Genomic DNA, 59506 nt, shown 5'->3' with positions numbered 1-59506 from the left:
TACTGCATAGAAATAGGACTCACATACTATGTAGCCGAGACCCAGTCTCAAAAAAAAAAAAAAAAAAAAAAAAAAAATGAAATGAAAAAGGCTCATGTACCATGTAGCTCCGAGTACTTTTTCAAGATGTAGCCATGTTGTACATGTTTTAGTGCTTCATTTCCATTGCTGAATAATATTCTATTTAGTGGATATTTCCCCCTTAGTTTCTGTACTCATCAGGCAATGCACAAATTTCAGTACATTGAGCTCCACACTGTTCTGCATGTAGAGGACCTTGAGGTGGACAAAGGGACCGACAGGGTTCTAGCTCTATATGTCCATGGGGGTGGGGGGGCCAACCCTTCCAAAACCAATACCTGGTATAAGCAGGAGTTACAGTGAGAGGAACTGCCACTTGTATCTGTTTATTCTATACTACTGAGGACTGCTGTGTGCCAAGGACTTTGCCAGATGGTCTAAAAATCCCTGCTGTCAAACTTACTCCAGGGTGGGAAATGGTCAACGTACAGGAGAGCAGAACAGGAGATGATGTCAGAGATGAATGGATAGGTGGGTAGATATCCTGCAATTTTATGAATTGTTTAGAAAGGACTTCCCTGGGCTGGTAATGACTCAGCAGGTAAAGGCACTTGTAGCACAAGACTGGCAACCTAAACACCCAAGTAAAGGTGGTTGGAGAAAACCAACTCTCCTCTCCACACATGCACCACAGCACACTCACCACACATGTATACCTATCCCTCTCTCATGTACACTCATGCACACGAGTTTTTAAATATACTTTTTAAGGAGCTTTCATCAATCTGAGCCAGTACCTGGGGAAAGGTTGCTTCAGAACTCCAAAGTGCTCCCAGGTTCATGTGAGGAAGTAAGCTCAGAACTAAACTTGCCTGAGTGGGTAGAAAGCATGTGAGGATCTAGGAGAGTGTTAAATGTGAGCAACATGGAGAAGGAATGTCTTTGAGGCTATAATAGGATCTGCAGCAGTAAGAAAGCAGAAGTTTCAGAGATTTAAAAGCCTACAGTAATCAGAGGTAAACAGTGGCCCAGGCACAAACTCTGGCTATGGGAACAGTGCTCAGTCTTGCCATATATGCAGTTGCTCTGCCAGAAAGAGAGATGAAGGATGATGCCTGGGTTTTGACCCATGTCACAGGGTCATGTTTTCTGAGATGTTGAAGACCATGAAAGCAGGTTTTCATGGCATGTGTGGGTGGTATGATATCTACTCTGGAGTTTTTATCCACTCATAGACATAAGGATGTACATATCCCAGAGAAATCAGAGAGCATGGAATACAGTAGACTAGGAAGTGTTTAAATCCAAGTGTTTATTACCTTTGTTTTAGTGTAATTTATGTAGTTCTATGTTATGATGTGATGTATTATTTATGATTTATTAATGTTTGCCTGAGGATACAGAAAGCAAAGCTAGCCACAAACCACAGATCCAGGCAGTGGTGATACACACTTTTAATCCCAGCAGCCATACTAGCAAGCCAAAGAGCCAGGCAGTGATGGCACACACCTTTAATCCCAGGACTCAGGAGACAGGCAGACAGATCTGTTATTTCAAGGCCATACTGAGCTACACAAAATTGATCCAGTCCTAGAGACAGCCCACATAAAGGTGATCTCAACACTTGGGATCACATGACTTTAATCCCAGGATTTGAGAGGTATAAAAAGAAACAAAGTCAATCTCAGAGAATTAGTCTCCAGTCACGTTGAAGAGACCGTAGTAGTCTAGGAGATGAAACTGAGATTCAGTGGATCACCAGTTTGGTCTGAGCATTGGTAGAGGTGAGAACTCTCTAGTGGCTTCTTTGATTCTCTGAAACTTCAGCTTGAACCCCAGTATCTGTCACTGAATTTTATTTTTCGTGTTATTATACATTTAAACTAGTGTCTGTGTTTAATGGTCTGTGTTTAACTTTGAGGTGGTGGCTCTGTTATAGATCACCTGAGCTTACTATATGGCTAACTATGTCTGGTGAATCTGGCTTCTCCTGTTTTGTGGGCTTCTGTTCTCTTTTCTTAAGGTGAGACACAATTTCTTCATAGATTATTGACAATGTCTGACCATTAACTGTGTGTACACCAAAATTTGAGGGGAGGAAGAGAGAAGACAAAACCAGAGAACAGTGTTAGGGACAGTGTCTGGGTTCCTACAGCATACCATACTTGAAGTGAGAATCACACTGGATTCTGTGTTCTTTTTACTTAAGTTTCCGTTTCCTAATTCTAGGCTTCTGGTGGCAATAGTTTCTGGGACTGTCGGCTAAACCTCACTATAGCTGTGTAAGGCCACCCTATCTCATCATTCTCTCCTAGGCTCCCAGACCAACACCCTCAACTGGCAGAGACCCATGTAAGGAGTATGGTTTTTCCGCCCGCCGCCGCCGACTCTTGTCCCAAATAATGTACAGACTCTGTATTTGATATTATGCTGTTGGCCAGGTACTACTTTCTTATTGGCTAGCTCTGTCTTAATTATTAACCCATTTCTATGTATTTCCACGTGGTCTTACCGAGAGCGGAGGAATGACGGTTCTGCTCTGTCCAGGCTCTCCATCTTGACTCCTCCTTACTACTTCCTTTTCCTCCTTGTCTCCTAGTCCCTCCTATCTTCCTTTCCTATTGGCCAACAGTGCTTTATTTATTAACCAGTATGAGAAACATATACAGAATGACATCTCCCATCAGATCCACATTATACTTTATCTCTGGTTTAGCTATCTTTTTCTTTTTTGGTTTTTTGAGACAAGGTTTCTCTGTAGCTTTTGAGCCTGTCATGAAACTCACTCTATAGACTAAAGAGTTCCACCTGTACAGACAACACATTCCCCCACCCCCTGACATGGACTGACAAAATAGACTGTCCTGTGCCATGTTCAAAGTGCTCAGGTTTTGAGTCCAACCAGGTCCTGTTTGCTTACCTCCTGACATTACCTATCTGCTGGTGGAGCTACAAGATTGACTAACAGGCAATAAAGTAAATATTATGAGTAGTGAAGAATTAATGTAGTAAATAGTGGCACTTGTCTATATTAGCATGAAGCATGTGGCACCTCACATAAGAACGAAACACAAGAGAAACAAACACAGCTCATTTATTAGGATCAAAAATAAAATAAAATAAAAGAACCTCCCACAAATACAGAGTGCTGCCTCTCAGTCTGTATCAAGAGCAAGACAACAGTTGAAAAGTGTATTCCTGAGAAGCAAAAAGTTAGCAGTTTGCAAACAAAGATAACAGGCAATTTCAATAAAAGATAAAAAAAAAGCTTAAAAAAATCCAAAAAACAAAATTTCAAGTATTATTCCAGATGACATAACAAATCTAATATACCAGCACAGGGCTTAGAAAGCAGAAGCCCTATCAGTCTGGAGACATCTGGAGTTTCAGCAGGGGGCTGCTCTCAGGTATTGGAGGGCTAACAGCAGAGGCTGTAAACTGCCACATAAGAGGCATTGGCTAGCCTCTTGTCAAGAACCTGGATACTCAAGATATCCTCCTCAGGATTAGCAGTTTTGGACATTTAATTTTTTTTTTTAAATACAGGAACATATGCTTCTTCTTTCAAATATCAGACTCCCAATTCATTTCAGTCAATTTATAAATTATAAGTTATAATATTTGTGCTACAGTTTTTAATATTTTAATCTTATTAAAAGATAAGCACCAAACCTATTAAAATAAAAAATATACAAAAGGCTGTGGCTTTCCAGATGTAAGAATATCCTGTACATCCCTGGAGGCTGTAAACTTACACTTCCTTTCCTTACATAGAATGCTCCTTACATATCTGACGCTTTTTTCCCATGAAATGTTTCCATTTTAACTGTAGTCAAGGTACAAGGTATAAAAGATACAAAAGTATAAACCTGCACTATCACTGCCTCACCACACACAAGGGAAGAGCTGTCCAGTGGGAGAGAGATCTTACTGTTGATCTTCCCGCACTGACTAGGAGGCCAGTGTGGCCAGTAAGCCTCCCAGGTTACTGGGACAAACGGTGTGGGTGTGTATGTATAGGCCTTCTAGGTTACTGGGACACATGGTGTATGTGTGTTTGAAGTTAAAGCTCCACAAAGGGAGTGCCTGACCAGAAACCCCCAGTGCTAGACTATAAAAGGAGAACTCTAAAAATGCCCTTAAGTATTTGTATATGATTTTGTTAAAAACATAGTGTCTTGCCGGGTGTTGGTGCCTCACACCTTTAATCCCAGCCTCTGGGAGGCAGAGGCAAGTGGATCTCTGTGAGTTCGAGGCCAGCCTGGTCTACAGAGCTAGTTCCAAGACAACTTCCAAATCAATACAGAGAAACCCTGTCTCGAAAAACCAAAAAAACAAAAACAAGCAAACAAAAAAACATAGTGTCATTGCTTCCTATGCTCTGTAACTGTTATGTGTATCCTCCAACACTCAGTTCTTGAACCTTGTCTGTTCACAGATGTGATTGAATTTCCTGCAGGGAGAGAAAACATCAAAGGCTGTGAAACTGCATACTGTAATCACCACATAAAAATATGTATGCTTCATATATGTGAGCTCACTCAACAGTTTTTATGCTTTAAAAAAATTGTGTTTTTTAAAGAATTTTAAATTTATGTGTATTTATATATGTCTGTTTGAGTATATGCCATGTGTGTACAGGTGGCCAGGGTTAGGGTTAGGCCAGAAGAGGGAATCAAATCCCCTGGGGCTGGTATTACAGATGTTTGTGTGCCATTTGACATGGGTTCTGGGAACCAAACTCAAGTTGTCTGGAAGAGGAGCAAGTGCTCTTAACTACTGAACCATCTCTCTCCAGTCCCTCTACGTACTTTTTAATAATATTAAACACACTAAACTCCAGAGCCCCAGTAGCCTAATGGATAAGGCACTGCCCTCCTAAAGACACTAAATTCCAAAGGTAGTCTTCTTTATATCTTTTTAAATTTTAAAATGAAAATAAAAACACTGTGGGTAATTTATCAGATTAAAGAATAAAAACTGCCTGGTGTTAGTGGCACATGCCTTTAATATCAGCACTCAGGAGGCAGAAGCAGGCAAATCTCTGAGTTCAAGGCCAGCCTGGTCTAAAGAGCTAGTTCCATGACAGGCTCCAAAGCTACAGAGAAACCCTGTCTCGAAAAACAACTGTAATGTTCGTTTTTGCCTACATTTCACCTAGCAGGGTGGAGACAGATGCTGGTGTGACAGTGGCCACCTTTCCTTCTCCACAAACCAGGGGCAAGATTGGAGATGTGCATGGGGAAAGTGGTGTGTGCCTTTGCTACTCATATCCACACTACCATGAACAAAAGTGAGTTAGTTGTGAAATGTCCGTCCATCTGTCCATCCCTCCTTCCTTCCTGCCCTTCTTTTTTTTTTTTTTTTCTTCTTCTTCTTCTTTTTATTCTTCTTTTTTTAACCTTTGCTATAGTGTTTCTCTGTGCTAACAGCTTTGGCTTGTCCTGGAACTTGTTCTGTAGACCATGCTGGCCCCAAATTCATAGAGATCCATCTGCCTCTGCCTCCCAAGTGAGTTTGAGGCCAGCCTGTTTTACAAAGCTACACAGAGAAACCCTGTCTCAAAACAACATCAGCAACAAAAAAAGTCACCTCTGTTCTCCTCTCTCTCATACTGTGGATACCAGTTCCATTGCCTTAATCTCAATCAAAAATCTGTTTAGAGATTAAATACTAGCTAGTGTATTGATTAACAGTGACCACGGCCCTAATTGTTTAAAAACAGGAACAGGCACAGGAGAAATGGCTCAGAGATTAAGAGCATGAACTGCTCTTCCAGAGGTCCTGAGTTTAATTCCCAGCAACCACATAGTGTCTCAAAACCATCTATAATAAGATCTGGTGCCCTCTTCTGGTGTGCCGGCAAACATGCAGATAAAACACTGTATACATAATAAATAAATCTTTAAAAAAAATAAAAACAGAAGTAGAATGATTAGCGCTGAGTGTCACAGTGGGAATGGTTCAGTTATAACACAACACCCCCCACACACACACCAATATTAAGAGAAACCCAGGTGTGACTCTATCACAAATTGGGTGGGTAACTCTGTAGACATATGCTGTGACCACAGCTATTAACCCAGAAAGAGCTACTACTAGCTGTCAGATAAAGCATAATGTGACTCCAACCATGAAGACACAAATGAAAGACAGAGGTAGATATTTGCATAAAAGCATTTCAAGAAATGCAGTGACATGAGAGAAGAATTTCTATATAAAAATGCTGTTTTATACAATACATGATTTTATAGAAGTACAGGAATTAAATTAGCACACAATATGTATTTGGGGGATGGAGTGGGATGCTGGGAACTGAACCCAGAACTTTGTACTCTACTATAGTGGATACCGTAAGTCACCAAATTTGTGCATTTTTTAGTATACAATTCACCTTACTGTTGCCTTCCCAATCCCTAAGCCCGGAGGACCTGTAGTTGACCCAAATATTCCCCAGCTTCACTCACATTGCATGGTGAGCCTTCACCTGAGTGCGACAGTTACGGCCCCAATAGCAATCAGGACGGGATGTTACAGTCACTGGAAAAGAAAGTACATGTCTCCATTAGATGCATCACACACTTTTCATGTAGCTACATGAATTTAACTAAAGATACAGGGAAACTCTCCCTGAGCACAAAGCATCTTTGTCACTCTGTGTGTGTTCATGTATGCTCATACGGGTGCATGTATGTGGATACACATATATGTGTAGAACTCAGAAGTCAATGTATCATCATCTACCTTGATTTTATTTATTTATTATTTATTTGTTTAGAGACAAGATCTTTCAGTGGCCTGGAGCTCGCCAATTAGGCTAAGCTACCTGGCGAAACCAGGGACCTGCCTGTGTGACTCCCCAGTTATTAAATTATAAACATGAGCTGCTACACCTGGCTTTTTCTTCTTTGTTTTTAAAAAAGATTATTTTATTTTACTTTATGTGTAAGAGTATTTTACCTGCATTGTGTGTGTGCTTGGTGTCCACAGAGGCCTGAAGAGGATACCAGATCCTCTGTAACTGGAGTTACAGACAACGTTAAGTTTCTATGTGGTTTCCAGAAACCACACCTAGGTCCTTTACATATCTAGTTTTTGTATTTTGTTTTTAACATGGGAACTGAACTCAGGTTTTCATGCCAGAACAGCAAGCTCTTTACTAAGCTATTGTCCTAGCTTACATCTTATCTCTCTTGATGATCAGTTTTCATAGACCATGCATGACAAGATTTTTGGACAAGAAAAACAAATTTATGTGAAAACTAAGTCAAGGAAATGAAGTTGTTCTAGTGGTGTCTTTATGTTGCTTTGCTGTAGAAACCCATGTATCTTGACCCAGTCTGAAAAGCAAATGCAACCTCAGCCCTCCTGTGTGCTTGTCTTCTGCCTATATGCTACAACTTCTAAGTATGAAGTATAAAGCCATGCTAAGTACATGTTTGAATTGAGTAGGGAGGCCAACACAGACAGAACAGACTCCTTACCTGGCAACTCAGAAGCAGGAATGTTCTGCCGATACTGGTATGTCAGCTCTCGGAAGCTACGAAGACCACAGCAGTAACACAACACAGTATTTCCAGTGATTCTGTAATCTGAGGGAAGATAGCCATATCTGGATACAGCCATTTATCAAGGCAATGCCATTTTCTAAACATCAAAACAGATATACTTCAAACTAGGAGGAAACTTAACACCATAATGAGATAGAGACAATGGGATAGATATCTGGAAAAACAATTCCAAAACCAACATAAATACTAAAAATTTAGCTGTATTTATAAAAGATTTTATGAATGTTTACCTATATGAATGTGTGTACCATGTGTGTGCAGTACTTGAAAAGACCAGAAGAGGGTATTGGATCCTCTAGAACTGGAGTTACAGATGGTTTTAAGTCACCATGTGGGTGCAGGGAATCTGGTCCTCTCCATGAGCAACAAATGCTTATCACCACCAAACCATTTCTCCAGCCCACTAGTTTAGTTTTCAATAGTAAGAAAATCTCATGTGGATTAAAATTTTTTGAGTATTTTTAAAAATTCCCTCAAAAGTATTAAGACTGGAAATAGTATTTTCTCTTGTGCTACATTTAAGTATGGTTAATTATTCCTTATCAAAAACACATGGGCTCAGAGTTATTATGAATTATAGATTGATTTTCCAGATTTTGCGATACTTGGGTATGTCCCAAATGATTTAAAAAAAAAAAAATGTGTGTGTATGAGTATTTTGCTTGAATGTATGTGTGTATATACCACATGTGTACCCGGTACTAGCAGAGGACAGAAGGCACTGGATCTGATGGAATTGGAATTATGGAATAGTTAGTTGTAAACCATTATGTGGGTTCAGGGAACCAAACCTGGATCTTTTGTAAGAGCAGCCAATGCTCTTAGCTATTGGGCCATCTCTCAAGCCTCCCTAAACCTGTTTTTTGAGGTAGGATCTCACTATGAGTCCTTACTTACCTGGAACTTACTTTGCAGACCAGGCTGACATTGAATTCAGATAGATCCACCTGCCTCTGTTTCCCTCATACTGAAATTAAAGGTGTATGCCACAATGCCTGGTGATTTGTGTATATGTAATGAGAACTGGGGGACCCAATTATAAACATAGAATCATTTACATTTCCTATGCATCTCACACACACTGCCTGAAGGTGATTTCATACAATGACCCATCATAACAGATCTAGTGTAGGTTTTATTCTTGTGGTATCATGTCTTCAGCACTCTTACAGTTACAAATGTTGGAGGCATTTTCAAATTTGGAATGCTAAACCTACATGTGTTGAAAATAAAAAATCACACAAAAATGATTTATAATTTTGACTACCTACAATTTAAAATTTAAAATTGAAATATAAAAACCACAAACTGGAGTGGTAATGCTACAGTAAGAACATAGTTATAACACAAAGGGCAATACTGTATACTTTAACAAATGCATGTCAATGCTACCAGAGATCCCCCAAAGAGTGTATGGAAAGTCCAGGACCATAGATAAGCAAGTATAGTGCAAAAAAGATCTTCAGTTTTGTTAATAGTCACTCAAAGGCATTAAAATAAATCATTGTCAACTTCTCTCATATTCACAAAATTAAATAGCATGATGTAGCTGGGCAGAAACCTGCCACTAGCTAAACATAGAGGTCTAGATGTCTGTAAAGGCAGGAAATGACATAGCTGGGCAGAATCAGAATAACAAGCTAAGCAGTCACCATGTAGACTGCTGGAGGAGTAACACTGTGCTGAACATAATCGGGTAAGCCACAGGCTCGTGGCAATATAAAAACTGATAGAAATGGATTAATAATTAAGACAGAAATAACCAGTAAGAAACGCTAGTCACTAGCCAACAGCTTTATAATTAAAAAAAAAAAAATGGTAAATGCAAAGCCAAGAGGCAGGGGATGCCTCAGGCTTAAGGGGGAATCTGCAGCACTTAGAAAGGACAGTGTGTTCATGAGGCAAAGTCTCAGCTTCTTGTACTACTGTCATAAAATCCTAGTTACTTATGTACAGCATTGCATACTCAAAAACTATGGCATTAATGTAATGGAAAACAAGAAATAAATATCCTTTCATGAAGTAGCTAAATAAAGCTATGATATTAAAACTCTATATGATGTAGCTCGGGTAGTAGAATGCTTGCTTAGCATGCACATAGCCCTGGGTTTGAACCTAGCAGTATATACAACTGGAAATGGTGCTATAGGCTGGTTTCTGCAATCACTTAAGTGGTGAAGTAATGAGTATTAAAGTTCAAGGTCATGGTTATCCAGCAAGTCTGAGACTAACCAGACTTCCTAAGCTTCTCCCTCTACATAATAATAATAAACCAAGGCAGGGCTGGGGATGCAGTTCAACAATAGAGAAGTTGTTTAGTATGCATAAGAACCCTGGGCAGTTTCCTGCTACCTCAAAAACAATGCCTGGATTTTTCTTGGCAGAAGGGAGTGCAAACAGGACACTCAATAGGGCACCATCTGTAATGTAGCCCACAAATGGGACCTCTTCAAAAGGCCTGGATGGATGGGCATGAAAACACTATTCCCATTTTTTAATTCTATATTTGTTTATGCTTTTCCAATGCTGTGGACAAAAACCAGGGTATCACAAATGCTAGATAAGCAGGCTGTTCCTGCTAGTAGTTAAGATGTGGGACTTCGAGTTTTACTTTATTCTCTGTTCTTCACTAAAGCACTCATATTTCCTTTTTTTTTTTTTTTTTTTTTTTTTGGTCTTTTGATACAGGGTCTTTCTACAAAGCCCTGGGTATGTGGACCAGGCTGTCCTCAAACTCACAGAAATTTTCCTGCCTCTATCTCTTGAGTGCTGGGATTAAAGGTGTATACATACCACCATGCTCAGTCTTTTTTTTTTTTTTTTTTTTTTTTTTAAGTATTTATTTTATTTATAGTTGTACTAGAGTGCATACCCAGGCAGGCCAGTAGAAATTTGTTTGTGTCCTCTGGAAGAGCAGCAAGTCACTCATATTTTTTGTATTAGTTACTATCATTACAAAATTAAGAAATCAAAGGTAGGGGGCTGGAGATATGGCTCAGTGATTAAGAGCACTGCCTGTTCTCCCAGTGGACCTAGTTTCAATTCCCACCACCCACATGGCAGCTCACAACGGTCTATAACTCCAGTCCTAGGGGATCTGACATGTTCATACCAATCCACATAAATTAAAGTTAAATAAATTATAAAAAAAATTAAAGATATTCATAGAAGTTAGATGGGCTGCAACATGCAAGACACACCTGAACATGATCACTGGAAAGATACAAGGTATTTTAAGAAAACTGCTCACATTTTTGTTGATAAACATTGAAGTCTTAGAAAAAGAGTGTTACAATTTTTATAGCTTTCCACACTATGTACTCCTCTGGGAGAAAGCATAACTACTTCAATCTATCCCCCAATTGAGTGATGACAAATCAAGTGACAAAGTGGTAGAGACTCTCTAAGCCATGTTTCCACCCTTCCCTAATAGGGAGAAAAAGTGCTGGAACAAATGCTTCATGTTTCACACAAAGCTTTTAAGACCTCAAAAGTGAGCCAGGCAGTGGTGGTGCACACCTTTAATCCCAGCACTTGGGAGGCAGAGGCTGGCTGATTTCTGTGAATTCAAAACCAGCTTTGTCTGCAGAGTGAGTTCCAGGACAGCCAAGGCTACACAGAGAAACCCTGTCTCTAAAAAACAAAACAAATTTAAAAAACTCAAGTGATTAGGCAGATGTGAGGAAGACAGGAGGATTAGGACTTCAGGGGCAGCTTAAGCTACATAGTGAGACTCTCCTAAAACAAAACAAAAATTTAAAGTGTCTAGAGCTTCCTTTATCTTCCTAGGAAGGGTGAGAGTCAATGTCACGAATGTAGAAAAGCAGATAGATAATATCGCCAAATATGACTTGGCACCTTCTTACCACTTTACAAGTGACAAAGACACCCTTAAAAATTAATGCCCATTCTGGATGGCTGAACAATGCTTACCAGACAGTAGAAATATACCCCGCTGTAGAGCCAAGAGACTCTCTGCCAACATGTTTTTCCATGTCAGACCCCTAGTTGCCAGGTAATTCTGTGATAGAAAAAAGTATGAAAAGAAATTCCATTTAGAAGAAGAATCACTAAAATGAGTAAGGACATTTCATAAAAGCTCTCTGAGGTAGATGAAGCCAGAGCACAGCTACCCTTAAGTGGCAATGACACAGAGCCAGTGGATAAGCTAGAGTTAAGCCTCTCATAGGTCTCACAAGTTCTTTACCAAGAGACTCTTTGATCTCTGGACCTGAATAAGAAACACTATTCTCTCAAAATCCCACAAAGGCATTCATAGCACAAGGGGACATAGGAATAAGAAAACAGACTCTAAGTCATAATTTTGCTTCTAAAATAGTTAAAATTAAACTACTGACTTCTGCTTTTGTAAACTGCTTGCTGGAGCCCCCTTCCCTTCTTTCCTGAAAAGACAGACATATACCCTTCAGAAGTGGCAATCATCAATAACCACTTAAGATACTTCCTGCCATATATAAGCAATGGAATACTGCTGGTAGAAGCCAAACTTTGAACAGAAGATAGATGTTTCAGCAGCTCACTCCAATGAGAATTTCTCTTTTTAATCTCTGAATATTGTTGTATTTCTAGCTTTTACACTTGCCCTCACCCCACCCTAATGGTGACAAGTATAGATGAATGCCAGGCCTTTGCTTTCTCTATTTAGACACTGGTCAAAGCTGTTACAAAAAGGTTTCATGTACCTAAAAGTAAAGTGTAGTGGTACTCACCTAAGTAAGATTGATGATGTGTGTAGGTAAATGAATGGCCTCAAAGGGAGGCAAAGTTCTCAACATAAAATGCAGAATTGAACATGTTACAATTCTAAGAGCTGAGCTAGTTTACTCAAACTTGGAAAGAGAAATGTTCAGAAAAAGGAGCCAGAGAAAAGAGCCAGAATTGAGATACCCTCTCTGTAAGAGGTATTCAGCAATTCATATGGCTTGATAGCATCATAAGCAAACAGGAATCACTTCATTTTAGACCGCAGGGAAAACTTGATATTTATCATGGAATCATGGAACTATCTGATTATACTGGTCAGATAATACAGTATGTGCTGCCAGTTGTGGCAGTACACGTCTGCAGCCAAATGCTAAAGAGAAAATGTGTGTCCTAACAGAAACCACAAAAATTATAGGAAAGCTTCATGGTTTCCATTGGATCCCCGGACAAGTGTGAAGACGATACCTTCAGGATGTCTGACTCATAGTTGTTATTGTTCAGCACTCCATCCAAGCACTTGTCCCCCAGGTTGAGCTCTGTCGGAGGAAGGAGAAATATTTTTTTTTAAGGGTAATACAGTATCCAAGTATTGTTTGCCTGACAGGATAACCAAATCTCTTTCTATTATAGACTGTAAAAAGCAACAAGCTAAGAAAGAGCTGACCTGAACAAGGAGGAGCTAACCAGCTCCCAGACTGATAGCTGGGAATCCAGCATGGGACTGACTCAGACCCCGTGAACATGTGTCTCAGCTAGAAGGCCTGAACAGTCTAAGGGACCTCAGACAGTGGATCTAGGATGTATTCCTGGTGCACAAAAGGACCTTGCGGACACATCCATGGAGGGATACTCCCTTAACCTAAAGACAGGAGAGAAGTTCTAGTTCCTACTCCAAATGACAGATTTAGATGATCCCTCCTGTATGGCATCACCTTAATGTGGAGTGGGGAGGGGATGGGAGGGGAGGGTGGTCGGGGTGCATGTGAGGGGGGGAGAGAGGGAAACAGGGAGGGAGGAAGGGAGAGGGAACTGGGATCGATGTGTAAAATAAAAATAAAAATAGAAAGAAAAAAAAGCAACAAGCTACTCGGGAGGCAGAGGCAGGCAGATCTCTGTAAGTTCAAGGCCAGCCTGGTCTACAGAGCGAGATCCAGGACAGGCTCCAAAACAATAGAGAAATCCTGTCTCAAAAGACCAAAAAAAAAAAAAAAAAAAAAAAAAAAAAGCAACAAGCTTAGGAAATGCCCCAGTCAGTAAAATGCCTACCACTTAAATATGTAGACCTGAGACCCCAGCATGACTATTTAAAAAGAGATAGAGACAGAGAGAAAGCCAGGCAAGTGTAGCAGAGCATGTCTATAATACTAGTATTGGAAAGAGACAAGTGGATCTCTTGGAGATTGCTGACCCAATCAGTCTAGCTAATTAGTGAACATTAGGTTCACTGAAAGACCTTGTCTCAAAATAAGGATGATGGAATATAATTGGTTAGTTGACGCCCCAACTATATATTACCACCAAATAAACACCCCCATTTCCAGAAATGGGTTGCATTTTTTTGAATCATTGGCTAGAGTCCTATAGACCACCCCCAGACATCACAGGCTATTGCCAATACTATTGGTTTCCCTCCACAATCTGAGTTAAGACCCTATTGCTGAGGTCACCACATGTTTATGTTACCAAACATGGAAAAGTCAAGCTGGTACTCAGCTAGATGTTTCACCCCTACTAACTAGCATCCAAAGTGTTCAAAAGGTATTATACATGCTACCAGAGAAAAAAGTAATCTTCAGTCTCAACCATCTAGGAGCCCTGCATGCTATAATAGTGACCTGTTTATAAGACATACCCACTGGTGCAATAGCAGCACAAATGTAAGAAGTAACTAAACACTTTTTAAATTACTTTAAGGCCTTCTCTATGAGATGGAACACATACCCAGCACTGTTAATGGGGCCAGCAACCTGTTCTAGATACGTCATGGGCACTATGGGAAAATATTCTCCTACACAAACATAGCTATTATGATTCTTAGTAGAGCTGGGCAATGCTAGTGCATACCTTTAATCCCAGCATGCAACACCATACCCAGCTATTCTTGAATTTTATGATCCTCTTGCCTAAGCCTCTGGAGGGCTGGGATTATATAGTTTTTTTTTAATGTAAATAAATAATTTCTCCTATATAGGAAACTGTTATTTCTCTTATTTTATTACTGCTTGCTTTTAAAACAACATGGGTTTGAGACTCTACAGTGTAGAAACAAAACAAAAAACCAAACAGGTAAATCAATCACTTGATGGTCTATAGCTGCCTCTTTTTCCCTGAAGACAGCAAGTCCCACTTCAATAGCACCTACCCCAAGTTCACCAATAGAACATACACAAGTCAAAGCAACTAGACTGAAGGGCTGAGATTACCACAGAATGGAGCCAAGCAGCCAAAGCAGCCAGTCCGGGTGCAGCCCCAATACAAATGGCAGAAGGGCTGCAGGCACACAGCACCTATGGACAGAGGACAGTTGGTCAATTGGGACCTAGAACTGTGCCTATTCTCATACTTGAAGACATTTAGCACAGACTCAAGTGCTCAACTCTCTTTGAAGACAGTCTTTCTGAGGTGTTCTCATGGGACTAGGGAGCAGAGACAACATCCCAGATAACATCTAAAATCAAAGGGGACAGAATTGTGATAATTCAAGGTTAATTTAAAAACAGTGATCTTAAAAACAGCTTGGTCTATGATCCCAGCACCCAAACAGCACTGATTCATTTTTTTTTCCCAGTTCTGACTATGTGACACACTTGAAGTAATTGCACATTCATGTCTGCAGATAGCTTTTCTACCTATCATGAACTGTTCTAATTTAAGAAAAGCAGTGTGTAAGAGAAAGATGCCATGAGACAGGGTTCAAGCAGACAGTTTTTTTAATTAGGGAAGGGGATCATAAAAACAGGGATGGGGATGGGGGAGACCAGCCTCCAGAGACAGGAATAGCAGGAGAATAGAACAGAGAGAGGGAGACAAAGGAAGAGAGGAGATGGGAGGTGGGTAGGGCCCTTTTGAAAGGGAGCACAGTAAATATGCACAGGTGGTGCTCTTAGTGGCTGCAGCTGAAGGCGTATCCTGTACATATCAGTACAGATGCCTGAAGACTAACATGTTTTTATACAGTTATCTTGCACTCCCTTTTTAATGTTTAATATTCTCTACAATGCAATTTCTTAGACTATGTTAAATAAACCCTAGCTAAAATTCTTATAGGATTGAATAATTAAATCTTTTAAAAAGAGTATAATCACTTTGTAAATGCCTGTATCTACTAAAAGCATAAAAATAAGTCAAAAGTAAAGACTGTCCTTTTAGCAAAATTTTAAGAACCTAACCTCGGCTACCACTTGCTGATTTGTATTTCTCAAATGTCAGTATTCTTAGGAATCTTTCATGGATTCTTCTCAACATGCCTAGTTACCCTGGTAGCCTGTTAACTGCCCATCCCAGAATGCATACCACTACTGTATTACTGTCTCCTCTTTTTTGTTTTTGTTTGTATGTTTGTTTGTATGTTTTGAAACAGGGTTTCTCTGTAGCTTTGGAGCCTATCCTGGAACTCGCTCTGTAGACCAGGCTGGCCTTGAACTCACAGAGATCCCCCTGCCTCTGCCTCCCAAGTGCTGGGATTAAAGGTGTGTGCCACCAACGCCCTGCACTGTCTCCTCTTCTATACTGCACTAAGTCTAGGCTAGGTGGACCACACAAAATACACTACATCACTGCAGTGGAGAACTTGCACTCTATCATACATTGCACCCTTAATATCCATAAGAGTGGCTCAGGCTCTGCAGAGACTTGATGTGGTCACATGAGTTTATGCTTTCCTTCATTTAACAGCAGTAATGATCAAGGAACTCTCAAATTGAGAAATATTTCAAGTAGGCAATAGACATAAACAAGCATTTCAAACAAAAATATATTCAAACAGCCAATAAATAAATGAAGAGTAAGATGTAAAACAAGCTTTTGCAAATGTAAATAAAAAAATATTACCTAAATAAAGAGCTCCATTTGTTTTTCTGATATTTTGCAGCACAGAGAATGAAACCCAGAAGGTTATACATGCTAAGCAAGTGCTGTACCATTTAGTTATCTCTCTATCCAAAGACCTGTTTTAATGGTGAAATGTAAATTTAAAACAAAATATTTCATCTATTAGATTTATTAATTGGTGGGGGGAAAATAGAGTGTTCAATATGTCATGTGGGATCAAAAGATTATGTGGAGAAGGAAAAACACTGTATCTTTGTTCCACAGTTCACATAAAGTCAATTCCATCTGAAAACTCAAGCCATGAAGAATGCACAAGAATGTCCTCCTGTTGGAGGGGGCACCTCATGGGGTCAAACATACTCACACTGCTGAGGGGCAACACGGGAATCCTGTTCACGCTCAGCTCTCCGGTCAGGCATAGGCTGGAAGCAGCAGGTACATATGGCATGGCTTCCTTGAAGAGGGCACATATAATCCTGGGCTGCAGAAACACATACATATTTGAGTCAGAATATATCCAGATGCCAGGTGAAAGACAGCAAAGAAAAGATTTACATCTAGAGAGGATACACTAAAGTACACAGGAATTCAAACTACTTCTGCCCTTTGAAATATGGGAATTCAATGGCAATAGCTCAGTGAGTACTTGTCTAGTATTTGAAAGCCTTAGGCTTAATCTCTAACACCCAAAATCCCCATATATATGTACATATACATACATACATACATACATATGCATAAATAAAATGTTTTTAAAAAGAAATTGGACTAAGGAAGTTCAAATGAGAGTACTAGGAAGCTGAGGCAGGAAAATCACAAGTTCAAGGCTAGCCTGAGTTTTAGACCAGCTTGAGTTAAAAATTGAGACTCTATTTCAAAAAACCAAAAAGTTCATCCTGGATAGTAATCAATTATCTTATCTCTGGTAGCTGAGTACTGGGTTGCTGTCCCAACTATGGGTTCTGGAAGTGACCTAGAGAACTAGAACAGTGTTCTAGTAGGGTAGCCAAGAATGTGGCTATTAATGAGAAACCTAGGTTAGTGGCCATCTAACACACTCAGGCTAAATAGCAGCTAAAAGGCAAAGGCACAATGACCACAGTGCTCGCAGAGCTAGAACTAGAGTGGCCAGCCTCACTAGAGGGACATTGTTATGTTATCTATAGCTGGTTCCAGTGGGTAGGTTTCAACCCTTAGAGCTAAGAACTTCATGCCACATGTATATACATAGCTCTCTTTTTCTCTTTCTCTCATTGTCTTTGATGTAGAACCAAATGCCTTGCAAATGCTAAGCATGCCCTTTATCACTGAGCTTTATTTCAGCCCTTCTTGCTCTTATCAGTGCATCTAGGAACCTATCTGTTGGAAATACACAACTGATGGGAGATTGTTTAGAGAGCAACTCTATGGAGATACAAGACACACTGTGGGAATTTAGCACACACTGTTAGAAAGAGGCCAATTTCTAATTTGGGTGACAGATACAGAATGATCATTATGGCTTTGGCAAACCCCACTAAGCAAACTGCCTGAAGCAGTAGGCTGAAGAGAGAGCAAAACTTAAAAACCAGACTGTTAATTACCAGGTGTGTCCAAAACAGGGACACCCTCAAATAAAGATATTCACCTAGTTTCTGTCTTGCTGCTCCCCCCCCCCCCCCCCCCCGGAGACCAGACAAATCTTGAGCTCATAGAGATCCTCCAATTTCTCTCTGGCTCACCTAAACTTTTTTCTTTTCTTTTGGGTTTTTTGAGACAGAGTTTCTCTGTAGCTTTGGAGCCTGTGCTGGAACTCACAATGTAGGCCAGGCTTGCCTCTAACTCACAGAGATCTGCCTGCCTATGCCTCTCAAATGCTGGAATTTAAAGGCATGCCAGCCTCCCCTAATTTCATACCAATACTGGATATGTCAAGCAAGAGGCTAATAGAGGCAACATGATTGCTGAAACAGGACTACAGGGCAGGAGAGACATCATAGGAGAATCACACCATTAGAACCTAGGACAAGAATCACAAGGGAGTAACACAATGGAAGGAAAAGCTCATAGTTAAGATACCACTGTCTTACTTGTTAGCAAGCTGGCAGATGTTGATGGTGCTTCCCCACCAAGGGCCTGTGTAGCTCCCAGCTCTCTATCTGGTACTGGGCAAGGAAGAGACTGCACTGCTTGCCTTCTGTATTCAGGACACTGTCTGCATACAATATATGGCTGACTGTGAGAAGAACAAGCAGAGCTGAAGTCACACAGGAACAGGCAGACATCACTGTTATATTACCATCTACTCCCAGCTCCAGCTGTTGTACTTCTACTCTTCAAGGCCTCTGCTCTACCTCTACTCATCTTCAGCACCACTTCAATGTACGAAGAAAGGAGCTGACCCCTCCTTTCTGCCCAGCTCCCACCATTGTAAGGACCCATAACAAACTGGAACAGGAATCAGAGAGAGAGGCTAGCATCTACCACAGGATAGCTGCTCTGTGCTCAGCTTACTTTTGAGTTCAATACCTCACACCCCACGCTTCAGCACACCCTACCCTGGAGCACTTAGTCCCTACTCATTAGTACATGGGCTCATAGGCTCATGAAAAGGCAAAGAAAACCCACACAAGAATTTTCTCTTATGGAGATGCTCTTAAGAGAAAACTACACAGAAAATACAGCTAGCTCAGAGTACAACTGTAATCCCAGCACTGTTAAGACTGAAGCAAAAGAGTCCTAGCGAGCTGGAATTACAGGTGTCAGCAGCCACATCCAAATTTGTTTTGTTTGTTGTTGTTCATAGTATAATAGATTAACCTCATGGTCAATTCTCACATGCTATGCAAACATTCCATCACTGACCTTTTAAATGTTTTTATTTTGAGACAATAGTCTTAAGTTTCTCAGGCTAGCTTTGAACTCACTCTGTAATTCAGGGGAGGTTATTGACTTTTTTTTTCAATATCATAGTCTTGGCCCAAAATGTAGACCTGAAACCAATGTGTCATTAAGTAAAATTGGGTCTGAAAGGGCTGTGTCCTTTCAGCCAGAGGATTAAGCCTTTACTGTGATACTACTCTTAAGAAATTATAACACTACCATGTGATGGGAGATGTAATTATGTATATATGTTTCTCATACTGGTTAATAATAAAGCACTGTTGGCCAATAGGAAAGGAAGATAGGAGGGACTAGGAGACAAGGAGGAAATAGGAAGTAGGAAGGAGGAGTCAAGATGGAGAGTCTGAAGAAAACAGTATGCTGCCGGCTCCCCGGTAAGAGAAATACATAGATCAGCAGAAATGGGTTAATAATTAAAGGCAGGGCTAGCCAATAAGAAACAAGTAACCGGGCCAACAGTATTGTATCAAATACAGAGTCTCTGTGTGTTATTTGGGGCTGGTGGCGTGGCGGCAGGAGATGACCAGCGATGGCGGGCAGAAAAAACCATACTTGTTACAACCATGAGTCTTAGTCTATAAGAATTAGGTGGACTAGCCTGGCACTGGCGGCACATGCTTTTAATTCCAGCACTTGGGAGGCAGAGGCTGGTGAATCTGTGAATTTGAGGCCAGCCTGGTCTACAGAGTGAGTTCCAGGAGAGCCAGGACTGTTTCACAGAGAAACCCTGTCTTAAGGGGAAAAAAAAGTTAGGTGTGTTTATTTGGGAAAAACAATACATAAGACTTTTCTGTTTTGCCAATGAATCGGGACTCATGATTGGAGCAAAAGTAAATGAGGGTATGAAGGTGGGGTTCAAAACCCACTAAGGAAGCTGTGAATGGTGGTACATGTCCTTAATTCTACTGCTCAAGATGTAGAAGCAGATATATCTCTGTGAGTTCAAGGACTGCCTAATCTACATAGTAAGTCCAGGGCAGCCAGGGTTATATATAGAGACAACTAAGCTGGTCGTGGTGGCACAGGCCTTCAATCCTATCACTCAGGAAGCTAAGGCAGGTAGATTACTATGAGGTCAAGGCCAGCCTGGTCTACATAGTGAGTGAGTTCCAAGACAGAAAAGACTACAGAGAGGCCCAGTGTCAAAATAAATATATAAATAAACAAATTAATTGAAAAAGACCATTGAGGCTACCTGAAACTGTTATTCTATTCATTGTTGCTCAGAGTCCACCCAGTCTGGCCATACTCCAATTTGAAGAAACAAGCTAAAAACATAAGGAAACTGATATCCTGAAATCCTGTAGCTGTACACACCACAACACAGTTAAGCACAGTATTAATGTTCTCCTTATCCCCAGGGCCCACTATGAGCCAGGCACATGTCTAACCTGATGTCTGAGGATTCACTATCAACATCTGACAGCTCTAGCAGGTCTTCTGAACTCCCCTCTTCATCAGAAAAAGACCTCCTGACTTTGGGTTGCAGCATGTCTTGAGTTATTTTATTCCTTGCATCCATACTTCTCACATCTTCTTCACTGCGACACTTATCTAGATAAAAAGGGCAAGCAAAATTCACTCCTCAAGGACACAGGACTAGGGAGATGATCTAGACTGCTCAGAGCAGAGCTTGTAGTCCCAGGCCCCTAAAAGGGAAGCTAGTGAAGCTGACCTGGATGCTGGATAAGGTACGCTTCCACGAGGTTATTCAGGATGTGGTTTTTGCAGATCCGCTCCACTGGACATCGGCATGTAGGGCACAGAGACGAACGCTCCATCCAGCCAGAGTAGCAAGCTGCACAAAATGTGTGCATACAAGGCTGCAAACTGGCAGAATAGGAAGGAACAAAAACACATCTTTGTTTGACAAAATCTTCCAAAGTATTTGTCATTATAACACTCAGACAAAATCTTCAGCAGGCCTACCCAAACAGGAATACAAGCTGGATCCTCAACCATAAGCCAGTTGTGGAGAATTCTATCATCTAACCTACAAATATTTAAGCTCAGTGTTAGAATATTAAAAAAAAAAAAAATCAGAGCTCTATGCCTGTTTTCAGGGGGGTACAAAGAGCAGATCATAACTCTAGGAACACAAGCAACAGAAGTGTATGGGGACTTGGTTGGGTAGGATATACCTCCCAAGTTCCCAAACAAAAGCTAAGAGAAGTTTCTTCCAAAAATAATCCTGGGAACTTCATTCTAAGTATTATGTCTTCAGTCAGAAAGTGTTTAAACATCAGTATACTTCACATGATCCTCCCACAAGACAAACACTAGGTTTTCCGGTTACTCATGGTCAAATCAAGACTGACCATATCTCATGGACTCTATGACCCTGTGGTTTCCGGGTACAAGAATTTCTCCTTATGAGTTGGGTGGTGTTGGCGCCACATTTAATCCCAGCACTCAGGAGACAGAGGCAGGTGGATCTCTGTGAGTCTGAGGCCAGTCTGCTGGTCTACAAAGCTACACAGAGAAACTGTGTCTCAAAAAAAAAAAAAAAAAAAAAAAAAAAATTCTCCTTGTTGATACCACAAGTACAAGGGAAAGGGAAATAGAAACTGGAGCAAATACCAGGGCAAAAGAGAATCAAAGTCTGTTTTATTTATAGTTATTTCTCAAAGGAGCCAGCGCTACTTAGGCAACCCTAGGATATAAAGCAGCACACCTCACACAGTCATGCAGAAGGTCTTGACAGATGATGCAGGTTAGTGTCTCCTCCATCTTGTCTGGCTTCACAGAGTCAACTCTGACATCCTCATGTGAGGTTTGGGCATTTCCATGCTGGTCTGCAACCAATAACTGCAGGTTCAAGGCAAGCTCCCCATCTATAAGACAAAAGAGCAGTCACAACCACTTAATCTGAAGACACAGAAGATCCTCAAGTTTCTATTGTCCATCAACAGCAGAGGAAGCAAAGCCACTTATAAAGACTTTGTTGTTTTTGCTGCTGTTTTTTGAGACAGAGTCTCTGTATGTAGCCCTGGCTATCCAGGAACTCACTATATATATACCAGATTTCCCTAGAATACAGAGTTAGGATTCAAGGTATGTGCCATGATGCCTGGCTATATAAAGATTATTTTTAAGAAGGTCCCAAATAAGTCATGTGTCCCTTTGTGTCTAAATTGTGACTTAGAACAGTTGTTGACCTAAAAGGAAAAAAAAAGACACCCAGGATGTATGCATGTGTACCTGTGACATAAAGGTAACAAATGGTAGGAAGAGAGAAAGAGGGAGGACCAGTTGTATAATATTTTTTTAAACAAATAAAATACAATCCCATGTACAAAGAAAAGTCTTGGAAATAAAACTCTAAGGTGGCACTGGCAGCTTTAAATTGTTCTTTTTTTCCTGGTATATTTATATATATGCACACAAAATACTACTATTATTGTTTTTTGAGATGTCCTCATGCTGCCCCGATTAGTGTCAAACTCACTATGTAGCTGAGGACTACCTTAAAGATTTGATTCACCTGTTTCCACTTCCCCAGAACTGGGATTATAGGCATGCAACATCATACCTAGCTCAATTTTTATTTATTTATTTTTTTTTACAAGTTGGATTTATAAGCTGGTTATGATGGCACACTGGGAGATAGACACAGGCAGAGCTCGGTGACTTAGAGGCCAGCCTGATCTACAAAATGAGTTCCAGGACAGCCAGGACTGTCACACCCCACAAAAAAAAAAAAAAAAAAAAAAAAAAAAAAAAATCTCATATCAATTCTTTTTTTTTTCCAAGATAGAATCTCATCTTATGTAGCTTTAGCTGTCCTGGACTCACCATCTCAAGTTCAGAGATCCACCTACCTCTGCCTCCCAAGTGCTGGGATGAAAGGCATGTACCACGATGCCTGGCTTAATACTTTTTCTTTTAAAGAAATTACTATTATTAGAGAGAAAGAGAGAGAGAGTACAAATGTGGAGGTCAGAAGACAACTCTGGGGAGTCAATTCTCTATTTCCGCATACACAGGTTACAGAGATTGAACTCAGATTACCAGGTTCACAACAAAAGTTTTTAACTGTTGAGCCATGTCACCAGACCTATACTTACTTTTTTAAGTGTAAAATATTGTGATAATTACCATGGCCTCCAGAGCCAATTAATTTATTTTACCATAAATGTTCAGATAATCCAGTTTCTTCCCCAGGATATTATTTCTAGAGTTCTTCTATCACACTGTTTCCACAGCCAGGTAGCCTTGAACTCCAGTCCTCCTGCCTCTACCTACCAAGTTCTGAGATTACAGGTATAAATCACCATATCCTAGTTAAGATAACATTTTTTAAAAGAATTACTATCCTATCAAAGATAGAGGACTTTGACACCCATTTGTAATTAAAAATGCAGTTTTCAGAACAATCGCATGACCTAGTAGTGAACAGTTCTATTTGAATCCAGACTTTCATACAGAAAATGCAAGTTGTTACAATATAAACCGAAAGCAGATCCACATACAACTGCAAAAGCGGAACCCACTGCAGGCAACAGCCAGCACAAGAGGCCAAAAGATGCACAGAGCAGTGAAAGTCTAACCTCTTTTCCTCCTTTTTTTGGCAGGCTCTAATTCATCATGGTCTTCGGTTTCCAAAAGGAAACAGGATGCCTCTTTGTCTTGGAGAACTGAAGAAAGGCTAGAGAGTTCACCATTTGCAACAAGTGAACTACATTCTTTTGGGGAGATGCCTGCATTCCCAAGTCCTGTGAAAAGATACAAATAAGACAGGTTCTGATTTATCTACTTCTGAAGAGTCACTGACTTAATAAAGTGTGTTATATAATTAGAGATCTCACATGTATCATGTCTTATACAAATACTTAGCCATATGAGTCATACCTTAAAAGCACTAGAGCCCATCTCTATGCTAATGAAGCTAGAGACAAGTGGCACATTCATATGGAAAGACATGCAGGATGCAGGGAAAGAACACAGTAGGGTCGTCCCTATATACTATGTCTAAGATGTACAAGTGAACACTCTTGCAACCACAAAATGCATATTATATACTAAATGCACCCAAAAGAGGTATGAAGTAGAAACACTTCTAACAGGAGTGGGGAGTATGATTAAAAAAAAAAAAATAACAGAAACTAACAGATAGCGCTCTGACCTAAACAGAAGCTTAAACATCATGAGCAACTTGAGTGAACTTGACTGAAAAGTCAGGAAACTTCATCACTCTCTAGTTTATTCACAATATTATAGTATAATACATATCTACTTTATTATAATATTCAAATGATAAGCACTACTATTAGAAAAAGGGAGAAACTGGTTTACATCATCTAAAGAAAAAAAAAGAGGGGTAGAAGGATTATTTAAGGAATAAATTAACTCATATACTAAAGAAAAAACTATACTTTCCTGGCCCTGGAACCTACTCATCCTTTGATATTCACAGCCTTTTATGATCAGCCATGCTTTTTATTAAAGGACAAAGATTATATAATGGTACTTCTATGGAAGGCTCCAGATAGGGAAACTGAACATATAAAAGTACTTATTATACCTTCTCACATCTGGTACGCACTAAGTTTCTTTTGGTTTTTATTTGTTTGTTTGTTTGGTTGGTTTTTCGAGACAGGGTTTCTCTGTGGCTTTGGAAGCTGTCCTGGAACTAGCTCTTTTGTAGACCAGGCTGGCCTCAAACTCAGAGATCTGCCTCCCCAGTGCTGGGATTAAAGGTAGGCACTAAGTTTTAACTATAATTATTTTGTTAGTATAAAAATACTTCAGCATACAGAAGGAAAATTTTCATTTTTAAAAATTACAAAAGATATTATACATTACTCACTCTAGGAAATCTGATATTTCCTAATCAGAAGGGTAGTAGAGCCTTATCAAACTACATGCTATGCACATGGATAGATGGAATAGAATTTAAGTGTGGTGGTAAAGTAGGTTTTCTTTGAGTGTTTATGTATGTGTGTTGTGTGGGGATCAAACCAAAAAAAGAAAAAAAGGATAAATGAAGAAGCCAGTCATAAGACCACATGCTGCATGACTATGAACACAAAATGTTCAAAATATTCAAATAAATGCACAGAGATTCAAGAGTTTCCTTTTATGTGATAGAATGTTCTAATTAACAGTTATGACCATGGGCAGTGGTGGTATATGCCTTTAATCCCAGTAGATGGATCTCTATGAGTTTAAGGCCAGCCTGTTCTACAGAGCTAGTTCCACGACAGCTAGGGATACACAGAGAAACTCTTGTCTCGAAAAACCAAAACCAAAAACCAAACAAACAAACCAAAAAACACACACACACAAAAAAAACCCTCACAAAAAACAACAAACAGTAATGCCCATATAACCTTGTAAATGTATCTAAAACACTGATGGGTACACTTTAACTTACTGATATTTATAGTATATGAATTAAATTTAGATAAAATTACAAAAATACTATGTTACCATGGTCCTTAATGTTTAGACTTTCTCCTGAGAATGAAATAAGTCAGTATACATGACTACAGAACACTTACTGATGAATGGATTTACTGTATCTCAAGGAACAAAAAACTGCGACTGTCATTGTGAGCCCCATCTCACCAGAGCTAGAGGAATGCTTTTGCCCTGCAGAGGTCAGCTCTGGCTCCATAGTAGAGGTAGAGGCCATGGGGAAGAGGTCTGATGTCGATGTTGATGGCTGTGGTTCCTCTAAGCATGTTTGAGCCACGGGTGACAACGGTGGAACCTGGAGGTCATCACCCTGCCCTGGACCTGAGGAATCTTTGGTCACATGGAACATATTTTCTTTATTGGCTTCTACAGGCACAAAAATAAAGAGTGCATTCAGAACTCAGAAAGACACTTTAGGGGCGGCCATTCCTAGCACTCAACATCCATGCCTTTGCCATAAGCTCACTTACCGAGGGATTCTTGAGGCAAGCTTTGTTTTTCATTTAAAGATTCATAGAGGTACGCCACATCTAAAAGGAAATGAATCCAATCAGGGAGCTGTGGCCCCAGTGAAACATGACCCCTGCTCATCTTTGACCACATCACAACCTGTCTTTTGATTAAATTCACGTACCATCTGGTAATAACAGCTTAAGTGACTCCAATAAAAGCAAATCACAATTTTACCAACTTAAGTATAAGCAAGCAACCAAAGGGAAAAATGGTTGCAGAAGGCAGACAAGGGTGAAAAAGACACACTTCACTAATAACTGCAAGCCACTGGAAGGAAAGATTCGAGTTCCTTCTATATGGCAAGAGGCTGGATTATTAGTGCCCTCTTTTTTCCTCCTTGCTCTTCAGTTACAACTCTCCTTACCCTATACAGTGCTGGATCTAGTCTAACCTATTGTTTCTTTTTGTAAAGTCTCCAAGAGCAGAACTGCCAATGGCTTCCACGGCTCCTATCTAGATTTTATTCACACACTCCAATTCTACTGTTTCGCCCAGCCCAGCCCAGCCCAGCCCAGCCCAGCCCAGCCCAGCCCAGCCCAGCCCAGCCCAGCCCATTTACTCCTCCTTGGCTGCCATTCATTCTTGAAGAAAAGCTGTTCCTGAAAAGTCAGCAATCCATCCAAGTGCTTACACCAAAAATCTCCATAATTATCACTTTCTATGGAAATGACTATTTTAACACATGTTCTTTCTGAGGGTATTTTCTAGTCTAAGTTGGATGGCTTCTTGGTGCAACACCTGGGAAAAGTATCTACACGAGTAAATTTTTCTCTCTTACTGTGTTCTGGCTCATTCTTCCTGTATACCAAATAGATGACATCCCCACTCTGTAAAGGGTAAGTCTGCTTCTTAACAACTCGCAGCTTGTTGATTACTGTTCCATTGGTGCTGTAAAGAAAACAAAAGTATAAGTTGCCCTACTCAAAATAACTAAACATGGTAAACATTTTTCTACTACCATTAAGACACCCTCAATTCCAGCACTTGGGAGGCAGAGGGCCAGCCTGGTGAACAGAGCAAGTTCCAGAAAAGGCACCAAAGCTACAAAGAGAAATCCTGTCTCCAAAAAAAAAAAAAAAAAAAAAAAAAATAAAAAAAAAAAAGAAATCTGCTCAGCATTAAGATTTTGAAAATACTCAGAAGGGACAAGAAACTATTTAATCGTCAGGCAGTGTGGCACACACCACACCTATAATCCCAGCACTTGTGAGGACAGAGGGTAGGCAGATCTCTGTGAGTTCAATGCCAGCTTGATATACAAATTGAGTTCCAGGACAGCCAGAACTGTTACACAGAGAAATCCTGTCAAAAGGAAGGAAGGAAGGAAGGAAGGAGGGAGGGAAGGAAGGAAAAAATTAACCATTTCATACATGCTAGTTCACAAGTATTGCCTGATAATACTAAGACAAGAAGACTGCCTATTACTGGCTAATGAGAAACTGTGTGTGTGTGTATGGGGGGGGGGGGGGGGTTGGACACACAAGTGAGCATGTGCATTCACCCACACAGTGCCTGTGAAGGAAGGCCAGAAGAGGGCAATAGAACTCCTAGAACTGTAATTACAGATGGTTTTGAGTGGCCATGTAGGTGTTGAGACTTGAACCTGGATTATCTGTAAGAGCAGCATATTTTTACTGTTCTACTATTCCAATACAGGTACTTTCATGTGTATCTCAGGGTAGCTCCTATGTAGATTCTGAGGTAGACCAATGCTGTCATTTCCTTCTTTCCTGAGCTATCAATAGCTCTGTCAGTTCTCTCCAACAACCATGACTCCAGTCAGTTCATCCTTAGAGAATACTAATCCCTCCCAGAAGATGCATTAAAGCAAAAGCAAAATAAACTTTTGTCTTTCAACTGGAAGATGGCATGGCTCCTGTGCTCAGAAGATGCAGTGGCCCAATTATAATCAATCACATTGCTAGATGGGGAGGCCAAAGAACATGTCCCAGGCCTAGAGTATGCAGACAGGAAGGATTTTCTTGGGAAGAACTTTTTCATGGAGACCTGTTGGAAAATCCAGAATTGAGTACATGAAGGCCAAAGACTGGAGTATGCTTAACACAAAATCCTTAGCTCTGCAGCTTCATTCCTGAGGTCCAGTACTAGAAGGAATTTGTATTTCAGACTTGAACCTTACTTAATTCTTTCAGGTCAAGAAATGGCAAACATTTTTCCATAAAGCACATGGCACTAGTTCAAATTCTGTGTCATAAAGTCTTACTCTTAACTACTCAGCTGTGTCACTAAAAGGCAGGACATGAATACAGGCATGCCCATGTCCCAGTAAAACTGGTAAAACAGTATACAGACCACAATCTTGATACAATCACAAATGGCCCTCTGCAACCAGGTACCCTCCAATTGTTCATTTCATACTCTTTCTTAACAAATGAACTCCAGCTGTCAGAATGAAGCCCAAATGCACTGCTGTAATTCCTACTCCTTACCTCCATCCTTCCCACATGTCCTGGTGCCTCTGCCTGGACTACCTGCTTCTCCAGCCCACCTCTGACCCAAAAGGCAGCACCTCTGACAGGAGATTGTCCCAAGAGCCTCCAGAAGGGACCAGACCCAGCAGAAATGGTTAACAAAAAATTAACAGCATCTTTGAAGGGTCTTTGTTTCACAATATTGTGTCAGGGCTTTTATGATTATTTCTCTCTCTTTTTAAATTTAATTTCTTTCTTTCTTTTTACCCTATATTTCTTTACATATTTATTATAGCTTCTGGTTTTGTGTTTTTTATGGGATTCCTGAGTGTGCAAATGAGTGTGTTTCTGAATCTGTATCTGTTTCTTGTGCCTTTTCTTGGGCTCTTTTCCTTCTGTTTGTATTATTCCAATTTGTTTGTTTTTGTTTTATCTTACTATATTATATTTATTATTATTATTTATACGAGTGAGGTTTTTTTTTTTTAGTTTGGTTTTTGGAAATAGGGTTTCTCTGTATAGCTTTGGGGCCTGTCCTAGACCTCTATCGGTAGACCAGGCAATCCTCAAACTCAGAGAGATCCACCTGCCTCTGCCTCCTGAGTGCTGGGATTAAATGTATGCGCCACCACCACCCAGGTGTATTTGTGTTTTCTAATAAGAGACAGAATGGGGTAGATCCAGATGCGGGGAAGTGGTGAGAAACTGGGAGGAGGAGAGAGAGAGGAAATCATAAACAGAATACATTGTATGAAAAACACTATTTATTTTCAATAAAAGAAGAACTTATCAATATATTTTAAATCTTATTTCTGAGTGATATGAGCCATACTTAATAAGAAAACAAGACATAGAAGCTAAACCACACCCAGGATCCCATGAGGGAAACTGGAGAATGTACATCCTTTTGACTTAAACCTGAACGGCACTTTAGAAAAAGGAAGCCTTGGGCTAGATAGATTGATCAACAGTTAAGAGCACAGATGCTTTTCTAGAGGACCTGGGTTCAATTCCCAGCACTCACATGTCAGCTCACAACTGTCTGTAACTCCAAGATCTAACACCCTCATAGAGACTTACATGCAGGCAAAACACCAATGCACATAAAATTACAAATAAGTAAATTTTAGAAAAAGGAAGCCTCAGTTATCAGTTTCCTAAGTTAGAAAAGGAATCAGAAAATAAAATGCTCACCTGGTATCTTCCAGTGTCACCTGACCAGATTTTTTATCCACTATAAGTTTACAGTGATCTCCAGAGACCAATTTATTGCTGGGGAAAGAGAGGTCACAACCTGAAACAGATATCAAGAAGACACTGGACATTACTGTGGGCTCTATGAGTACTACTGCCTTGCTTTTCCAGTCTGTGACCAAATACACAAATAACATTTAAATACTGAAGTGTTAACCTAAAATAAAGGGACAATGTGTATGCCCCATACCTTCCTGAACCCAGTCACCTAGAAGATATACCAACATAGCAACATCTTTATGAGTTTATCATACAAATGGCTCAGAAGATAAACAGTATCTGAATTGTAAAAACAAAACAAAATTAAGCCCAAAGGGGTTTAATTAACTTTTCAATATTTTAAACTAGTTCTTGCTGGGTGGTGGTGGTACACACCCTTAATCTCAGCAGTCAGGAGGCAGAGGCAGGTGGATTTCTGAGTTCTAGGACAGCCAGGGCTACAGAGAGACTCTATATTGAAAAACCAAAAATAAAATAAAATAAAATAAAATAACAACCTAGGCAAGAATCCCAATAGTGAGTCCAGCCTGAGATAAAGCCTTTTTTAAAATAAGGTAGGGGGCCATGAAGGGTAAGGGGAGACAATGTCCCACATGAAATCACAACCTTACCCTGATTTGGCCTGTACTTTGACTCCATCACTGACCTATGGACTGGTAGATCAGCAGAAGACTCAATACCTCCTTGGCCTCACCAAGTTTTACTGGCAAGATAGGGGAAGATCCAGGGCCAGTGTCCCTTGCTTCATCTCGTACCAGGTGAAACTCTCTGTAAGAAAATAAGTCTAGCCGGGAAGTGGTGGTGCACACCTTTAACCTCAGCACTCAGGAGGCAGAGGCAAGTGTATCTCTCTGAGTTTGAGGCCATCCTGGTCTACAAAGCAAGTTCCAGGACAGGTTCCAAAGTTACAGAGAAACCCTACCTAACGACTCAGAGGATCTGGAGGATGAGTGTTTGTATAACATACTGGCCCTTAACCAGGTTGCACATAGGGCAAAATCCTGCTCCAGCCATCATGATATCCTCGAGCTGCTGGCACTCCTGGATATCAGCATACATGTTACCCACACAGGCTTAAATGCAGCTGATCATTATCTATACTTGTACCAACTAGGCTCTAAAGTGGACGTCTGTCTATGTTAGCATGCCTTCCAGGAAAGTTTTCATGTCAAGCTATAATTGAAGCTGTAGTTCAAGATTCTGGAGAATATGTTGTAGGTCAGTAACCTAAGACTTGGTCATGTGGAGTTACTTCATGTGGTAACTACCTCAGTTTGATTGTACAGGAGTTGTTCATCCTTCCAGTTATTCTCTGCCACAACTTGTCTCTTAAGATCATGGGTAAGTCAGTTCCCAGAGTGGAGTACATGTCCACACCAGCCTGAGCAACCAAATGTGAGATTCTGCAGGTACACCAGCTTTTCCTCTAGGCCTGCAACCTACATCTCCAGATTGTTCATGATCAGTTAGCTGAAGTTGATCTTCAGGCTCAGATACAGGATCTGGTCTTATGCATTTAAAATTTGATTTAGAAATCACCTGAAGTTGGATGGGTGCTATCCCTCTCTGGACAAATCTGGAGTTACCAAAGAAGTCATCAAGAATCTTGTCCTAAAGATCCTCCATGGTCTTGAAGTAGTGGCAATGGTCATAGAAGGTCCCAAACCCCTGCTTCTGGTATTAGACTCCTGCTCACTCTGGTCTGACAATCACTGAGGTTCTACACGGGTACCTTTTCATTCCTTGCCCGTAGCTCAATTGACCCAGCCAAAGTGCAGGCATAACTTAGCCATCATCAAAGAGGAAGATGAGGACATAAAAATGTAGAAGACACAGACATGGTTTGGCCCAGATAAGGCCCCATGGATGCTTGGTTCACAGAAATGCTCCTAGCCCTAATGTTCTTTCCAAGACCTTAAAGGAGAAAGCACTTGACAACTAGTGGAAACTGTAGGAAGTCATGGTAAGGCTAGGATGCCAGTGACATTGCCTTGAGGAGATGAAGACTGCAGGAGTTAGAAGATCCTGTGTTACTAAGATATTACTTCTCTTCTAGCATTCAAGGCCAATTCCATTCAATTCCATTCAAAATACCATAAAATTTTTAGTGTGGATATCAGAGGACAACCTTCGGGTGTTAGATCTAGCTTTCCACCTGGTAGTATTAATGAACTAGTATTAATACATTCACTGCAAGTATTTCTATGACAAGCAGATTATTGTTTGTTTTAATATGCAACGAAGCATCTTGATATGTATGTTATAATACATATCTAATGCATGTGTGTACACATATGATCGTATGTTTGCAGAGGCAGAGGTCAGACATTTTCCTCTTTTACTGTACGTCTTATTTTTTGAGACAGAGTCTCTCACTGGACCTAGAGCTTAAGAATTCTGAAAAACTAGCTGGCCACAAAATTTTAGGGATCCTTCTTTCTCTGCCTCCCCAGAACTAGGATTATAGTCATGTACCACCATACTTAGCTTTGATGTTGCTGTTTTTTAGTTTTTGTTTTCCCTGAGACAGGGTTTCTCTGTATTGCTTTGGAGCCTGTCCCGGAATTGGCTCTGTATACCAGGCTGGACTCAAACTCACAGAGATCTATCTGCCTCTGCCTCCTGAGTGCTGGGAATAAAGGCGTGTGCCACCAACACCCGTCCACACTTAGCTTTTTACAAAGGTGCTGGGGATCTGAACTCAGGTCCTCAAGCACATAACCTGAGCTCTCCCCAGGCCCCAATTGAGGTTTCTTACAAGTAGTTCATGTAAGGTTTCATCAATCCTCCTAGAAAAAAAAGTAAGGCAGATAACAAAGTTACAGAAAGGAATGTTGTTGACCCAAAGCAAGACATGTTGGGCTTTGTATATGACTTTAAGTTCTCAGATTCATGGGTTCATTAAATAAAATATTCTAGTTCTGGACTTGGAGATCTTCTCAAATAGAAACCCTGCTGTTACCAGGTGGTGATGGCACAAATCTTTAATCCCAGCGCTTGGGAGGCAGAGGCAAACAGATCTCTGTGAGTTGGAGATCCGCCTAATCTACAAGAGCTAGTTCCAGGACAGGCTCCAAAGCCACACTGGGAAACCCTATTTGGGTTGGGGGAGGGGAGAGGGGGGAGAGAGAGAGAGGAGAGGGAAGAGAGAGAAAAGAAACCCTGCTGTTACAAATTGCCCTCTGTATAGTGAGATATCCACCCCAGCCACACCTGTTGCACTGACCACGACCATGAGTGGGTACAGGTGGACATGACCTGTGGGAGACAAGGTCTGGCGTCCCAGACCCCAGCTCTCTCTCTTGGTTCCAGTCGGTTCATGGATAGCAGCCTGGGTGTGGATCCTTGGAGCAGGAACTTGCTGGTCATTGGTTTCTCATGCAAGTAAGTGACTTTCCCCAAAATAAAATACATAACCCAAATTTTATCCTCGTCCTGTGTATCTTAATCTGTGCATCATCACCGCTGAGCACTGGTTTAGCAGCATTCCACTCTTCCAATACATTCTTTGTTTTCATTTGTAGAATTTTTCTTTTTGTTTTTTGAGACAGGGTGTAGCCTTGGCTGTCTTGGAACTCACCTGCCTCTGTCTCCTAAGGGCATGCACCACCACTGCCTGCCTAGCATTTTTTCCCTAAAGTCCCATCAATTGCTTAACAGTGGTGTCTAATTTCTACATATCCTTTCAGTTTTCCTTTTGTTATTGATTTCTAATTTCATTCCATTGGGAAAGAGACAGGTACTGTAATAGGCACAAGATCATATTCCGAAGGACATATTTACAATTCTACTTTATAAAGCTGTAATGAAAATTGAACGATATCCACATCAAACCACCAGAGGATCAACTGCACAGGCAAATAAGTAACTAAATAGCAGGTCTTACTGAAAAGTCCATTTTCTATGAAAAACTGGAAAGCAAACTGCACCCTCCTCCCCATCCTGGTAGTCTCTGTATCGACAATCCTGTACTTTTCCCACTTCAGGTCCCCTGACGGTTCCCCCATCGAAGCCCACTTTGATGCCTAGGTCTTCGATGCTGCTCTAGGCCCTCAGTCTCTGTCCTCGGTTGGGTACACCCACTGGGTCCCGAGCTTTAATCACGGTCCACCCCTTCAGCCCCTATCCTCGTCCTCACTCCATTCTGTCCTCCGCACCTCTCCTCCTTCCGATGGTCCACTCGGGTTTCCACAGAAGGATTTGCGGTTCGTCCTCCTCCGCGCCTAGACGAAGGAGCCTCCCCCAGGGCTCCTGAGGTGGCTGCTGCTCGTCTTTCCCGGGTAGCTCCATGGGACTCACATCTACAGAGACCCGGAAACGCTGGCTCAGGGCCCAACTCACAAACTCAGCACCGCCGCCCGGCCGCCCTCTCCCCTCTCCCCAGCCGGGACCCCGCCCGCCAGCCAGCTTACCCCCCGCCCTGCGCGGATCCCGGAACCGGCCACACAGCCACCACCGCTGTCAACAGACATCTCGGGTCCCTCAGCTGATCCACGGGAGGCAAGGGGGAGGGTTTAGGGCGGTACGCCCCGCAATTGGCTGGTGGCGGTGCCCACAGAGAGCGATGGCTAGAGCGGTGCCAGGAACAGCCATGCAGAGGGGGCGGGCCGGGGCGATCCGAGCATGCGCACACAACAGGATGCGCATTTGGTTGCCATCTTTGATGCTGGCAGGCCAACTTACTCTCCTGCAAAGCACGGAAGTAGCTGTGGAGAACGTCACGTTATGTTGAAGCAAAAAGGACCGAGTAACTTCTAAAATGGAAAGTCCTTTAAGCGTCGCCTGCAAGTTAACCTGTAGCGAGATAAGGTGCTATTTTCACACAACAGATTATAAAATAGAGTTTTGGTACACTGTACCAGCCCTTTGCAAGGAGCACAACTAAGGTGTCATTTAGAATAGAAACGGGTAAGTGATCTCTGAGGCTGAGAGCAGACTTGCGATATCTTTCCACGTTGTTTCTTGGACTCTTGTGTCATCTCCATGTTGTATCCCAAAGAAGGATGCATAAGCATATTTGTGGCCCTTGCTGAAAATGAAACATTGGCAAAAACAACGTCCAGGAAGAAGGAAGTCATTGAAGACAGAGAGGCAAGTCCACGTAGTGGTATTCTAGCCACTCAGAGGAATGTCTTTGCTGGTGAACAGCTTTAAAAAAGTAATAAAATCCCAACTGCACAACCCAAGTTTCTGGCTTCTACTAAAGAATTATAAAGAGAAGAAGAAAAATGAGTAATGCGCCCTCTCTGTCTTCTCTACCCTGGGAGCAGCTCTCCTGCCTTGGCCCCTCACCCCTGAAAATGTATGCCTGCTCCAAGTTCATCTCCACCCGCTCCTTGATCAGGAGCACCTCTCAGCTGCTGAGTCGTCCCCTGTCTGCAGTGGAGTTGAACCGACCACAGACTTGGACAGATGAGGGCTTCAGCAGCTTGGCAGCCCCTCGTCCTCTGACCTCACTCATCCCTAGCCGCAGCTTCCAAACCAGCGTCATTTCCAGGGACATTGACACAGCCGCCAAGTTCATTGGGGCTGGGGCTGCTACAGTTGGGGAGGCTGGCTCTGGGGCTGGCATTGGAACTGTTTTTGGGAGCCTCATCATTGGTTATGCCAGGAACCCTTCTCTGAAGCAGCAGCTCTTCTCCTACGCGATTCTGGGCTTTGCCCTCTCAGAAGCCATGGGGCTCTTCTGCCTGATGGTGGCCTTTCTCATTCTCTTCGCCATGTGAAGCAGCTGTCTCCACTTCCACCTCCCATAGTTCTTTCGTGTCTGGTCTGCCCTGTATGTTCCTTTTCCTGTACCTCCCCAGGAAGTCTGGGGAAAGTGTTTGGCTCAGGGTTTGACAGAGAGAAGACAAATAAATACTGTATTAATAAGAAAAAAAAAATGAGTAATGCAAGACACCGTAACCATTATATATAAAGGGCAACATAAATTTTTAGAAGCAATTGACGTTTGCTATAAAGTTTGGATAATTTAAATAAATTTGGCTATGATTCATTTAAAAAGTAATAAAATTGGATTAAAAATGAAAACACACAAACATATTTGTAAATATATGTGGAAATACTTTTCATATCTCTACAAATATCTTTGAAAGGATATGGAAGTAGCAGTGGCTGCCTCTAGGATCATTGGAGTCAGCACAGTGATTATACTTGCACTCAACATTTATTGTCATTCCTAGCCTTACATGTGTTCAGAGAAACGCTTCACTAGATGACTTCATTGTTGAGTATCACATTGACAAAAGCCTGGATGGTAGATCCTATTACATAACTAGGACATATGCTGTCTATTGCTCCTAGTCTACAAACCTAAATAGCATGTTACTGCACTGAACATTGTAGGCACTTGTAATACAATGATATTTGTGTGTCTAAACATAGAAATGAAAGGTTACTAATACTAGACAATAGGAATTATAAAGTTTCATTGCAATCTTTCAGAGCCACCACTGGTTCCATCATTAACCAACTTGCTATGTGGTGCATGATACTTACTGTACTTGTATCATAAAAATAAAACTATTAGATTAATGTTCTCGGCTCCGCCAGACCCAGGAATTCCATGTTCTGGAGCCAGAGTGCACATCATTTTGTGTGAATTCCTTGATCAAAAGCAACAATGTATAGAATACAATGGTTGTGGAATTAGTGAGTCTATAGATGATATTTTGGATAGATGCATTTCATACAGAGAAGGCAAATCAATATCCATATTGTCCTTCTAGTAAGGAAATACTGCTGCCTTCCTAATGCAATGTTATCAACTTGCTACCAGGTCACTGCCTTGGGAAAAGGAGCCATATCCAGAATTTTGTCTTGGACTTTGGTACTAACACATTGAGTACTCTGTAGGGTCTTTGGTGGTGCAGACATACATGCATGATGGGGGAATGTCCTTCTGTATGCAGTGAATATATGTTTCTCTTATTGGTTAATGAATAAAGCTGTTCCAGCCAATGGACATGCCGGATGTAGCTAGGCAGGATACCTAAGATGCTGGCAGCTTTATGAGCTGCCTCTTTACTGTTGCTGGAATTGTTCTGATAAATTTGAATCTGTGGAGTGCTTCCTGCCTTATCCCAGAAAATAAAAAATAATGTTTTTTGACTGTGTTTCTAGAATTTTAAGGTAAAAAATGATGATACAATCCAAAGTCCTCTTATTTCAGAACATGACAATAGATTGCTTTAACATAAACTCAAGATCAGAATATCCTACCCTCTAAACTTAGATCAACTGTAGACTCCAGGGGTTTTCATCAATACCAGCAAAACCTTTTCTACTTGACATGCTCAGAATTTTTGTGTGTGTGCATTTGTGCAAGTGTGCTCCTGTGAGGGTGTGGGCATGCAGGTGTCCATCAGTATCAGTTCCTGCCTGTATAGAATTACACTCCTAGTTCTGTGTGGGAGAAGGCTGGATAAATCAATAGAAAACAGCCCTCATTTTGTTTCAAATAAGATTAATGTTATTGTTCTCAGAACTGGATTTTTTCCCCTCAAAATCAAAATCGTTTTTGGATTTATGAAGTATTGCTAGTGGAAGCCAGTTTTACATGAGAGATGTCAAACTTTTGAAAGATATGCAGCCTGATTTAAAACCAAACCCTAACCCCTTTTAAAGAACAATAAAACATAATAAAAAGAAAAAACTACAGAAGAATGAAACCATGAAGAGAGTGTGTATCTTTCCCCTTACCCATTCAGATAAAAAAAGCCATAGTGTGCTGACTCCATGAATTCCCTTTGAGCCCTACAATGCTGGAACCTGGTCCCCCAGGCATGCTTTCAGCCATGATCAAAGCCTCACTTTTTTTGCTCCCAGTGGACAGCAGTTTACAGTGGTCAAAGCACTAAGGTCAAGTTGATGTGAAGCATGGTATCTGCTGAATGCAAAGCATACTCTATGTGTGACTTAATTGAATTTCATTCTTTTGAACTAATCATCAAAGTTACATTGCCTCCCAAGCTTTTTTGTAGGTTGTTTAGATGTCCCAGAAGTAGCACAGAACACCAAATAAATAAAATTTACTAATCATACTGTGAACTCTCCCTTCACATTGTTACAAATAAGGAAAGCCACAAGAGACTCCTGATTGTGAAAAACACTGTAAATGGATCATTGCCCTACTATTACATATATATGTATTTCAACAATGATGCATTCTATCATGCCTATTTACCAAATATTTAATTTGTTACTTCCTTAAGGGCAAGACTTGTAATATAGACATTTACATAGACATGGATGTGTGAATGGTGCCTCCTTTGATTTTCCAGACAGAAACATCACAATGGTCTTCTCAAAACTTAAATTGCACAATTTTTTTTTTTTTAAAAGAATCCAGATTAGGCCAGGTGGTACTGCTGCACACATTTAATCCCAGCACTCAGGAAGCAGAAGCAGGTGGATCTCTGTGAGTTCAAGACTAGTCTGGTCTATGGTTTACAAGAGCTAGATCCAGGACAGTCTCCAAAGCTACACTTGGAAACCCTATCTAAAAAAAAAAAAACTGATGGGAGATGTCAATTGTAGTGAGAAATCCATCCTGCCCACACCTGTTGCACTGATCACAACCATTGGAGCATGGACACAGGTGTGGACATGACCTGTGGGAGGCTAGGTCTGGGGTCCTGGACACCAGCCCTCTGTTCCAGTCAGAAGTGTGTGTGTGGATCCTTTGAGCAAAAACTTGTAGGTCATTCATTGGTTTTTCATGTGACTTCTCCCAGAATAAAATATATAACCCATATTTTATCATTGTCCTGTATGTCTTAATCTGTGCATCATTACAAAACAAAACCAACCAAACAAGAGTCCAGATTAGACTGGAAGGAAAAACTTGTTTGTGGCCTAATGAAGATTAGTTCATTTCACTTTTCAATGATGTTCCTAAGCCAGATGGAGAAAATGGGACACCATGGAGATGTAACATTCTTTAATTAATTCATATAGGCCTACCGACAGGATCTCAAAGTGCAGACTCAAGGAAGCCTGGAACTCACTATATATTCCAGGCTGCCTTGAATTTATGGCAATCCTCTTGATTCAACCTCCCAACTTCTTGAATTACAGGAATGAACCACCACACTCATATGAACGAAATAATAGGACATGATGCTGCCTGCATAGGGCCTCTTTGGTAGATTGTTTCAAGTCAACTTACTGTTTCATGTCTAAATCAGCTCTAGGTTAGTTTTACAAGAGCTATTTTTCTTTTTGGCATGATTATGGTGATGAGAACTGACGAGAAAGAAGGTTTACTTAACTCCTTGTAGATGACTTCATGGTTAGTAAGTGAAAGATACACCTATGGTGGCAGCTCCTGTAATAATTTACCTTCAAAATATCTTTTTTTATGGCATATGTGAAAGCTCACCATAGGTATTCTTGTCCATAATTATTAAAACAAAGAGGAAATAAAGTATTTGGTAAGATTTTTCACAAATGTCGATCTATGTTCTTTCTATGAAAACATGTATTAATAACAGATGTTCATGACTAGTAAATGTTCATTTAACAAGAGAAAACAAATGACACAGTCAAAATATCAACTTTAATAACATTTAATAGAAACGAAAGAGGTGGTTTGACAGTATAGAGCACTTGTAGCTCTTGCAGTGGGTCCACATTTAATTCACAACATCCACATGGTGGACACAACACAACAATCTGCAACTCCCATTCCAGGGGATCTAATGCCCTCTTATACCCTCCACAGGCACCAGCATGCAGTTGGTGCACAAATACACACACACACACACACACACACACACACACACACACACACACGTAGGCAATCAAAAGCTCAAACATATTTTTAAAACTTTAAATTATTTGAAAGAACATTTAGTTGGGGCTGAAGAGATGGCTCAGATGTTAAGAGCAACAGTGGTTGTTCCTCCAGAGGTCCTGAGTTCAATTCCCAGTAACCAAGTGGTGGCTCACAACCATCTGTAATAAGATCTGGTGCCCTCTTCTGGCTGCAGGCAGAATACTGTATCTATAATTAATAAGTAAGTTCTAAAACAACAAAAGAACATTTAGTAAAAGGTTTATTTACAGAATGAAACCAACCAGTGATGAGCAAGCACTTAGGGGAATTAAATCTGAAAAGCCAGAAGACATATGCTAGCTGTAAGCTAGAGAGTTTCAGCCACATAAGAAAGGCTGCTAACTACACAGAAGTACCAAAACCAAGGCACAAAAAAGAAACAGGAATGGGACAGACGTCACTTCTTAATGGTGCTCACAGTTCAAACCTAGGAAGAAGTCCCAGGAAACTTGCCTCTAGAAGACAGATTATGAGTTACTATACAGAGGTAAAGGACAATCAACACAGAACCACCACCACCATATACATTTCCTGTTCTTCAGTTGCTCCAAATGCAGCTCACCAGAATTTAAGAACAGGTTACTGACTCAGATGATGCAGTCATAGGTAAACTATTATCATTTAAATGCTATATTGAACTTCTAAGAGCCTAGAAGCTTAAAATATGTTACAAATGCTTTGGTCCTAAACTCAATTTTTTTTTTTTTTTTTAAATCTTAAAAAGTTTATATTTGCTCACAGAGCCTCTATTCCCAGACCTCTTTATCCCCTATTAATTCAAAATTCCTACTCTGCATTACTTTAATGTGTTTTCATTGATATTTCCCCTTCGTCTTCTAACTTGTGTATCTTGGAGCAGCTAATATGCTGCTGCTCTTTTTTCATGTGTATTATCTCATTCTTTTTAGTTGTTTTAAGATGGTTCATACTTGGAACATTTTCAGCTCTTCTGTACATTTTTAAGTTTTTGAGACACAGTCACTATCCTCTTGTCCCACCTGACAAAGTGCTGAGATTCACTGGATGCCAATACTTTTTTCTCTCATTTTGCAGTACAGGCAACTGAACCAGTGTCTCATTTATGCCAGCTAAATGCTACATCAACCAGTTTATACACCAGCCTTCAAATGCAATGTTTGCTTTGTTTTCTTTTTTTTTGTATATCATTGAAATAATTGTTATTTTTACTTATCAACTTTACTGGTTTATTTTCAATATCTAAACTGCTCAATTCTACCAAGTGTTAAAAAATCCTTTCAATAATGTTTTGATCAATATTAGTCCCATTTGAATCTTTACAAAGTTATATATATATAAATGTTATTTAAAAGTTTCAGACTAGGCTGGCCTCAAACACTCAGGGCTCCTCCAGCCTCTGTATCTCAAGTGTTGGGACTTAATAAAGGCATGTGCCACTAACTATGCCCAGCAGCACTGTCTTACTTCTTTGAATACCAGCTGACTTTTTTGTTTTTGTTTTTCCAGATAGTTTTTCTGTATAACCCTGGCTGTCCTGGAACTAGCTTTGTAGACCAGGCTGGCCTCAAACTCATAGAGATCTACCTGCCTCTGCCTCATGACTGCTGGGATTAAAGTTGTGTGCCACCACTGCCGAAGTATTTAAAAATAGGTAATGAAAGCCAGGCATGGTGGTACATGCCTTTAATCCTAGCACTAGGGAAGTAGAGGCAGGCATATCTCTCTAAGTGCAAAGCCAGTCTGGACTACACAGAGAGCTCTAGGCCAGAAAGGATACATAGTGAGACCCTGTCTCAATAACAACACAAAGCTATTAGAGAGGATTTTGAATATTCCTAACAGAGAAATGATAAATATATGAAGTAATATATGTTAAACCAATTCCACAGATCCAATAATTACATATTATATATGATGTGCATTAAAATCCATACTGTACCTCCACAAATACATAAAACTTCTAGATGGCAATTAAAAACATTAAAGTAAAAATATTTCACATATATTTACAGTTTCTAGCTGTTTAAGACAAGGGAGATTACTCTTCCACAGCAGAAGCAGATGTCTTCACAAACACACTTGCTATTTAAAACAGATTTTTGTAGTAATTTATGTACAACGAACACAACTTTCTCACAAAATCAGTTGAGTAGCATCACACTAATTACACTCTTCAAATCATCAGTTTGAACTATTTAGACTATACTTTTTTTTAGCATTCTTTAATACTCAATGGGTTGTCCTTTTCTGATGAGATCTTTGGCTCACTTTCTATAGTTGCTTTTTTCCTGTGATTTCTGACTAATGGCTCCAGCACTATCTCTAGTAGTATTGAAAATATTATTACCTTGACAAGTTATCCAAGGTGAAATAAGTTGTATCTTATGGGAAAACTACTTTTCATTTTGTCTACCTCTACAGTCTTTTTTCTGAATTCTTTCTTGTGATTTATAATTTCTAATTTTTTTCTTGATGGTCTTGATAGGAGACTCTTCTATTTATTCTCAAGAAGTGTTAAGGGAACATCTGATAGCATCTATCCAAGTTCCTTGCACTTAGATGACTTCTATATTATATGATTTCTTTGATATATGATAAACTGTAACTTCCTGATAAATCTAGTACCACACTGACTGCCCCTATATTACTTCACTTATCTCTTGTATGAATTGTCTGATGCCTCAAAAGATGTGATTTTCTAGTGAAAGATTTACCACATTCACCACAATTATATGGTCTCTCTCCTGTATGGATTCTCTGATGAACCATAAGCTGTGTCTTCTCAAAGAAAGCTTTTCCACAATCACTGCATTTATAGGTCTTCTCTCCTGTATGATTTCTCTGATGCTTAATGAGCTGTACTTTTTGAACAAATGCTTTCCCACATTCATTGCATTCAAAGGGTTTCTCCCCTGTGTGAATTCTCTGATGTCGAAGGAGTTGTGTCTTCCATGCAAATGCTTTCCCACAGTCGTTACATTCAAAGGGCTTTTCCCCAGTATGTGTTCTCTGATGATGAATGAGGCTTGATTTTTCACTGAAAGTTTTCTCACATTCAGTGCATTTGTAGGGTTTCTCACCTGTATGTGTCCTCCGGTGTGATATCACACTTGACTTCTGGGAAAAGGCCTTTCCACACTCATTGCATTTATACGGTTTCTCCCCAGTGTGAGTTCTTTGATGTGTTAGGAGCTGTGACTTTCCAAAGAATCTTTTCCCACACTCATCACACCTATAAGGTTTCTCTAAGTGACTTTTTTGATGTCTTATTAGCTCTGATTTCTTTAAAAAGGCATGTTCACAATCACAACATTGATATTTCTTATCTCGTTTATGGGTCATCTTATGTTCAATAAGTTGTGACTTTCTAACAAAGGCCTCATCACATTTCCTGCATGCATATGGTTTCTCTCCTCTGTGAACCCTTTGATGCCTAATGAGAAGTGAGTTCTCATTGAAGGTTTTTTTACATTCACTACATACATAAGTTTTCTTCCCTGTATGAGACCTCTGATGAATAATAAGGTGTGAATTCCAAAAGAAAGCTTTTCCACAATCACTACATTTATAGGGTTTTTCTCCTGTATGTCTTCTTTGATGAATGATAAGTTTCAATTTCTGAGAGAAAGCTTTCCCACAATCACTGCAAACATAAGGTCTGTTTATTTTATGAGTTATCTCATGTCTTTTTTGCTGTTGCTTCTTGCTGAAGGCTTTTCCACATACACTACTAGCATAGGTCTTCTCTCCAGTATGAATTTTCTGATGCTGAATATACACTGACTTACTACTGAAAACCCTATGACACTGATTGCAACCATATGGTTTTTCTACTGAGTCAGTCCTTTGGTGAATAGTGAGCAGTGACTTTTGTGCAAAAGTTTCCCCGCATCGAATGTACTGATAGGGCTTCTTTCTTATATGATTTCTCTGGTGATTAGTAAGCTGTGATTTCTGGCTTAAAACTTTACCACATTCCAAACATAAATAGACTCCTAACTTTGTTATATGCTTTCTAAAGAGCACTGACCCTTTACTCCTAGTTTTTGTACATTTATTACAATCATTGTGTTTTACTTTGCCATAGGTTCTGTCAGATTTTAGACAAAACAATAATTTCTTACTGACCTTAATTTTTTTTCTTTCACAGTTACTTTTTGGAATTTTAAATTCTAAAGGATGTTTTAGACTTCTTTCACATGAGCTACATTTATGAAATATCATTTCTAAACGAACAGAGTTCACGTTTGATTGGAGTATTTCCTCCAAAATATCATTTCCATAGCCTCTCCCCTTTCTTTTAATCTTGTCTTGTTTATTTTGAGGAGATACTTGAGAATAATTGTCTAGCCAGATTTCTAAAAAAGGGGAAAAAAAAAGAACCACACTGTATAATATCCTCAATGATTACATTTACAAATATATAAAACTTCTGAAATACACCTTACTATCCTGGGGAGAAGGTAAGCCCTCAAATAATGTATACTAACAAGGCTAATTTCTTTTTGTTTTTGGAAAACAGTTTTACTATGTAGCCCACCCAGGCCTCAAACTCAAATCCTCCTAACTAAACCTCCTAAATACTAGAACTACAGGCATTTGTTTGGATACTAAACCATGAAAATGAAATTTTAATGTAGTAGGAAATTTATAAGAGCCACAGTATCTGGCATTTACTCAAGAGTGATGCTACCTAGGCTTTGAAATAATCTTTTATAAATCTCAGTGATTGTTATCTGAGATTTATTGAGTTGCTTTTCCTTTAGGTGTTTCAAAACCTTTACCTGATCTCAGTTACAAGACATTTCTGGCAAACCAGCAAGTCTTGAAATGGCTGAGAATTGCTTAAGTTGAAAATCATTTAAACTGGTTTGACAAAATTAGACTGTTGCTGCTATTGTGTGGGCACATGTAAATCTCTGCACTTTGTTTCTGCCACATATTGGCATACAGCATCCTCGAGTCTACCCACTTTTCCAAAATAATAGTACTACTTTCAGTCCACTTTGTAATTCTGACTTAAAAACATTAACATCTAATAATCTTTAAAATTCTGATAAATTCAAAGTTTTATCATGATTTCCAGACCTTTATAATTTTTTACTCACAAATTATTATAACTATAATACCCTCAAATATTTAATTACAAAGGTATTTTCTTCCCTGGGACCTTTGCTACTACAGTTGAACAACACTTCAAATGTACTCATCTGTTCTCAAAACCCTTGAGACCTAATTTTTACCCTTTCTAATAATGCTCGTTATTTCTCACCTAAAAAGTTTTGACTTAGGATTCCTTTCTCCATTATCCATGACTCTCCTTGGTCCAGCTTGAAAGCTACCTCAAGTTTGGTGGTTTGATAACCTGTCAATTAGAAGCAGAGAATTTAAGACCAATTGCTTCAACTGAGTGATTCAAACATAAATAACTTTATAAGACCATGAAATATAGGAGCTGGAGAGATAGCTCAGCAGTTAAGAATAGGTTAAATTCCCAGCACCCACATGGTGTTTCACAACCATTTGTAACTCCAGTTCCAGGGGATCCAACCCATATCTTCTGACATCTGTGGGCAACAAACATGTATGTGGTACAAATACATTCATTCATGCAAAACACACATGCACATAAAATAAATAAATCTTAAAGAAAAATCCTTAAAGACTGTGACATAAACTAAGAGACTGAAAAAAAAAATCGACATATATAGACATGGTATAGAAATGAAGAAGTTTGAAATGTATATCTAAATAAGTAAACACATAAGAAGAATGGTTACTGTGTGCACACTAAATTACAGTGGAAATTCTCACCCAAGAAGACAAGGCTGCTGCAGTTCTCCAACATCACATCTCTGTACAAGTTCTTTTGAGTAGGGTTAAGCAGCTGCCACTCCTCCCATGAGAAGTCTACAGCCACATCCTCAAATGATATCTGAAAAGCACAATCTCTGTTTGATGTGAAGTGATGATTATGGAGGCCTTGCAGAATACAGGCTTGCTTTTCTATGTGTAGCAGGCAGCCTCTGTGATCTCTGATTCCCACCATGGGTGTCATGTATACTCTTTCAAGTGTGAGCTGACCTCACCAACTATAGGACATTATGGGAGGAAGTGATGGGCTGCTATTTCACAGATTAAGCTATAAGAGAATATATCTTCTTTCTTTTATTTATTTATTATTTTTTTAAAATTTTTTTTCATAACTTCCTTCTTGAAAGTTCTTTCTCTCCCTGGGAAAATCTCATGGTAAAGTAACCTTATAGAAAGCCACATACAGCAAGAAAACAAGGCTCAAATATTCCTATGAGGGTGTATGAACTAGATCATCTCCCTACTTCACCTTGGAATGACCTCAGCCCTTCTGAACATTGTATTATAAAAGACTCTGTTCCAGAACCAAAGAGGTAAGTATCTGATAAACCACAGAAACTATAAAGATAAATGTTTCTTCTTATACACTGAATGTTGGGACAATTAGTCACACAGAGATGAATAAACACTATGATATAATAATATTACATTATACTTTGAAGAATCTATATGTTATTAAAATCTGTGTAATAGTGAGCTGGGTGTGGTGATTTGCATCTGTAATCCCAGGTGCTAGGAAGGCTGTGGTGGAGAATTAGCCTTGGCTATATAGCAATACTGTCCCTGGCTGACAGTGGTGGTCTATACATCAAGTCTATACATCTATACATATTGACACCCATTTTCAAAACAGATTGCCCCCCTCACACACACAAACACAAAATCAATTGCCATTATGAATTCACACATCTATATACAAGTCCATTTAATGAGGAATTGAAAAAGTGTGTGTTTACAAGTAAAGCAGTTCTTAAAGAAGGTTTCATTGGTATTTGAGAACTATTTTCAGCTAAGCAGGAATGAGTCATAGGAATGATCTCCAGCATGCCTGGCTTCTGCCTACTAAACATTAGGCATACCTCTAAGCCACTGGCAAAATGAAGCCACATGAATACACTGACACTCTCTTCTTTCATCTCAGAACTAGTAGGCAGCTTTTTTGGTATCATCTAAAATGCAAATATGGAATAACTAATGTTTCTATAGGAATTGAACAGTACAATGTTGACTAGAAAAAAGTCATGTCAGAGAATCTTTTTCAGATCACTAGCAAATAAAGCATTGTGAGTATAAACGAGTATACATGAGGATGGGATAAAACAGGTTGCAAGCATTAGGTATGAGACACTGGGGTCAGGAAACCTTCAGAGAGAATACAAGCAAAGAAGGCAGAGGAAGTAACATTCCAAAGAAGCTATGAAAGAATATAGGAATATAACACAGTTTGTGGGAGAATGACGACAGGGACAATTCTGGGCTCTTAATGTGAAAGCTAAAGCCTGGAGTAGTCAGAGGCCAACTTTTACTGAATTTAGGTAAATGTTTAAAAAGCTAGCACCAATGGGCCAGAGGACACAGAAGAAAGGAAAAGATTTAGAGCAAGACCCAAGAACAGGGCATCTTTTGCCTTAAAGTTGCAATACCAAAGGTACAACTTTGTATTTGGATTAATGAAAGACATTAATAAGATATGTAGGGATGGAGTTCAGTGGCAGAATGCTTATCTAACATGTGCCAAAGCCTATCACTAGCATCACAACAATAACAATAAACAAAATGTGTATGCGTGTGTGTATGCGTGTGTGTGTGTGTGTGTGTGTGTGTGTGTGTATATATATATATATATGATGTATTAAGATTTTCTAAAGTTGTCACTTTAGAATCTGTAATAGGATGTAGATTTTGTTCTGGGTTTTGTTTTGTTTTATGAAACAGGATCTTTTTATATAGTCTTGGCTGTCTTATAACTCACCATATAGACCAGGCTGGCCTCAAACTCAGAGATCCGCCTGCCCTTGCCTCCCAAGTGCTGGGATTAAAGATGTGCACCACTTTCACCTGGCTGACCTTGCCTTTCAAATATTCTCTCAAAACAGAATTATCCAAGGATTAAGGCTACATGAAGGCACAAGGGGTATCCTTTTACTAAGGATAATAGTAATGGTTCTTGATCTAAATAAGATCCTCTCTCAAACAAAACAAAGCAAAAACAGACAAATCCACACTAAACAAAGGATCTAGACCAGTTTAAGAACTCAGGGGAAGGATCCTTATTAGCATAATTGCATAATTAATATCTGTTCTTACACTTTGAGTTCGCATATCCATCTAGTACTAACTTCTGTGAGTATTCTGATCTCACTGATAATATCTCAGCCTGAAGAAGCCTTCAAATCAGCTCCAACTTACTGGCCACAATCTGGAGTCATAAATTAGTGCTAGGGGAAAACTATGCATAACAGAAGCTCCTGGCTCTTTTCCTGAGTTGAACAATCATTTCCTATTAAAGCAACTGCTAAAACTCATTCAAGTCATGAAATTCAGGAACTTCTGATCTTCCTGCTCTCAGAATCCCAGATGGTGGGATTATATATATCAACTGTATGCATTCCTAGCCCAGATGCTTTCTTCCTGGTTTCTTTGAGGTCTTCCATGGGAGCACATCAAGATCTCCCTAGGACACTTGTCTTCAATTTGATTAAGGACTCAGTACTTCTCCACTCCCAAACCTTGTGCAGGTTCCACTCTATATTCCAGGTCTATAAAATTGACCCCCTCTCTCCTCCCAAAAAAGCCTAGCAGCAGTGGCACACCCCTTCAATGCCAGCATTTTGGAGGCAGATGCAGGTGGATCTGTTAGTTCTAGGCAAGCCTGGTCTACCATGCAAGTTCTAGGATAGCCAGGGCTGTTACACACACACACACACACACACACACACACACACAGCTAACAAACAAAAAAGCCCAGAAGAAATTCAATTGAGAGACTATGAGTATGACATGAAAGTCTATAATGACCAACCTGCTATATGACCTAGTTCTCCTTCCTAAAACTATAATCTCCCTTCTTAGCTTCTATAAAACAGTGGTTGGCCAGGTGGCACAACTCAGGAGGCAGAGGCAGCTGGATCTCTGTAAATTTGAAACCAGCCTGGTCTACAAGAGCTAGTTCCAGGCCAGCCTCCAAAGCCACAGAGAAACCCTGTCTTGAAAAACCAAAAAACAAAAACTAATAACAACAACAACAAACAAAATAAAACAAAAAAAAAAAAACAGTGGTCCAAGTTCTTTAAGTTAATGTCCTAAGCATACATTAAGGAATTCTATAAGAAACAGTCCTGGGAAATGAAATATGTATAGTTATTGCAGGGTTGCTATTTAGGACTTTGTTCACTAGATCACCCACTTAAGTAGCTATTAAATAGTTTTGTATTTTCTCTTATTATTATTCAAATCTATTTAGAGTCTAAATGTTAGACTTTTCCTGTTGTATGTAGATTCATGTACGCTGAATCACTTCTATGGAGAAAAAAAAAACTGCCATAATACACAAACAAATAACTCACCTTTGACGCAGTCATCTTCTCTTATGCTGAAGAAACTCAGTATGTTGTGACTTCTCTCTGTCCTGATCCCAAAAAGTAATCTCTGGTCAAAAGTCTGAAACCTAAGAACACATTCTCATTCTTGATCCCTCCTTTTGTTTGTCTCACAGGAACTGTTTTATGCCTGAGGGCAGTAGCCTGTGGAGATAGCAGATATGTTATTTTAGTTAATGTCATTAGTTTGGAGGTGTCAATCTTGGGTTTCCCTTGCTAGAAATTCAGATAATTTAAAGCCTCAGATTAGATATCACAAATAGTGGGAATGAAGTGTGACATCCTGGCATGTCTCATTGTTCCTGGTCATATCTGGGCTAGGTCTGTATCATACTCCATCCTTAAGAATCCTGGCTCTGGGCTGGAGAGATAGTTCATTGGTTAAAGCTCTTGCTTCTCTTCCAAAGGACCCAAGTTTAAATTTTAGTACCCACATTGGGTAGTTCACAATTGCCTATAACTCCAGCTGCCCCCTCGAATACAACAGACACATAAATAAAATAAATTGTAAAGGAAAAATAACCCTGGCTCAACTAAAAAAATTCAGAGTAAAGATAGTCACCCTATCAGGTCAAGTGAACAAACCTAGCATGAACAGCACTTAAAGTAAGTATAACAAACTAAAAAAGAAAAAGAAAAAAGAAAAAAAGAAAAAAAATTTAATGCACACAAGTACTTACTGAAGGAAGGAAAGAAATCTAAGTAGTTTGTTTAAAAACCCTTTTGTTGGGTTAATCGTCTGAAGCAAGAATGAAAATAGAGGATTTCTGTTCAGGTTTGTCATTGCTAACAAAGGAGCAGCAGACATTATCAACATTGTACCCGGATGAGACCTCTTTACAATGAGCCTCTCCTGGAATACAAACGTGAGAGATTTCTTAACCTCTCCTGTTTCTCAGCAAGACAGGGTTCTAATGTCCTCACAGCAACATGCTTTCCAATTAATGAAATCACGACACAACTGAACCTTGTAAATCAACCCCCAAACAACGCCATACTCGCTGGCATCCAAACGACGCATCATTGTTGTTGAGGTTCAACGACAAAAGATCGCACATACCTGCCGCCCAGGACTCACCGCACACAAACCTACAAAGCATTTCCACCAAAGGACTTGTCTGGGGAATTCCACTAGTTCTTCATGGACTAAAGCTACTCTCTCCGACCAGGATGGTTCATTTACAGATTCTCCGCCATCTAATCCTCTGGCGTCCCCTCTCCGACAGGGTGGCAGCATCAGTAATGAATGACTCCTCCCCCACACTCTCCTCCTCCCGCCAACCCCGCTTCCCCTCTCCCTCCCGCCGGCCCCTCCACCCATGGACCCAAGCTCCTTACACACCAGCACACTTGAGGATGCTCTAAACCCATCAGAACGCCCAGGGCCCCGCCCCACCTTAACACAAACCAAGACAAGGGCCGCAACCCGCCCACTCTGCGCTTGAGCCGTGAGCCTTTCTAAGGGCTCCGTTCTGGCTCCGACCAGTGCCTGCACATTTTTGGGTCGCCAAGGACCATGACGGACGCAGAGTTTGCTCCCCGCTTGCCACCTCACCTTTCACCCTCTTCTCTAGCGCTGTGGACCTGAGAGCCTCAGGGAGGATGCGACCAGATAGCGGAAGTGTCGACACAGGACTACGTTTCCCAGAATTCCACTGGCGCAAATGTGGCGGAGACTGAATGGTGGGCTTCGGTCCCAGAAGCCTCTCAATGCAGCGTACTTGTTTTTCGTTGCAAGGAGGTGATGGCGTTATTTCCGTCCCCTGGTCTCTTATGTCACGTTTCAATTTTCACAGCCTAGTAGCACTGAAAAAAAAAAAAAAGAACGGAAATAAATGAGAATGAAAGGAAATTAAAATACAGCTCTGGAAAGACGAAAATTAACTGAATTGGGGCCGGAGATTTAGTTCATTTGGTGGAGTGATGCCTATCGTGCACGAAACTCTGAGTTTGATTCCGAGCAAGCACAATTGATCTAAGCATGTAATCTTAACACGGAGGATATAAAGGCAGAAAGACTAGAGGCTCGAGATCATTCTCACCCACACAGCAAGTTCAAGGCCAGCATGGAAGACAAGGCGGGGGTGGGGGGGGAACGAAACAAAACAAAACAAAAAACAACTTTTAAATTAGACACCAACAAGTTAAAGTGTATTAAAAGCAAAACATGATTCATCCACTTTAAGAAAACAAAAGCATAGTAGGTTGTTTTTACCAAAAGACTTGGAAAAGCGGGGGGGGGGGGAGGCAATCATGAAGAAATAGAAGAGCACATAGAAGATAAATGTTAGTGAAGTAATATTTTACTCAACTTTATATTAATGTGTTTTTTGGTTTGTTTGTTTGGTTGGTTTTTCAAGACAGATTTTCTCTGTGTAACAGCTCTGGATGACCTGGAATTAGCTCTGTAGACTAGGGAGGCCTCGAACTCACAGAGATCCACCTGCCTCTGCCTTCTGAGTGCTTGGATTAAAGGCGTGAGTCACCACTATCCGCCATACTAATGAATTTGAAGCCTAATTATCAGCAGTGATGGGGCACAGATACAGTTGCAGTTACAGTCTGAGAAGTGCCTTTATCTCTGGTAAAACTCGACCCCTAGTTTCTAATTTCATGATTAGCCAGTATGAAGTAGAGTGAGATTTTACCAAAAAAAAAAAAAAAAAAAAAAGATCTTATTACCTACACATAATGGGTTTAACGTTTTCATACATGTATTTTGACCATATTCCTTCCTTTCCCACTTTTGTCCCTCACTGCCATTGATCCCTGTCCTTCCCAATTAGTCCCCTCCTATGTAATTTTATTTATTTATTTATTTATTTATTTATTTATTTAGATGACCCAATGACCTTTTTTAGACTTACTTACAGGATCATGGGTAAAGGGTTGTTTGCTGGAACATGGGCACTTTACCAGTCTCTTGTATTGTACATAAACCCTCAGAGGGGAGTGGGACCTCATATGTTCTTCCCACATCTGTGATGCGTTTCGTGAATCCAATGGTGTGAAGAGCTTGTGCAGACAGTTCCTGTTAGGTCTCAAACACCAGAAAAACGGCTAAAGGTCAAAGGAGACCTGGCTGTCAGGTTCTCCCAGCATATCAGTTCCTACATGTTACAGGGTATGGCTGACACAACACACCCACCACCCTAAACTGTCCAGCCCAGGGACTGAGCTCCTGGCTCCTCCCTATATAATCCAGCCATTTTTACTATGCCAGTCCTTTTTTCCCTTTTGACCTCTTGGTCTCCTGAGTCTCCTCTCTCCCTTCCCCCTTCTCCTCATATGGCCTGGCCCTGGGCCCGAGTTCACACTGGACTCTCCCAGATGTGTCTGCTTCTGCCTATGCTCTCACTCATATCTCCAATAAACTTTCTCTTCCACCACACCTAGGAGCAACCATGTCATCCTTTTTTATTTCTTTTTTTCCCCTGATTCAGTTACAGCTGCTTTTAGTTCAAGAGTGAAACAGTCGTGCCCTGGCCAGAAGCCCCTGTTCTGCACCACTCTCCTCTTTCTTCTAGCTCTTACACTCTGTCTGATCTTTCACAGTATTCCCTGTGCTTCACAATGGTTAATGTAGACTTCACCTTCATGACTAAACGTTCAACTGTAACTTACTATTCTTAATACTCTGTTCAATTATGCGTGAGTCTCTGTTGCTCACTGTAAAAAAGCAGCTGCTAATCAAAGCAGCAGTCATCAAGGAGCATTAACAGTTATTTGGAAGGCAATTTGATAGATAGGCATGTTGTGTCTATTTAGCAAACAACAGTAGTAAATTCTCCCATGAAGACGTGAAACCTCTGTAGTCACAGGCTTTTAAAATTTACACTATTGTTTATATTATTAGTATTTATTATCATTAGTGCGAGTGTTCATGATATATGCAGAAGTATGTGTGAGAATAACTTTGTGGAGTTAGTTTCTTTTTTTTTAATTTATTTATTTATTATGTATACTGTGTTCCATCTGCACACCAGAAGAGAGCACCAGATCTTATTATAGATGGTTGTAAGCCACCATGTGGTTGCTGGGAATTGAACTCAGGTCCTCTGGAAGTGCTCTTAACCTCTGAGCCATCTCTCCAGCCCGAGTTGGTTTCTTTCTACCTTCACTTGAGTTTCAGGGATCAAACTCAGGTCATTAGGTTTGCATGATAAAGATCTTTACTGCTGAACATCTCACCAGCCCAAGCCACAGACTTTTGACTAGGGTTACACTACTTGCTTGAATTCTTTTTCTTGAGGCAGGCCTAGAATCCAATAAGAAGGAAGTTGTTATTCCTGTGGCAGGCTTTTCACTATTTCCCGGGTGTGTGCACTGTTAGTATTACTTGCCTGCCCCTGGGGTCCTGACAGGATACTTCCTCAACTGTAGCCACTAAGAACACCACCTGAGCACATTTGCTGCTTAACTTTAAAAGGTGGGCAAGGCCTGTCTTTCTCTCTCTCTTTCCCTCTCTTCTACCGCTCTTGTTCTCAGGGACCAGTCTCTGACCCCACCCTCCACCCCTCTGCCCCTTCTCTCTTCTCTTCCAATAAATCTATCATGTGAGCCCTGTTGTATGGGGTGACTTCTCTTCAAGGCATTTTAAAATAAATTACAACATGCACAGCCTTTCAAGTTGGTAGTTTTGCACACAGGGTCCACAACTAACAGTTTGAAAAATACATTTTTAATAGAGATTTTAAGAATGATGGATAAGAGAATGAAAAAGATACTCATGAAGAAACATACACCAGAAGTGCAGGTATGGGCTTCTCCAAGAACCTCTTTTCAAGGTCCTGGTAGTAACTGTATATAAGATTTTTGTTTTTGTTTTTCAAGACAGGGTTTCTCTGTTTGGCTTTGGAGCCTGTCCTAGAATTCACTCTGTAGGCTAGGTTGGCCTCGAACTCAGAAATTGGCCTGCCTCTGCCTCCCAAGTGCTGGGACTAAAGGCAAGTGCCACCAATTCCTGGCCTGTATATAAGAATTTTAAAACACAATATTTATTTATTTTCTTCATGTGTGTATATGTGCATGCATGCATGCATGTGCTACAGCACACGTGTACCCAGAGACAGATGACTCAGAGCATCAGGCTTCTTAGCAATTGTCTTTATTTGATGAATCATCTTACCCACCCTGTGTATATGATTTTTTTGAAGCTTTTGTCATTTCATTGTTCAGTGGGTTCCCAAGGAACCTTCCAGAGCCCCTTCTTTCAGCTCACCTCCATTTCCTAGGGACTCCACCTCTTGGCAAGGTTTCCCCTAGTACTTTCCCAATGCCCCTTTCAGCTTTTCCTTGTATCCCATTTCCATCCCTTTGTGACACCTATCGACCCACAGAAACACTCTCTACCAAGAACCCCAAAGCCACCATATTTGGCTAGGAACCAGAGTAGGCAACAGCAACTGAAGAATGGAACATCCATCCAACAAAGACTAGATCAGAGATCTACAACATGAAATACTGCAAACATCATAAATCCACATGCCTAGACCCCAGTGCAAAAAACAAAACAAAACAAAAACAAAAAACAAACAAACAAACAAACAAAAAAAAAACCAAACTTGAATAGCCAAGACAATATACCTCCTACAGAAGTCAACAATTCTATTGTAATAGGTGACCAAAAAAGCAGTTTACCTGAATCACAAATCCAGGACTTCAAAATTGTAATTATGGATATGTTTATGGACCTTAAAGAGGATATGAATACATAAGTAATGAAGACCATGAAAACACCAACAGTTGGTTGGGCTGGAGAGATGGCTCAGTAGTTAACAACACTGGCTGCTCTTCCAGCAACCACGTGGTGGCTCATAACCATCTGTAATGAGATCTGGCGCCCTCTTCTGTCATGTAGGTATACATGCAGGCAGAACACCGTACGCATAATGAATAAATCTAAAAAAAAAGAAAAAAAGAAAAAAAGAAAAAGAAAAAAAAAAATATAGGTTCTTCTTCTACTTCGGGAAAACATCAAATGGTGGATGATGCTGGTGCAGCAGGAGGGCCCGGAGGACCCGGGGGCCTAGGATTAGGAGGCCGCATCAGCTTCCCTGGAGGCTTCAGCACCAGTCTCAGGTGCGGTGGTCATGGTCGAGGCCGATAAGAAAGTGCTCAACATCCTTGGCTATCAGGGAAATGCAAATCAAAACAACTTTGAGATACCATCAAATTAGAAACACCAACGACAACTTATGTGGAGAAAGGGGAACACTCCTCCACTGCTGGTGAGAGTGTAAACTTGTACATCCATTTTGGAGATCAGTATGGCAGTTCCTCAGGACCCGGCAATCCCCCTCTTAGGCATATACCCAAATAATCCACATCACTCATAGCAGCATTATTTGTGATAGCAAGAACCTGGAACCAACCTAGATGCCTCTCAACTGAAGAATGGATAAAGAAGATGTGGCACATCTACACAATGGAATACTACTCTGCGTGGGGGTGGGAAGACAATGGAATCTTGAAATTCGCAGGCAAGTGGATGGAACTTGAAGAAACCATCCTGAATGAGGTAACCCAGTCACAAAAAGAGGAACATGGTATGTACTTGCTCATATATGGATTTTAGACATAGAGCAAAGGATCACCCGCCTATAATTCATACTGCCAGAGGAACTAGGATACAAGGAGGATTCTAAGAGATACAAATAAAGTCCCTCACAGAAGGGGGAAGGGACAAGTTCTCCAGAGCATATGGGGAGTGGGAGGGGGCAGAGAGTGGAGAGGGAACTAGGAGAAAGAGAAGGGGAGGAGAGGAAAGCACGTAGGACTAGGAAGATTGAGACTGGGGAGGAATAGAAGAAAGGAGACAGACAGAGAGAGAGAGAGAGAGAGAGAGAGAGAGAGAGAGAGAGAGAGAGAATAAAAGAGGGATCCATTATAGGTTTTCAGAGAAAACTCAACCTAAAGAAATGCCCAAAGACTTACAAGACTGACCCCAACTAACAATTTGAGCAACAGTGGAAAGGCTACCATAAATGCCCTTCCCTGATAATGAGATCAACGACTAACATCCACCATCATGGAGCCCTCATCTAGTAGCTGATGAAAACAGAAACAAACACCCACAACTAAACACTGAGCTGAACTGGAATCCAGATGCAGAGAGGGAGGACAAGAACAAGCTGCAGAAACCCACAGAGACAGCTTACCTGAACAAGGAGGAGCTAACCGGCCCCCAGACTGATAGCTGGGAATCCAGCATGGGACTGACTCAGACCCCCTGAACATGTGTCTCAGCTAGAAGGCCTGAGCAGTCTAAGGGACCTCATACAGTGGAACCAGGATGTATTCCTGGTGCACAAAAGGACTTTGGAGGCACATCCCCCATGGAGAGACACTCCTTTAACCTAGAGACAGGAGAGAAGTCCTAGTCCCTATTCCAAATGAATTGACAGATTTAGATGATCCCTCCTGGATGGCATCACCCTACATGTGGAGTGGGAGGGGGATGGGAGGGGAGGGTGGTTGGGGTGCATGCGAGGGTGGGATAGAAGGGAAGAGGGAGGGAGAGAGGGAGGGAGGGAGAGAGAGAAAACTGGGATCGATATGTAAAATAAAAATAAAACAAGTAATATAAAAATAAAATATAAACAGTTGATGAAATAATAAAAACAATTCAAGACATGAAAGTGGAATTTATCAATTTAACGGACTCACTAAAGAAAATCCAAAACCTGGCATGGTGGTGCACGCCTTTAACTCCAGCACTCAGGAGGCAGAGGCAGGTGGATCTCTGAGTTTGAGACCAGCCTGGTCTACAAGAACTAGTTCCAGGACAGACTCCAAAGCTACACAGAGAAACCCTGTCTCGAAAAAACCAAAGCAAACAAAATAAAAAAAAAAAAAAACCCAAAATGAAATAAAACTGAAAATGACAAACTCAGGATGTTAAACTAGGAAACTTCCCTTTCTCTATCTCCATCCCCTTTTATGATAACTGAGATTATAAATTGGCTCCAGAGGCAGAGGTACTGTGGGTGTGATTACAATCTGATAAAATAAAACTGAGAACCGATAGAGTTGTACAAGGAGTTTAGGACATATCTTTTACCATAAATGGGGTTTTTAATGAGATTACTAGAAAAGCATAGGTTTATAAATGGGGAAAGGAACCTAAGTAAATGTTGAATTGGAATTCTTGATATTCAGCTGGTGTGAGACTTCAACCCGACTCCAGGCTGAAGAGCTCCTTTCCTTTTTCACGTCCCCATAATTTCCCTTTCTATCCTGTCTCTTCATGAAACAGATGATTCACATTTCTATCTATTTGTTTATTAGCATGTGCATGTATGGTGAAGGGAATAGGGTGCCTGCCAGAGTGCATGTATGTTTAGCAGAAAATTTTGTGGAGTTGATTCTTTCTTCCTATCTGTGACAAACTCTGGTTCTGAGATAGAGCCCAATTCATCGGAAGGTCCTTCACCCATTGATCTGTCTCACTGGCATGAAGAAGATGATTTTTTTTTAAGTGAGAAGCTTTATTAGAACGGAAAGAATGGGGAAGAAAGAGGAAAGGGGTGAAGAGACACAGGGGCATGAGACAGAGAGGACAGAAGAGAAGAGGGAGACAGGAAAAGCCCTGTCTGCCCCAGGGGAACAGTGGGAAGAGTGGTGAATATTAAAAAACGTTTTTATTTTTAAATTTATTTGTTTATTTTTATGTGTATCAGTGTTCTGCCTGCATCTTTGTCTGTGAACCATGTGCATGCTTAGTGCCTGCAGAGGACAGGATCCCCCTGAGACAGCTGTGAGCTGCTGTAGGGTGCTGGGAATTAAACTTGGGTTCTCTTGAAGAGCACCCAAATTAGGTGATTTAAAGGAAGAATTCATCATTAACTTAAAAAAATAAGAAAAATAAGAAGTGGAGAGAGACTGGGCTGGAAATGAGCCCAGTTTTTTTTTTTTTTTTTTGACACAGGGTTTCTCTGTGTAACAGCCCTAGCTGATCTGGAACTAACTCTGTAGACCAGGCTGGCTTTGAACTCACATAGATCTGCCTGCCTCTGCCTCCTGAGTGCTAGGATCCAGCTCACATTCTGGTTCTTGAATACAATCCCAATGGAGAGGCCACAGAATTACAGAAAGCATCAGATGCCTCACTTCCTGAGATAGGACAAGAAGAAAAAGAAAGAAGGGAGGAAGAGGGGGAAGGGACAAAAAGAAGGAAGGGAAATGGAGGGAAGAGATTGTGGGGGGAGAAGGGAAGGGAGCAGAGAACCAAGGTTAAAGCTTGTAGCAAACCCTAATAACCTCAGTTTAACCCACAGGTTTACTGCGCACATATGCAAGAACACACACACACACACACACACACACACACACACACACACACACACACACACAAGGGGCTGGTAGAGGTAGGTCTCAGTGGTTAAGAAGGCTTGATGTCTTGATGTAATGGGTTTCTATACCCAAATTAGACATTTCAATACTGCCACTATTTCTAGCGTTCATCAGGAACCAAATATTTCTTTAATCTTGGACTTCTGCCTTCATAACTGTCATAAACGTTAGTTGTTTATGCAACAAGGGAAAACGTTCTCCTCAGACCTCTTTGGGGACAATGTTTCTATCAGAAATTCTCAAAAGTCTTGCTCACAGTGTTCTTTTGTACATCCATAGAGTAGTTAAGAGTCAGGATGAAAACGTTTTAAGACTGAAAACCTTAGATTGCACTCCTTTACATTATCTGCATACTTTGATTCATTTTAGACAGAGTTCACCTCCATGTGTTTTTGTTTATTTTTCTCCACATCCACAGTAGGTTTTCCTTTAATGAAGCTAGCTACTGTTGTTAATTTGATGCACTAATACTCACAACCCTAAGTCACCTAGTGAATTGCAAAGCATCCTGTCCTTCCCCCTAACCCCCAGGCTATGATGTTTTTGAATAGGACTGGGTCAGCTTCCCCGGGAATGGAGTTGACTGGGATCCAGCCTGTGGGAGGGGGGAACTAAACTCGTGTCCTTTGGAGGCGCAGCCAGAGCTCTTAAGCGCTGAGTCATCATCTTGAACTGTGTATTTTATCAAGTCTGTGCTCAGCGAAGCGGCCAAGTCCCTTTATTGGTCTTAGAGGCGTCTTCAGCGTGGGTTTTTTGTTTGTTTCTTTTGTATTTTTGAGACAGGATCTGCTTATGTAGTCTTGGCTGGCCTGAAGCTCACAGAAATCCTCCAGGTCCTGTCTCCCGATGAGTGCGGAGAGCCTGTGTGCAGCAGCCTCTCCGCTTCCTTTCGGGCGCATGTCCAGCGAGGGAATGACGGCTTCTCTGTGCGCCGCTCCCCTTCCCTCCCTCCTCCCTTCTCGCTCCCGAGTGTGCTTGTGGGGCCGCTTG

General features: G+C 40.6%; 3 protein-coding genes across 4 annotated transcripts; 1 reads left to right on the top strand and 2 right to left on the bottom strand.

Moving 5' to 3' along the window:
- Positions 1-3099: 3099 nt before the first annotated feature.
- Chfr (checkpoint with forkhead and ring finger domains) lies at positions 3100-34464 on the bottom strand. 2 transcript variants are annotated; one of them, XM_051176379.1, is made up of 18 exons: positions 34282-34460; positions 34027-34170; positions 29810-29909; positions 26962-27071; positions 26141-26200; positions 25821-26036; positions 23801-23965; positions 21925-22084; positions 20926-21080; positions 20642-20804; positions 18437-18582; positions 16732-16848; positions 14741-14824; positions 12783-12853; positions 11526-11613; positions 7506-7613; positions 6489-6561; positions 3100-4474 (listed from the first exon to the last, which is right to left on the bottom strand). In XM_051176379.1, exons 2-18 carry the CDS (start codon positions 34157-34159, stop codon positions 4432-4434), a joined length of 1992 nt encoding a protein of 663 aa, XP_051032336.1. In that variant the 5' UTR covers positions 34160-34170; positions 34282-34460; the 3' UTR covers positions 3100-4431. The 2 variants fall into 2 exon arrangements, with proteins under 2 accessions (XP_051032336.1, XP_051032337.1); XM_051176380.1 differs by lacking the exon at positions 25821-26036 and having other exon boundaries at positions 34282-34464.
- Positions 34465-35114: 650 nt separating this feature from the next.
- Positions 35115-35766, top strand: LOC127215909 (ATP synthase F(0) complex subunit C2, mitochondrial-like). Its single transcript, XM_051176378.1, has one exon. The coding sequence runs from the start codon at positions 35170-35172 to the stop codon at positions 35593-35595; it is 426 nt and encodes a 141-aa protein (XP_051032335.1). The 5' UTR covers positions 35115-35169; the 3' UTR covers positions 35596-35766.
- A 3659-nt stretch (positions 35767-39425) lies between these two features.
- Positions 39426-50738, bottom strand: LOC127215907 (zinc finger protein 605). Its single transcript, XM_051176377.1, has 5 exons — positions 50718-50738; positions 49130-49306; positions 45504-45624; positions 44962-45054; positions 39426-44047 (listed from the first exon to the last, which is right to left on the bottom strand). The coding sequence occupies exons 2-5, from the start codon at positions 49142-49144 to the stop codon at positions 42339-42341; spliced, it is 1938 nt and encodes a 645-aa protein (XP_051032334.1). The 5' UTR covers positions 49145-49306; positions 50718-50738; the 3' UTR covers positions 39426-42338.
- Between the last annotated feature and the right edge of the window lie 8768 nt (positions 50739-59506).

This window comes from Phodopus roborovskii, unplaced genomic scaffold (assembly GCF_943737965.1).
Source record: "Phodopus roborovskii unplaced genomic scaffold, PHOROB, whole genome shotgun sequence".
Lineage (NCBI taxonomy): Eukaryota > Metazoa > Chordata > Mammalia > Rodentia > Cricetidae > Phodopus > Phodopus roborovskii.
This window is presented reverse-complemented; position numbering and strand designations above follow the sequence as displayed.

What these genes read in the sequence shown, in the direction of transcription:
- Chfr (XM_051176379.1), bottom strand. Translation starts at nt 34,159, where the DNA reads ATGGAGCTACCCGGGAAAGACGAGCAGCAGCCACCTCAGGAGCCCTGG. An exon ending in CAAAAAAAGGAGGAAAAGAG is followed by an intron (nt 22,085 to 23,800) that starts GTTAGACTTTCA and finishes TTTGTCTTATAG; the next exon opens with ATGGGGAGCTTGCCTTGAAC. An exon ending in CTGCTTGGCTCCATTCTGTG is followed by an intron (nt 12,854 to 14,740) that starts GTAATCTCAGCC and finishes TTCCTCCGACAG; the next exon opens with AGCTCAACCTGGGGGACAAG.
- LOC127215907 (XM_051176377.1), bottom strand. An exon ending in CAGCAGCCTTGTCTTCTTGG is followed by an intron (nt 45,055 to 45,503) that starts GTGAGAATTTCC and finishes TCTAATTGACAG; the next exon opens with GTTATCAAACCACCAAACTT. An exon ending in CCTAAGTCAAAACTTTTTAG is followed by an intron (nt 44,048 to 44,961) that starts GTGAGAAATAAC and finishes CCCCTTTTTTAG; the next exon opens with AAATCTGGCTAGACAATTAT.
- LOC127215909 (XM_051176378.1), top strand. Translation starts at nt 35,170, where the DNA reads ATGTATGCCTGCTCCAAGTTCATCTCCACCCGCTCCTTGATCAGGAGC.